The following is a 72,089-nucleotide window of genomic DNA, read 5'->3' as shown; positions in this document are numbered from 1 at the left end:
CATATTGCACTTTACCATATTAGCTTATCTTTCTCCTATATAAATGAGTCTTGTATTCACTCATATTCATTCATTGAATATACATAATTATATTTTCTCTCTCTCTCTCTCTCTCTCTGTCTCTCTCTCTCTCTCTCTCTCTCTCTCTCTCAGTTTCTCTCTATTCTCATAACATGGTGTCAGAGCCTAGGGTTTCCTTATAGCCTCCTCTTCTTCATTACGTTGTTTTTGTCTCTCTGATAGACTGATTCATTTTCACGTTGGTTTTTGCATATTTAGTCCTTCTTTCTTTCAACGATTGGACTATACTAGACTTTGGGTGTGTTTGGTTTGTGTTTTGAGATAAATTTTCAAAAAATATTTTGGAGAGAGAGTTTAGAATTTTTTTTGGTTTGTTTGGTTATATATTTTGAAAATAGTTTTGAAGTTTGGGAGTTTGGGATGATTTAATATTTTGTTGTAGTTGAGTAGATGCGTGTGACAGAAAAAGTGATTGAGAATGAGAGAAGAGAAAGAAAAAGTGATTGATTGATGAATAGGAGAGAGAAAGTGATTTTGAAAAAAAATTCAAAAAATTTGAACCAAACAAAATTTTGAAAATTTTTCTCAAAAATTGTATCTTGTGATACAAACTTCAAGACAAATCCAACGCCACCAGAATCATCTTCATTGGAGCTCACACGCGCCACCACATGCCGTCCAAAGTTTGGCCACGCGCTGTGCCACTGCCAAACGCACCCTACGCGCCTCTTGTTCCCTCTTACGTCAGCAGTTGACGTAAGTCCTTAGTCGCCTTGTGCTATCTTGCACCGTGTCCTCCTTTGCTATCGTGAACCGCATGTTTCTGACGTCATCGTTGACGTTAACCTTGGTCTCTAATGTATTGCACCTCTTGCCTGCTATATTGGGTGGCGCGCTCCTCTACTAATTTGCACCACGTACTATCCCCTATTGGCATTGTTTCTTACTTCGGCTATTTTTTTTTTATCTATTTTCAACCCTATTTTAATTGTTTTGGCCCGTTTCCCGATTGTTTTTGACCTTCCGGATTCATTGGTCCACTCAGTTTTACCCAGTTCTACTCCCACACCACCAGACCTTTTTTGTGAGTCATATTTTGCTCACTCCATGGATCATTCAAACAACTCTTTTCAGTATAGTGGTTCTTCTAAACCACCTAAGACTCATAATTAGTATCACTCTTCGGCTTACTTTGCCTTAACTGCTACTCATCACTAACCACATACTCAATATTCTCCAGGTCGCTCTTCTGCACATTCACTAACTTACACTTTTCATGATATTGAAGCCATTGTAAAAAAGGTTCTTTCTACTTCTACCTCTACATTTACTTCTGGTACACCATACGGCTCTCCTAGTCACTCCAAGTACCTTTTCTTGGTATTTTGATTTAGCTTATTACAATCATATGACCTCTGACCCTACACTTTTTTCTTTCATTACAGCTTCTTCTAATTTACCAGTTATTCACACTACTGTTGGCTCTCAAATGTATGCTAGTTATATAGGTCATATCTTCACTTCTAATATCTCTCAGTCTCACACTTATCTGATCCCTAACCTTATACTTAATCTTATTTCTATTGGTCAATTATGTGATCTTGGCCTCACTGTTTTATTTTCTCTAACTAGTTGTGTTGTGCAGGATCCGAAGATAGGATGGACTCTTGGAATAGGTCGTAGATATGGTCGTCTGTACGAGCTCATACATCTGTGCATTTCATCATCCAGTACTTCTCTTATGTGGATTGATGCTCTTGCTACTACTAGTTCCGCTCTTGTTTTATGGCATTCTAGATTAGGTCATGTGTCTTTTGGTCATTTACGATCTCTAGTTTCAAGTGGTCAATAATGTCTTGTTCCAAATGATAAAGTAGACTGTTTATCTTGTCAACTTTCCAAACAACTTGCTTTACCATTTCATACTAATACCTCTATGTCTCATGTACCTTTTGATCTCATATACTCTGATGTTTGGAGATCTTTACCTAATACCACTATGGGGGAATCTAAATACTTTATCATATTTGTCGATGATTTCACTCGTTTTGTTTGGTTATTTTTTATGAAATCTCGTTCTAACTTACACCAAATATACTATGATTTTTCACAAATGGTCAAAACTCAATTTTCTTCCACTATCAAAATTTTTTGTGCTGCTAATGCCCAAAAATATAAAGAAACTCATTTTTTTAAGATTTCTTCATCAAAATGGTACATTTTCTCACTATTCTTGTCTTGGTACCTCCCAACAAAATGGTCGTGCTGATCGTAAACATCGCCATATTTTAGACACTAACTGTGCTCTTTTAATATCTTCTTCTTGTCCTGAACGTTTTTTAGGAGAAGCTGCTCTCACAATCGTTTATACTATCAACCGTGTCCCTTCCCTTACTATCAACAATCAAACCCTATATGAGCATCTGTATAGCACACCTCTTGCCTATACTGGTCTTTGTGTATTTGGATATACTTGTTTTGTTCTTCTTCAACCTCATGAGCGTACCAAATTAAAACATCGCGTTCGTTTGTATTGTTTCTTGGGATATAGGATTGAACATAAAGGTTATCATTGTTGGGATCCTCTTTCTCATTGTCTCTGTGTCTCTCGTCTTGTGGTATTTTGGGAACACAAAATGTTCTCTTCTCTATCTAAGTTGCATTTATTCACTCCTCCTACTACACCATTCTTTATAGATCCTTCTCTTTTGTTTGATGAGCTTGATACAGACCCTACTTTCAACATGATGACTCCGACCCATCCTGAGGATTCTGCTTTGACTTCTGGTCCTGCTGCTCCACTCCCTGATCTTGAACCTGCTCCTGCTCTTGCTCCTGCTCCTGCTCCACCTCCACCTCCACCTCCACCTCCACCTCCACCTCCTGTTTTCATTCTCTCTCATAGTGAGTCTCCTGCATCCCTTGATTCTACTCCATCATCTTCTATACCAGAGGTACCTCTTCATCATTCTACTCAGGTAACACAACTTTCTGTACTTCTTTGTGATTTCATTGTTAATTTTACTATTTTTTCTTTTCATAAACCTACTTCCTATTAAGAGGCTTGCTCTAACCCTCTTTGGCAGCAAGCTATGGCTGATAAACTGTAGGCTTTTGATAAAACTCATACTTGGGATGTAGTTGACATTCCACCTAGAAAGAGTGTTATTAGTTGCAAATGGTTTATAAGATCAAAACTCATTCTAATGGTTCCATTGAGTGTTACAAAACTAGACTTGTTACCCAGCAGTTTACTCAAGAATATGGGATTGATTATGAGGAAACATTTGTCGTCGTTGCGCGTCTTACTTCAGTTCGCAGCCTCCTTGCCATTCCTACTGTTCATCATTGGAGTCTTTGTCAGATGGATGTCAAGAACGCTTTTCTCAATGGTGATCTCACTGAGGAATTTTATATGCAACCTCCTCCTGGTTTCTCAGTTCGTCTATCAAAGTTTCCAAACTTTGTCGTGTTTTGTATGGTTTGAAACAAGCTCCTCATCTTTGGTTTGCCAAGTTTAGTTCTACCATTCGTGACTTTGGCTTCTCTTTCAGTACCCATGATTCTGCTTTGTTTATACATAAGATAGAGCGTGGTATTATTATTCTTTTTTCCCTATGTGGATGATATAATCATCACTAGGGATGACACAATGGGTATCTCTAGTCTCAAACAGTTCCTTAGTTGCCAGTTTGAGATGAAAGATTTGGGTCTACTTAGCTACTTTCCTCGGTTTGGAAATTTCTTAAGATCTTTCTGGTTACTTTCTCACCCAAGCCAAGTATACATTTGATCTCTTAGCTCTTGTTGGTCTTACTGATTGCAAGACTGCACCTATCCCGGTTGATCCTCAGACTCATCTCACACCTCTTGATGGTCACTTATTATTTGATATTACTTTATATCGTCAGCTAGTTGGCAGTCTTGTTTATCTCACGGTTATTCATCTAGACATTGTCTATGTTATTCACATTGTCAGTCAGTTCATAGCTATTTTTCGCTCTCTATACTATGATGCTTTGGTTTGCATTTTGCACTACCCCAAAGGCGCACTATGGGGGTGTTTGGGAAGAAACTTTTTTAGCGTTTTTGGCTAAAATAACACTAAAAGACAAAATAGGCTAAAATAGTCAATAAGACAAAATGTCACATCAAACTCATAATCAATTCACTTTTTTTCTCACAAACATCACATCTAACTAAAAAACAATCCAATAATCTTCTCAAACAAAAAAAATTTAGCCTACTAAAATAGTCAAAAACTAAAATAGCCTACTAAAATAGCAACTTCCCAAACACCCAATATGTTTCATGGTCTTCACTACTTAGCACACTATTCTCTACAGCTACACGCATTTTCTAATGCAGATTGGGCAGGAAATCCCACTGATTTCCATTCTACTATAGGGTTCTGCTTCTTCTTGGGTGACTCTCTCATTGCCTGGCATAACAAAAAGCAAACTTTTATTGCTCGTTCTAGTACTGAGGCTGAGTATCTTGTGTGGCGTCGTTAGCTTCTTTCTGATATGAAAGTTTCTCATCCTACTGCCACTAACCTCTATTGTGACATTCAGAGTGCTATTTAGATTGTACATAATGATGTCTTTCATGATCGCATCAAGCATATTGAGATTGGTTGTGACTTCATACGGCAACATGTTACTAGTGGCACTGTTCGTCTTATCTTTATTACCTCTATTGATCAAACGGCCGACATCTTCACCAAGGCTCATTCTCTAGGACATTTTTCTGACTTACTTTCCAAGCTCAAGTTGATATCTGCATTACCACCTTGAGCTTGAGGGGGGGTGTTAGTTGTATATATCTATATTACCATATTGTGCATTATCATATTATGCTATTACCATATTGCACATTACTATATTAGCTTATCTTTCTTTTATATAAAGGAGTCTTGCATTCACTTATATTCATTCATTGAAATATACAGAGTTATATTCCCCCTCTCTCTCTCTCTATTCTTATAACACTCTTAATCCTTAATCCATTTCGGTTTACATTAATTGCTATGCATTTAACACATATTAAGACCATCCTTTATGGCTTCACGTTTACGGATTAAAATAGAGCATTAGTAAAATTTAATATAATCTTTATGAAAAAAGTTGAATAAAATCTAACAATGTAACCTATAATAACTTGCTGAAAGAAATAAACAAATTAACCAAATTATAAAAGATGAACCCCATTTCAAAAGCATAAAGCAATTAATTGCCAAAGAAACATACCTTTTGGCAACTGGCTGAACCCCATTTTAGTCATTTATTTTTACCATGACTCATTTATGTGCTCCATGAAATATTCAAAAACTATATCACTTTAACATAGGGGTGAGCAGCGGATATACCGATCCGCCAAAACCGACCGAACCGAACCGATCCGCCGCATTTTGGACGGATGCGTGATGACGAGCGGACGGTTGCGGATTGATTTTCTCCAATCCACCAATTTGGTGGACGGATGGCGGATTTGAGATTTTGTGGCCGCAACCGAACTGCCAAACCGCCAAATCGTGAGCACCCCTAGTAATTTATAAAACTTTGTATTTTCAATTTGTTTAAATATTATGTTTATGTTTTCAATTGAAAAAGAGTTTAAATATTCTGTTGAAAAAAAGTTTTCAACTTGAATATATTTTTTGAATTGAGAAAAATAAACGTATTATTCATCTATATTTTTTAGTTTTTAAATCTAACTCTAAAAATAATAAATAGAAAATATGATATGCTGGTTGGTTTTTGTTTTCAAAAACATATGTAGACACTGCTCTGTTCATGATTTTGGTGGTTTGAATTGTTATTATATTTTAAGAATCACAGATTATAATACTTTATGTAGATGAATCATGCTGTGATTGTAATATGTGGATGAGGCATGCAGTGATCGTGATATTCTAAAGTTTTAAACTTTCTTTCTTTGAATAAGGCATACAGTGATTGTAATACTTTTTTAAGTCATTGATTGTAATACTTTTTTTTTTTTTTTTTTGAGGAAGTGCACAAGTTGAATTATGTTAAAAATTTATAAAATTTTAAACCGCCAAACCGATTCGCATCCATCCGCCAAGCCGCCAATCCGCTCAATCTACATCCGTCGGATTGGCGGACGGATGCGGATTGATTTTCTTCAATCCGCCAATCTGGCGGACGGATGGCGGATTGAAGGTTCCGTGGCCGCAACCGACCCGCGCCCACCCCTAAGTTTAACATGGAAAATCTAACTACTGTAGTAAACACTATACAGTTAAAAAAAATAATTATATACACAAACTCACCTGGAGTGCCTCGACAAGATAATTGAGCTGCTTTATGCGACGTGCAATGCTTGAAACTCTCACATCCAAAAGAACAGAATTTGAAATTGAAGATATAAGAAAAACCTCTATTTTCTTCCATTTCTATTCTTCCATCTCCATAGGAACCTTTCTTTCATCCTCATTTTCTCTTATATAACTACAATTATTCAAATAAAATAAGATTTAGAAATACAGGGAAAATGTTCTTGCACAAAGCATAAATGAACGACATGAATTATTTATAAGTGTCATCTACCTCTCCTGTACAATTACAAATTGAACCAAGTTACATTTCAAGATGAAAGCAACATTATCAAGTTCATTCGCAATAAAAGTATACAAGGTCAATATTCTCAAAATCAATCTTTGTACCACCTAGATTAGCAATTGAGACTAGAACCTTAACACAACAAGAATTTAGTACAAAGGGAAAATATATACAGAAAATTACCCTACAGTTTCACAGTAGTTATAAAATTATTTTTATATACATATACAAAGAAAATAGCTTGAAAATTGCTCTAGTTCTGGCTATTTATATTCCAAATCGACAAACTAAAGTACTCACGAATTTATAATTTGTTGCAAACTCAAAAACCAAAATACAATTAATTTATAAAGAGAAAACAAAGACTCCTTTAATTTTATAATTTTGACTCCAAAAATAAAGACAAAAACTAGACCGTAAAGAGTGATTGATGTCTTTTTTAACATACCTCAAAAAAGATTGACTTCAATTCCATATTTAATCAATTGCTAATGGATATGCAAACAAGAAAAACATGAAGAAACCATTAGGGTCCGTTTGGATTGATATCGATTTCAAATCAAGGAATTTGAGGTTCAATGAATAGAAAAACAATGAAAGAAGAGAAGTTGAAGCAAAAGGTATATATTTTAGTAGGAACAACTTGCACTGTTTTGTTCAATGCAATTAACAAAACAAGCACCGCTGAAAGCTCTTAAGTACTCAGAGCAAATGATGCAATACCAGAAATCTAATCGCCTGTCTTATGTGCTTGAGTTCATCCCAAGCTGAACCTGCATACTGAAAATTTTCGGCTCTGTTTGTTTGTATTTTCAAATTAACTTTCAACACGTGAACTCCCGCTTCACGTTTGGATAGGACATTCAAAATACAATTCCGCGTGTTAATTCAAATTACAGTTTGAAAACCCGTTTGGTAGCTTATACTTCAGTTCTCCACTTTTAACGTTTCTGCCTTCTTTCTCTTTTGATCTGAAAAGCTTCCATGTCCTCCTCCATCGTCTCTGAAAATTTCACGTGAACCTCATCTTTCTTTCTCTTTTGATCTGAAAAGCTTTCTTTCTCTTTTGATCTGAAAAGCTTCCATGTCTTTCTCCATCGTCTCTGAAAATTTAACGCGAACCTCATATTTCTTCTCTGTATCACGTGAACCTCATATTTCTTCTCTGAAGAGCTTCCACTGAGTGGAAATTGGTGTGAGATGGGATGACCGCCCGGTTGACCGCCCGGTTATCTCGGTCCAACTTCCTGGTGTTCGACTATCTGAAGCTACTCTAAAGGTTCAGAAGGTTCATGTTGTTTTTTATTTTTATTTTTTACTTTTTATTTCTTATCTATTATTTTTTTATAATATTAATAATTTTTTAATAATATTACATCCGTATACTGAACAAATACTGAACAATCTGTTACGACTTTATTACTAAATTAATAACGTGTAATAAATGAGAAAAAAAATTTATAATGTTTTGTAAGGTTTACGCTATGATTTCTATTTTAAAATATTAAACTTAGTGTATTTATATTAATTTTTATTCATATGTATTCTCAAAAGTTGTTGGCTTTAACAAAATTTTAGAAAAAAATAAAAAACGTATAGTAGAAGATGTTTGTACAGGCGTAAAAAATGAATTGATAGAAAATTTAATTGACACAAAATAATTGACATAGATTTATTTTAAAATGAAAAAAAAAAATTGAAAAAAAAATTATTCAAAAAAAATTACTGAAAAAAAATTAATTGAAAAAAAAATCAATTTTTAATTTCGGTATTTTAAAAATAGTTTGGTTATTACTGTTGATAAAAAAAATGGATATCGATATATGAGTTGTGTGTTTGATTATAAATTATTGATTGAATTAAGTTTTGAAAACTATTTCCAAAATACATCACCAAACAAATTTTCTTATTTCACATGTCACATCAAACTTTCAAAACTTAATTCAAAATACATCTTCAAAACATATTTCAACACTCTATTTAAAAATCATAACCAAACAAATTTTCTACACTCAAATCATAATTCCACAACACACAAACTCAAAATATAACTCATACTCTCAAATCACATTTACAAAACTCTACCAAACGCTACCTTCATTTTTCTCTAGTAGGGAAAAATATATGAAGAACATAATTCTCTGACAAAGAATCAAAACATGATTGCCTTATTAGTTGCCTTATATCACTAATGTTCTAGTTCAGTCAATCCTACCGTGACATATTCACCGTTACTAAATGAGCAGCATTCTCTTCTTAATAGAAGGTTGTAACCACCAGGAATAAACAAAAATAATAACTTTATTCTACAAATTGGGTCTCATAAGTATACAAAGTACATTGAATGCTTATAGACTCCGCACCTGTTGAATAATTGTACATTGATAAATGAAAATATTTGTCTAAACACTTTGTGAACTAAAAAAAGGGTACCTGAAAATATATTTTATGCAGAAAGTATCTCAAGTTAAATCACATTTCAAGAAAATAATAGAATAAAGTTAAAAAAAAAAAAAAAAAAAAAACCATACAACTAAACATACTGAGAATTTTATCTAAATATGTTGTAACAGTATTATGCCAGTAATTGGTAAAGTCCACTTAAAACTTGATTATTATCTTTGGTAAAGTCCACTAGATAGTTGGAATAGTTGAAGTAAATCATTCTAGTGAAAAATCCCAAAATTGTGTTAGAATATTTATATATAGAAAAAATGAAGGAAAAAAAAAAACTCTATAAAAAATATTTGCAATTGAGCATGTGAAGGGTTTTATTTATATTGAAACTCAAAAGACAAGTTTCAGTTGAACTTTTTAACAAACAGGTTGTGTGCACAAAAATAATAATAAGAAAATAAAAAATAAAAGAAACTTTTCACATACAATACACACAGTTTATTATCAACATATAACATATATAGAAAATAGAAGTCTTGTGGTGATTCGAAAAAACAAAATTCCATAAACCATAATAAAATTTACATAAGAAAGCAAAACAATAGAGACAAATAAAAATATTTAATCACAATGAAGTAGATAAGAAATAGTCTAACACTGCATCTCAATTAGTCATTGTATCAACTATTAAAATTGAAAGAAGAAACATGCATAAATTGTTATCCTTATTCTTCAATCTTAGAATAAATTTCATAATTATCTATCTGGAAAAACTACAAATTGAAAAAAAAATTTGCACAAAAGGGACTTACAATATAGTATAAAATTGGGTATTTGAGGGTTGATTTACAGTATTAGGCTTTTGAAATTGTGTAAGATTGAGAGAAAGAGATTGAGAGTGAGAGACAGATTATTTGTGTGAGAGAAAGAGAGAGAGAGAGATAGAGATTGTAAGATATCTAATGGGGTTTCAACTTTGCGTAAGGATCCTCTGGAGTAAATCCCTGTAGTGATCTCCTAAAGTGTTTAATCCAACGACTGAAAATAAAACTCACCAAAACGACGTCGTTTTGGTGAGTAGTTTGAAAAAATATATATATATTCAGTCAGTTCAAAACATTGAAGGTTCCTGCAAATGCAAATATGAAGCATTAGAGAGAGAGAGAGAGAGAAGGGCTGAGAGTTTCCCACCCCTGACGCGCCACTGTCGCCACTGCCGCTGCCACGCCACTGGGTCACCATACTCGAACAGATTGAAGGAAAAAACCATAGGTTCGTTCATCCTCCAAACTTCAAATATTAGGGCTTTGGTTCCAAAAATTAGGGAAAAAATCAAAAAATATGTTCTTAGGATTTTGATTTGGGACTTTTTACATGATTTATTTCAAATCTATGTTTAGAGGAGCCGAACTGTAGATGATTGGAATCATCAAAGAAATTTATAAATATATATATATATATATGTATGTGTGTGTAACTAGTTATTTGTATTTAGGTATATAAGATAGTGATGGAGAGAGAGATGGTGTTGAAATCAAGTTTTTTGTGGTTGATCATAGTGGTTCATCCTCTGAGCTTCATTTGTGCAAATATGGAAAGTGTGCAGAAGTTTACACTTTTAAAAAAAAAAAAAAATTATGTATGCAAATGGTAATCTTGATTATCTTGTTTGCAAAAAATGGGCATTTTCAGTTTGGAACACAGAGGAATGTAAGAGAATGCTATATGCAATTAAGTTTGTTTTCTTTGGCATTGATTAATGTCTATTGTTGAACTATTAGAAAATGGTAAATTCAATGATTTTGTGGTTGTTGATCTTTGTTTAGTGCAATAGATTCTTGAATGTTGAATGACAAATGCTAAATATTTTTGCACCCTTTTGTATTACCCCCTTATATTAATATTCAAACATTATTCCTTGTTTAGAAATAATTTTTAAGGAAATCAAATTATGTACCTGTGATATTAAACAGTTAAAATAAAAGAAGTGGTGATTGCAGTGCCCTTCTTCAATTTATATATCTGTACCTATAGAAACTCTTTATTATACAATTTAATTTATGTTCTTAGTTTGGGTCCAATATGCACGAATGAGGCCTTGAAATAGAATACATCATACAATTAATAGCATAATAGAAGAAATGAGATCCTATTGAAAAATGTAGATTGATTGGATTACCATTTAAAGAAGAGATTTCACAAAAGCTAAAACAGCCTCTGCAACAAAACAGAAACAAATGGACTGAAATGAAAAAATAAGAGGGGAAAAATGAGAGAAAAAATATAATGTGTTGGAATTGTTACACCTAATTTCTAGGAAATATTGAGGTAACTTTCTCGTACATTATGAGTTAGTTTTTTAAAGAAAATGAAGTATAAGATTTGGGATACCAAATGTAGAAATTGGTGTTTCATTGTTGTTTTTTTGTTGTTCCATTGTTCTTGTCTAGATATTAACAATGGTGAAGAAGGCTAATTTGATCTCACCTTTATAATATGTTGTTATTTCAGGTTAAAAAATGTCAACATCAAATACATCTATGAGTGACACTAGTGAAATTCAGTTTAGAAATCGAAAATGTCGTTGCAGGGTAATAGCAGCATTCAGGATTTCAGAGTTAAAGGAAAATCCAAGGATGGTATACTTTGCTTGCCCTTTCAACAACACCAATGGATGCGGCTTCTTTGAATAGTGGATGCCTTTACAAAAACAGCGTGAATGGTTGAAGATGGTAAGGGAGGAAAGTGACGAAAATTGTAATATCAAGCCTTTAGTCAACGAACTAATTGTATCCAATGATGAGAGAGATTAGACAACTTCGGGAAAAGTTCCACTACGCCATTGTAATAGTATTAATAGGATTTGGACTTCTTCTTTTCTTGTTTAAATATTAAGTGTAAATTAAGTTTGGATTCGGACTTCTTTTGTCAACTAAATATTAAGTGTAAAATTGTGGACTTGAAATGCACAATGTGGTAATGTTGGTTGTGTAATGTTGTTGTAATGTTAAGTGTAATGTTGATTGTTGTAATGTTGTTGTAATGTTGACTTGAAGTATAAGATTGTGTAATGTTGATTGTGTAAATATTAAGTGTAATATTGATTGTGGACTAAATATTAAGTATTAATGTTGATTGTTGTAATGTTGATTGAAATGCACATGTCATGCCTTTGCTTTGTTTGTCAACAGGTCATGCCTTTGCTTTGTTTGTCAACAAAGAATGGTTGCTTTGTTTGCCAATCAGCACCATTTGAGCAACATTTCAGAGCAACATGTCAACAAAATTTCCAGCAACATTTGAACCAAAATTTCATGAAATTTTTTTTGCAAAATTCCAGCAACATTCAGCAACATTATTAGCATTATTTCAGCAACATTTCAAGCAAAGTTTCAGCAACATTTTAACAAAAATTTCATCAAATTTTCAACAACATTTTGTCAAATTTTCTGCATTATTTCAGCAACATTTCAAGCAAAGTTTCAGCAAATTTTGAGCAACAGTTTTAGCAACATTTGAACAAAAATTTCAACAAAAATTGAGCAACATTTCATCAAATTTTCAACAACATTTCATCAATTGTTCAGCAACATTTCAAGCAAAGTTTCAGCAAATTTTGAGCAACAATTTCAACAGCATTTGAACAAAAAATTCAGAAAAATTTCAACAACATTTCATGAAAGGTTTTCAATATTACATATCCAACAAAAAAAATCAACGCTAAGATATTGACGTGTGATCCACATGCCGATGCCCACGGCCACGGCCACGACCACGACCATATAGTACCTAAAAAAAAGAAAAATAATATTACATCAAAGTAACCATAAAATAAAATGGAACTTTAAATGAATGAATGACAAAATAAAAGAGGAAAGGTGAAAAATAAATTACTTCATTACATGCAGGACTATTTGAGGCTTGCGAGTCATAACCGCTTGCATCGTTAAGCAATGCTTGATAGGTTTCATGGACAGAATACATCGATGGAATTGAAAAAGGCATATTGTGACGAAGAAAACTTGGCTGTAACAATAACAAACACATATCAATTTAAAATGATAATAGTCATCTACAAATAGATTATAAAACTTCTTATTAAACTAACTTACATCATAGGTAGGATACATAAATTGAGACGAAGAAGCTCTAACTTGAGGAACACTCGGCGAGAATGGAGGAAGTTGAGGAGCACTTGAAATAAAGGAGCCGACTGAGGAATACTCGGCGAAAACAAGGGAGGTGGTTTAGGAGCACTTGCCGAAAATAAGGGAGGAGTTTGAGGAGTAACAGACATGGAAGTTTGAGAAGCATTATGTGAACTTGTTTTATTTTTCTTTGCCAACGCAAGCTCCAAACCACATTTTGTCCGCCTTCGTCCCTTGCTAGTGCACTCTCTTCTCTTGAGTCCTTTTGCTTGAACTATATTTTTATCTGCTACACCATCCACTTCAAAGCTTTCGGGCCATGTGTCGAGGGGGCTTTCTTGTTGAATAGTATTTGAACAAGGCATATTGAATTTTACGCTTAACATGGTTTCAATGTTTGCAATTAATTCATCCGCTTTCTCTACCGTCAAATTATATGTTTCCTTACTTTCAGAAGCTCTACACGCTACTGTTCTAAATATTGCCATTAATGATCTATAGCATGAAGTTTGATGCAATCTTACATCAACCTTAATATCATGCCCACACCTACCTTTCACATTTTTAGCTCTTGCTTTTTTAGTCCATCTCTTCAGAATATATTGTGAAGGAATCTCTTTGAATTTGAGGGTGTCTCTAAGGATCTTCAAACAATGACTACACAAAATGCCCTTCATTTCAAACTTCCTACAATTGCAAGTGACTGAACCATCACACTCCAGCCTCACCTTTATACCATCACTATCAAGAACCGTATAAACGGTACTCTCATCATCATTTTCAGTTTCTTCAATGTTTACTTCAAGGGACTTGACATACTCATCCTGAAATTCTTCATAAATTTTATTTATGTAAACATCTGCAGCTTACATTTTGCATAAACATGGATAAAACACTCTTCATCCCCTTATCCTTCACTGCCTTATCCTTGAAGATAGAATTTGCATGCCTTAATGCATTTTGCATCAAATGCCAAGTGCAAAGGCGGTGGGTTGTGTTAGGTATGACAATAGGTATGGCCTTAGCCATTGTAGCATCCTGATCCGGAAAAATTGTTTTTGGAGCCTTACTTGACATTGCCACTAAGAATCTTCTAAAAAGCCATCTAAAAGAATCGGTAGTCTCATCATACATCAAAACTGCACCAAATATTACAGTTTCCCTATGATGGTTAAATCCAACAAAAGACGTAAATGGTCTATGTGCACTATTTAACTTGTAAGTAGTGTCGAAAGTCACAACATCACCAAATTGCCCATAATCCATGATCATCTGAGCATTAGCCCAAAATATGTTTGTAATCTGTTCCTCGTTATCTAATTGGACCAAGTAAAAAAAAGATGGATTCTCCAATGATTTGTCATGAAAATATTGCAAAATGCTACCTGCCTCCCCATATGCTAAACTGTTTTGCCTTTTTGTTCTCAAATAATTTTTTTGGTCAAGTTTTGTGAACCCAAGCGACTCCCTTCTACCAACTTCATTACCCATGAGCTCAAATGCAGCATCAAGACGGATTCTAAATTTTTTGGCTAAATCTATTTCGGTTGCCTGTGATGCAGATATCTTCCTTTGGGATGGTAACATATGCGTACATTCTGCTGGTACAAAGATATGATTATGTTGTTCAACAAAATCCCTAACAAAAAATTTCTGAATATTCCTATCCCACTTAATGACAAGTCGGGCTTGACAACCAGTCTTCACTTCTTGCCTAGGATTTTTTGTTAATGGATCTCTCTTGTTGACAACTCGAAATCCCTCCTTATTACAAACAAATTGCCTTGAAGTGATTTGCCCCTCTTTGCTCTTGTTTACATAGCCCCTTCTAATACTAAAGCCCAATCTTCCTCCATAAGCATTATAGAAATCATATACTTTTTGTTCTGTATCAAATGTCATGCGAACTCTAGGCTTCCAATCACAATCACCCTCGTCATTCTCAACATTGTTAGGTTCCATATCAATGTGCCAAGTCATTTAAAAAATAAATAAATGCTCAATATTAGCATAAAAACTGTAAATTATGTTTGCAAAATAATACAAACTGAATAAGATAATCAAGGAATAACAGAAATTAGATAATCAAGGAAAACAAAAAAAATAGAAATTAACAAGAACCAAATGCCAACTGCAATTATAAAACAAGAACCAAATGCCAAGTGCAATGATAAAAAAAAATCTGTTCTAAACATATGTAATAATAAAAAAATAAGATAATCAAGGCATGGCATGCTAAGTGCAATAATAAAAAAACCTATTCTAAACATATGTAATAATAAAAAAATAAGATAATCAAGGCATGCTAAGTGCAATAATAAAAAAACCTGTTCTAAACATATGTAGACTGAAATTTTGAAAACCTGTTCTAAACATATGTTGACTGAAATTTTGAACTTAACTACTTAATAGACCCATACAAAAAAAAAAAAGGATTATTTTTCATTTCATCCAAGAAACACCTAAACTATTTATAAATCTATATAATATATATATACACTCACAATGAATACCTGTTCTAAACAAAAAAACCTATTCAGAACTTGTGTAATAATCAAATTCTTCATGTACATAGCACAGGTTGTTCTAAACCTATTTTAAACATATGTTGATTGAAATTTTGAATTTAACTACTTAATAGACCCATAAAAAAAAAAAGATTATTTTTCATTTCATCTAGGAAATCCCTAAACTATCTATAAATCTATATAATATATATATAATCACAATGAATACCTGTTCTAAATAATCAAATTCTCCAGGGATTGTTCTAAATCTATATATATATATATATATATATCTAAACTACTGTATATATATATATTGTATAATGTATTCTGCATGTAATAATCAAATTCTCACTGTATAATGTATATATATATAAAATATAATCACAGGGATTGAATGTTCTAAATACCTATATTTTCTTCAATCGGTTGGAGCAGGGGGTCGGCGGCGGCAGGACGGTGGTGACAGCGAGGGGACGGCCACGGCGAGGCGACGGGATGCAGGAAGTAGCGGCCTCTCTATCTCTTATTCGCTCTCTCGTTCTTTGTTTTCTTCTTCCCGCCGTCTGGCATAGTTGAGCCATATTGAGGGAATTTTGAACTGACTGGAATTTTTTTTTTTTTTTTCAAACTACTCACCAAAACGACGTCGTTTTGGTGAGTTTTATTTTCAGCCGTTGGATTAAATACTTTAGGAGATCATTGTAGGGATTCGCTCTAGAGGATTCTTACGCTTCAACTTTGGCAAAAGTAGTGGCCCCGGTGGTGGAAGCACGGAGGCGAAGACGATGCTGGTGGCTCACTGGTGGTCACGGTGGCACAATGGCAACGGTGGAAAGTTGTGGGGTGGAAAAGAAACGGAGAGACTTTTTAAGGGCCAAAATGAAAAAAAATACTAAACTTATAGGAAAAACATAATTTATTTGATTGTCTTGAGATTCAAGAAAGGCTTTTTATTTATTTATTTATTTTTATTTTTGAGAAAAGAGTAAGAAGAGCCCAAAGCCGCATTGGAGTGGAAGAAACAAGAGAGGGACGAAGAAGAAGAAGAAGAAGAAGAAGAAGAAGAAGGAAGAATGAGCAGCATAGGAACAGGTTATGATCTCTCAGTCACCACTTTCTCTCCCGATGGCCGCGTTTTCCAGGTCGAATACGCTTCCAAAGCTGTCGACAACAGTGGGTCTGTTCTCTATCTTTCTCTTTCTTCACTGGTCTTATTAGGGCTTTTTTTTTTATATCTATATCTATATGGATTGTAATTTGTTGTTTGATTTTATTGGCAGGACTGTTGTTGGCATAAAATGCAAGGATGGGATTGTTATGGTAAAACCCTATCTCTTCCAAATGGTTGAATTGAATCTCTACATTCGTCATTTTAGGGCTTTTATACGTGTATATATGTGTATATGTAATTAAGCTGATATGCATTTTTATAGGGAGTGGAAAAGCTCATTGCATCAAAGATGATGCTACCCGGTTCCAATCGCAGAATCCACTCCGTTCATCGCCATTCCGGCATGGTATCTATTTTCTCCTTTCATTTTATTAGCACACATATATGCCTATATATAAATTTTAACTATGTTTTTGCCATTATGTATCCATTTCTTTACCTGGAATACCGAGAACATGGAAGGACAATTTGATTCTTTTTGGGCTTGGAGACGGGGTATTAAGGATTTCCATTTTTTTTTTCTTTCCATTTGGGCCACAAAATGATCAAGGTTGCCAGCTTAGTCATTTTGGTGTTTTGTATTCTTTCCCTACCACATGTACATTGACACAATTTACAAACCACACACAGAAACAAGGAAAAATTCAATGTAATGGTGGTACTAGGTCATTACAAACACATGTTATCGCCATCCAATAATAAATCACCTTGTGGCTATAGTGGACCGCACCATGGGGCCATCTTGGCCCCTCCAAGATTTTGAAAAGAAAGTCCATTTTTATATGTATGCAACACTGCAAAAATTATCGTATCTCATCCCATGTAACGGCCCCTCCAAATTAAATTTGGCATCTCCAAAAAATTTGGAACACCCAGAAACCCATATAGTTAGGGATGTGGCTTAGGTTGCGACTTTAACCCAACAACAACTGATTTGTAGAGATTATATTCATAGAATTCCTACCATCAATGATGATCTTACAAACTTTGTCCTTGCATTTCACAAATGTGTGCAAAATGTTGGCAACATCTTCGGATACCAGTTCTTATTTCATGAGCTGTGGTCGAAATAGGATGCAAACAACGAGGCATAATATGACTTTTACAAAGGCAACGGTGACATTAAATGGTGGAGACACTCTAATGGGAGTTAGGGCAAGAGGATTGCTTATCTTTGGTGCTAGTGATTATTTGTTTCTTAGGTACAACATTGAAATTTAAACTATGAGACATTGCATGCCATATATCTAATGAAGCCATAAAAGCCATGCTTGGTTAGAAGCCTTTCCTGCTGTAGTTTCATTGCCAAAAAAATAAGGGTTTATGCTGTTTTGTGCACTAGGCTCTAGCTATGGGATCATGTGACGTACATGAAAGAATATTTAGCTCTTGGCTCATGTGACGGTTATAAATTGGAACCAGAATGCAGATTGATTTACTAAGAGCTGAAGTAGATGCTGCTTATGGGGAAAAAAAAAAGAGTCATGTATTAGTGTTTTAAAAAGCGCACTTAAGCTCGAGGCGCAGAGAGGCTCATCCCTGTGCCTCAAACAGGTTGAGGCGAAGTGAGGAATGGAAGGCGCACGAAAGGCGGTAAGGCGAGGGCTTTATTCTAAGGGGCGAGGGCTTTATTCTAAGGTGCAAGGTGTGGGCTTTATGCGCCTCATGTATTTTTTTACTCCTACTGTTGATTAAGTGATTTTTCTGTGTGCACACCTACAGGGAATTAAAACCCTTCAATATAGAAGGCCAAACATGATTAGAAAGTGATTAAAAAAAAAAAAAACCTGGGTGGAGATCAATTAAAAAAATCTATCGACATTGCATGGAAAAGAGAAAGATTGACATTCACCTTCTTTAGGTTCTTCTCTTTCTTCTCCTTCCGTTGTGTTTTCCTTCTTCTTCGCTGGTCCTGGTTCTCTCTCTGCCTCCTTTTTTCTTTTTTCTTTTTCTGCTCCAGCCACTGTTCCTCCTTTCTTTCACTGGGTTGTCCTTCACTGGTACTGATTCTCTCTCTACCTCTTTTTTTCTTTCGTTCTTTCTTTTTATGTTTGTACATGCAAGAAAGGTGGTTTTTTATTAACCTTTTCTTCTTTTGTTGGATAATATATTTGTGGTTTTTAATTGAATATTATGTTTAAAGATTATTTGTCTATTTTAAAATGTTATGTTTATGTTGAAAACTTTGCCTATCCTAAAATATTGCTTATATTCTACAACTTGTGCCTTGCTTTGGTGAGGCACGCGCCTCACCTCGTGCTTAGGCTATAAGAGACCTTATTGCCTCGGTGCACCATTGAAGTTCTCAGTTTAAATGTCCCCCATTTATTTGACATGATATAACATCTGTTGATTGATTTTCACATTATTTTGCAAGAGTAGTTATTTACTATGTTTTCTGGTATTTATTTGTGCCTTGTGATGATTTACTTCATATATGAATTTGACAATATTAAACTCTCATCATAATTCTAAGCTCTCCTTTGCAATTTACCATTGATTACAGACAGTTGCTGGATTAGCAGCAGATGGGAGGCAAGTTGTTGCACGAGCAAAGTCTGAAGCAACAAATTATGAAAGGTTTATATTACGAATGATGTCAAGTCAAAAGAAAATATATAGACAATAGATATTTATTCTATATTTTGGTTTTCCTCTTAGGAATTAATGGATGAAATTTTTTAATAGTTCTTCCAATTCTGATATAAATTGTTACTTTTGTAATGAGATCTTACTATGCTTATTTCTAATAGGGAGTGGTAATGTAATGTAGGTATTTAACATACATATTACAACTAAACGACAAATAATTCTTGCTATATTTATATATAAAATACATTAACAATAGGCGCTCAAGCAATTGGCACTCCCAACCTTAAACTTTTCTATGTGCCTTGCTTCCACATCTAGTTATGCTTCCACTTAGTGTAACTAAGGTGGTGGGTGGGGTGAGGAGGGGAAGGGAGGGGGAACAGAGAGATGGTTGCAATGAGTATCAAGAGGTTTTAGAATAGATTTTTTTGTCTTTTGACCCATAGGGAAGATGAGGGCATTTGTCTTTTTATCCTTGGATATCAATGGCATTCATGTCTACACATAAAATAAGTGAAAAATAGGGAATGGAATGAAGTAATTTGGTGACTTAGCAAATATTCATTAGCCTCATTGAAGGTCAATTAACACAACATGAAATTTGAAATTCAAAAATGAACCACAAGGAGAAACCACATGGGAGGTCCTTGTAATTGTCACTAATCTCAGGGGAGGTTAGTGTAATTTACCCAAAAGAAAAGCTAATACCTATATGAATATCTCAAACATTTTGCATGAAAAGTGACTTTCAGACAACAGGACATTGGAGTGAACTGTATGGAAGGAACAACAAAAACAAATGGTGGAACATGACTAATAAAGTGATTCTGCCACTGCATTAGTTTGTACTTCATGTTCTTATATCATCCTCTCATTGTGCAATGAATATTACTTATTTGTGTATTGTATCTTTGGAAAATCAATGGTTTGGAATTTGGATGATACTTGATGTCACTTTCTACCTCCTATCATTTTGATGTATGTTGTCTTGCTAAGCTGTAATATCATGGTACTTGATTTTAATATTTTATGGTTTTTACCATTGCATGAAAACATTTCACTTCTAGAGCTATACAAAGTTTTTTAAACCTGGGGATTCTATTTTGGAAATTGCTTAATCCAGTCTTCCATTTCATATGGGTGTGCCCACAATTAGAAATTGAGGGTTGTGGATACAACCATATAAGTTGTAAACTCTGCTTCTGAACTTTTACCATAAAGCTTCTTAAGGACGGTCTTTGAATTCATCACAAATGATCATCATCATATAAATGATCTATAAGGTAATTCGTTGACTACATCTTCAAACTTTATATGTACCTTTTGGTTCCTTCCCCCCTGAATGACATTGACTTTTATGAACTTACTTTTCTATTAAAACAAACCTTCTTAAATGCTTACATACATATTGCAACTATATGGTAACCACTAGACTGGTAGGTGCCACACACATTGGACATAAATTCAAAGAATTAGTTTATCATAGAACGCACTTCTGCTAAGGTGGTTAATTTACTTATGATGGGTATTCTGGCCATTGGACATTTCCAGCTCTTTTTTGGAGTTTTGTGCACTTCAACATTTTTATTTTCTTTTCTTGGATTACTCAAATCAGGAATTCGGGGAAAGTTCTACCCCTTTTTCACTACACCTTTTTTTTTTTGCCTTGCCTAAGAATCGCTTTTCCTCTTTGAAAAAATATTTAGATTATATTACATCCATATCCCATGGTTAGCTTATTATGTTGTGTTTGTTTTGTCTTTCCCCACTATTCTGTGACTAGTTTTATTCTATTGAAGGGCTCTTTATGTATCCTTCTTTCTCTGGTGCTCTCTCAATGTAGATTTCCTTTTTTATTTATATTTAATAGGATTTTCAATTTCAAATATATAAAGTTGATATTAAATAAATATTCATATGATGAAATATCTTTCCGGAGTTAAATTTTTTTTTTCCCCACCTTCTGGTTAAACTTGGAGACATTTTTATATTGAGTCCATATCAAGATACCGTAAACTACAAATTGATAATAAATATATTTATTATCTTGTGTTTACATCTCACAGTCAATAAAGATTTTGTGATGATCTTGTTGTGCAGTACTTACGGCGAACCCATTCCTGTGAAGGAACTTGCTGAACGTGTTGCTAGTTATGTGCATCTATGCACACTTTATTGGTGGCTCAGGTGTTGGAAGCATTATCCTTAAACATTGTTTGTAGCATCTTTATGCCTTTTTTAGTCGCTCTGTTTTTTTTATTTTTTTGATAAAATAATGTTTGATGTGGTAGACCTTTTGGATGTGGAGTGATTCTTGGAGGTTATGACAGAGATGGGCCACAGTTATACATGATTGAGCCTTCTGGGATTTCATATGTAAGTTAATTTTTGTCAGTGTCATTCTTTCATGTTGTCTTTCCATATGTCTTCTAATTTTGCATAATAGCAACCCTTGTTCTTGACAAGTTGTGACTGTTATAAATTTGTGATCATTAAATAGACTTCATTTGTGATGATCCAATCTTTCCCCTCCCAAACACACATTTGTAACAGAGGTATTTTGGTGCTGCGATTGGGAAAGGAAAACAAGCTGCTAAAACGTAAGTCACTCACATCTTATTCCGTCTTGAGGAATCTTAGTTCCTCTCTAGTTGATCGAAATTTCATTTTGATGTGCATGGAGAATCTATCTAATTATATGACATAGTGCGAACCATATCTTCCACGGATCTTTTGGAAAATTATTTTACTTTTTGTAATAAGAAAATGGTAAAATTTATGTTATGGCTGTTGAATAGTGTGTTGTGTCAGGTCTTAAAACTATGTTCTTGTATATTTTGAGTTGTGTTTATGCTGTTTTGTTAAATGCAATATTTTATAAATAAATTAATATCTGCAATTAACATTTCATGCTCAGAGTACAATTTGACAATTTATCATCTTTTCATAAACATTGTTGTCAAAGTTGCGAATCAAATCGTGAATCGTTTTGCTAAAATAGTGAATCGTGAATCGTGAATCGTAAATCGTAATATTCATTTTATTTAATATAATATATAATTTTATATATCTGTATACATATAAAAATTCACTGTGTTGTAAATATCAATGTAACTAAATTTTATATTTATATATTTGCAAATAACATCATGTAATACACCATGTTTGGTTCTAGAAAATTGAGTTTTTTGTTTTCTGTATTTTTTTGTTTTTAGTGATTTTTTAAAATATTTTATGTAATTTTTTTTATTTTTTAGATACACCTAATTTAAATACGTTTAAAATGTATAATATTTGTGAGGAAAAAAAAACCTTAAAAAATTCACCAAATACGTAAATGCAAAAAAAAAAAAAAATGAAAATTCATATATTTTTGTATTTTGTTGTATTCAATGAAATTTTTAAAAGATTTTTGTACAAATTTTTGACTTTTTAAGTATATTAAGATTAATGAATCTAAAAATAAAAAATAAATTGATTGAATCTAAAAATTTTAAATTTTTTTTGATTAAACTATTTTAAAAAATGGGTAAATTACACTTTAACCCCCTGTGGTTTGCCCAAAAAACACGGAACCTCCCTGTAGTTTCATTTGTAACACTTAAACCCCTAAACTTAATACCAAATTGTAATTTTTGACAGATCTGTTTATATAACCAGAGCATGAGATTCACGAACATAAAAGTGTGAGCAACACTCTCTTCTGCCAAAAATGTTACATTCTTGGACCAAAATACCTTTTCTCTCTCCCTTCATTATATAAATATGCAACAAACACATTGAGGCCTCTGAAATTGCCCAGACTTCTTCCTTTCCGCACAGCAAAACCAACCTGAAATTCAACGCCACCATCCACCATCTATCTCATTCTCATTTTTCTTTCCTTATCACTCACTTCATCCAACAAACCAAGGCGATACCCACTGTGACACCATTCCCATTTGGCAACACTATAGCTAATATATATATATATATATATACATACACATCTTCAAAAGCAAATCTCCAAATAAATTTGTCAAATGGATCGGACCCAGTTAGAATTAAAGGAAATTATTTTTTTGAATTGTTCAACAAAAGTTGCAAATTATAATGCAAAGAATGGTTGGAACTTGAAATAGTTTTTACATCACAACTTCATATTTTTTTGGTCTAAGGTGTTGTATGTAGGTGGCTGCTTCAACTAGGACAGCCATGGCTTCTTCCATAAGAGGAAAAAAAAAAACCAGTGGTGAGTGCTAAAGAGAGGAGAGAAGAAGAAAAAGAGAAAGTGAAAAGGAATAGAAAGAAATAGTTCAAACTCACTTTCTCTTCTCCTTATATTTCTTATCACCACCATTTCTCTCTCTAAAAAATATCCAAACCCAATTTTTTCCTTATAATTCAAATTAGTAACAAACCCAACCCATGGAGTCAAACAATTAATAGATGTAACGTTTAGATTTTTGAAATTGCATCGATGGGATTCATGCCAACAAAACCCACTTTATCTTCTCCAAACCGCATGCACAAACAAACTTGAAAATATCAAATTTTCAGATTTAAACACACCACTTCAAGTCCTTATATCTCTTTCGTCGTAATTTCGTTTTGCCTCATTTTGAGTCGTTGGATTCACCTCACGGCCTAGTTTTCATATCACTCCTTACACGCCTCATTCCACTTCTTTTTGCATGCTTTCGGAGCTCTGAAAATTGACCAAAAATAACTTTTTTTTCTTCCCCTTTTTGACATTTCTTCGGCCCATCTTTCGAACACCATAATTTTCTTGATTCTTAACTGTTTTGCCCCGTTCTTTCACCAATCTCTTCACCTTGCTTTATACTTCATCCTATGCAACCTCGTTTTCTCACTTTTTGAAATGGGTTGTTTCGGCATGCCGAAATTTGTCCAAAAACCAACTTCACACATTCCAAAGAAATATCTCCAAATCTATTTCTTTCTTTATCATCATCCTCCCTCTTCTGCTCCTACGTTATCTATAGCACTCTGTGAATGGTGGTTCTTGGTTTTGACGGAGCTAGGCAATAGTGGTCATGACGGTCCAACGGTGACGACAGAGTTCACGGTGATGGTGGTCGTGGAGCTTGTTGGAAGTGTGATGAACCTTGGTTGTGAAAATAGGTGAAGGAGGTGGGTTTGGTGTTGAAAGGTGGTGGTGATATGGTGCTCATGGTGAGAGAGTAGATGGAGAGAGAGATACGAAATAATATGAATGAAATGATTGAGTAGAAAATATCTAAGGGCATTTATGACTTTTTATTACTTCTGTTACGTCCATCCAAAATTACAATTTGGTATTAAGTTTAGGGGTTTAAGTGTTACAAATGAAACTACAGGGAGGTTCTGTGTTTTTTGGACAAACCACGGGCGGTTAAAATGTAATTTACCCTTAAAAAATTTATTAAAAATATAAAAATACTAACTGAAAACTCAAAAAATTATTTTTGAAAACTGGAAACCAAACAGGGTAATATAACTAAATTTTATATATGTATATATACATATAACGTCATGTATATGACTATAACTAATTGATCTCTTCTATATATCTTGCTAGTTTAGTGAAAACGACGTTGTTTCATGCATTATGTAAGCAAAAACAAAAATAGAATTAAATAGCTATGAATTGTAACGAATTGTAGTGAATCGCAAATTGAATTGCATGATTCACTTAATTTCCGATTCAACAGGACAATTCGAGTTGTTTTTGTTGAAAATCGTAGAATCGAATCGTGAATCATATGATTCTAAAAAAGAACTCTTATCTTTCCATTTTAAAAAAGGAACATGTAGGTTTATAATGCACAATTATATGTATGTGTGTGTTCACATGTATCCATACGCAATGTTGTTGAATCATGATACGTATCGTGTATCATTATATAACTTTTGTATATAATATCGTATTGTATTGTATCGTATCGTGTATCGTAAAATACATTAACATATATAAATATAGATAAAAAAATAAGTATTTTCATATAATATATAAGTATATTGCAAAAAATAAACTACTAAATCATATAACTAATGACCAAATTGGTGAATTCAATCAAATTAGATTCATGATAGTAATTTAATTTCTTGTCGCAAAAGGAGTATGACAGTCATTTTTTCTTACGAGTTTATTTAAATTTGGGTCCTTTGTATGAGATTTTTTTGATAATATAGTTCATGAAATGATTGTTCAATGAGTATTAGTTATATGGTGATTGATAGTTAAAAAAAAAAGAAAAGCTTATGGGGTCAAAGGCGAAGAAGAACGTAAAAATTAATTAATCGTGCAATACGGGTTGAATTGCGATACGATACAAAATCGTACAATACGGAAACATATCTTACGACTCAAGTCACCAATGATACGAGTTGGCAATACGTATTTTTTTCCATACGATATGATACGTATCGTGGACAATAGATCAATGTCATGCCAGAGACTTTTTTGTGGTTGTATTTATTGCATGTTTCCTCATGCTAACATGTTCATGCCATATTGCCTTCGATTATATTGCACAGAGAAATTGAAAAGTTGAAGCTTTCTGAAATGACTTGCCGCGAAGGGGTTATTGAAATAGCCAAGATGTGAGTGATTTCTTTTATTTCCCTGAAGACAATTTCTTCTATCAGAAGTTCTAAATGCTGCATTCAATGCTTTACTATTATTATTTTTTCCATTTAATTGGTTTTTAGTACACTTTTTATATGCTTGATCTTGTCTTTCTAAAGTTGCTTGTTTCTGCATTCTACATTTTACAAGGAGCATTAGTGTGTCGGTGTTTTCTTCTATGTGAAATGCCCTTTGCAACCATCTGGCTCATGAATCACATTGCAGTATCATGCAGTTTCTACGCAATATGTATTTTGTGCCAGTTGGCCACTGAATTTGCATATTTAACCCAATACTAAAGTAATTGGTATTGGTATCGGAAGGTCCCACATAATAAAATATATATATTGTCGATGGGATAATATTATCCGTCAAGTCAATCCACAATGCTATGATTCCCATCCGTCATTAAGATTTGTAATATACATATACATATAGTATTCTAACAAAGTGCCCTATTTCCATCTACTGATAGTAGGATTATGATCTTGCTATAGTGTATACATTGTGTAATTTGCTTTCCAATTGAATTTTGGAATTATAAGATAGTAACAGTCCTATTTTCCAGATGGGAATTTACGAACCATAATAAAAACGGGAGAAAATATCAAGTCAGTCTTACTTTTCCTATAAAATTTCAATTGAGTCTAATTAAGACTATATTGGAAGGACTGATTCATGTTAATAGACTCGATAGAAATTTCTTGAAAAAAGGACTCATTGCGGATTTTTCTTAAAAACTACGTAGAGAGAGAGAGAGAGAGAGAGAGAGAGAGCTAATTAGCCAACACAAGACATTGACCTTTTCATTTACATATGTAACATGATTTATTGTAATAGCATAACTTTGTGCATTTTCTTCAGATATAAAATTAAGTCAGTTACAACCAAACAAGGTTTTGTTTAAGTGGGAACAACATTTTGATCATCAAAAATGCTAGAGATCTCAAGAGTTTTACCAAATGTCTCATATGGGTGTGGGACTCACAAAATTTGGTAAAACTTTTGGGGTTTCTAGCGTTACTCTTTGATTATTCCCTTATAACTTCTTATACAGAGACTAATATGCCTGCATAATTCTTCAGTTTTATAATGAAGTTATATATTCTCATTCTTATTCTGCAGTATTTATAAGGTGCATGACGAGGCTAAGGATAAGGCCTTTGAATTAGAAATGAGCTGGGTCTGTGAAGAGTCAAAGCGCCAACATGAAAAGGTAATCTTCCACCCTATCTTTACTATGTAGATAAGCTCCATATCACATCTCATAGAGCTTGTCTTTCAAGCTAGGCCGACATCTTCATATATTTGGATACTTGAAAAGAAATGAGAAAACAGACTGAAATGTATGGGCTACTACAATTCATCTCTTCAAATTGCAATTGGTTCTGAGAGTATATAAAACGTTTTGAGTTATTTGGAGCCCTTAATGTGACGCAATGCTTCTAGTTCATGATCGGTCAATTTTGACCAATGGGACACGGAAACTTGTAAATAACACCAGACAATGTACAAAAGACCCAAGTTTTTTTTCCCTTTTCTTACCTAGTGTCATCATTTGGGAGATTGGCATTTGGGTCGGATTCAAAGCATCTTTTTGACGAGTAGAAATTTATTCCAGGAAAATAGGATTCCCTTTCTTGTATCAGTGGACAAAAAGGCAATCCTGTGAGGTGCTTCATAGTTGCATATGTTTTGATTACTTGTACAATTGAATAGCTGTTGTGACTTCATTTTCAGGTACCAGAAGAGCTTTTAGAGGAAGCCAAGGCTGCAGGCAAGACGGCATTGGAGGAAATGGATGCTGATTGATGAAGCATTTTTCCTAGTTTGTGTGTTTTTTAGTGGCTTATCGTTGTTATAATTGTCTCATAGATTCTCCCAAACTCGAATAGTTGCCAATTGGTTTGCGTGCCATTCTTCATTTTTCTAGTAATAGTTTTCTCCTTTTAATTTTTGTTGTTTTGTTTCCTCTGTAAGCCATATCTTGGCTGTATGGTCATATGCAGGCTCCTAAAACAGAATACCAATGTATTCATCGACTTTGATGCCTTATACAGACTCTTAAATACTTCTTTTGCTCTCTCTCTCTCTCTCTCTCTCTCTCTCTCTCTCTGTGTTTTTGTTTCTTCTCAAAATCCTGGGATCCCTTCGCACATTGTAATCCCTTTTTTCCTGGGGGTTGAAATCAATGACAGTGCTTGGACCCCACTTTGCTGAGCTACTTCAAGTTTGTGACCCAGAACAGGGTAGGACTTTTTTGTCTTTTTTCAAGTACAATCATTTAGGGTAAATTACACTGACCTCCCTTCAGGTTCAAAAAAAAAAAAAAAAAAAAAAACCTGATACAGATCCCAGGGGGGTGACCCCCACCACCCCCACATACACGTGGGGGTCACAGAGAGGAAGGGAATATATATATATATATATATATATTTTGGACCAATCTGCATACACGTGGGGATAGGACTTTTTTGTGACCCAGAACAGGGTAGGATTTTTTTGTCTTTTTTCAAGTACAATCATTTAGGGTAAATTACACATTCCTTCAAGTTCAAAAAAAAAAAAAAACTGATACAGACCCCAGTGGGGGTGACCCCCACCACCTCCACATACACGTGGGGGTCACAGAGGAAGGGAAAATATATATATACAAAAATGTTTGAGACCTCCTTTCTCTCCCATTGGTCAGTTTTTCTTTTCTATTTTTTTCTTTTTTTTCTCCTCCAATCACCACTCGCCACATGTGTGTGGGGGTGGTGATTGGAGGGGGTCTCTATCAATGCTCATATATATATATATGAATAAAGATTGGGACTCCCTTTCCCCTCACCCCTTTTGACCCACTTTCTTTTTTGATTGGTCATTTTTTCTTTTTCTTTTTCTTTTTTTTTTTCTCCTCCAATCACCACCCGCCACGTGTGTGTGGAGGTGGTGGGGGTTGAAGTTTGAGAGAGTCTAAATCACTGATATATATATATATATATATATTTTGGACCAATCAGCATTCACTGGGGGTAGTGGGGGTCACTCTCTAAAAAAAATACAAGACGCCTTACAGTGTTCACATACTTGTCTTGTGCCACCTCAAGGAAGCCTGATATAATTATGTCATACTTGGAGAGCTTATTATAGTTTTTGAATGTCATACTTGTAGAGCTTATTATAGTTTTTCTAAACTTCAAAGGAATATAGTGTAATTTACCCATTTATATATGTAGCCTGTTCCTAAGAGTGGGAAAGGAGAGCAGATATGTGGTAATTGCAAGGGGTAACAACTTGTAAACATATAAGTTAAACAGAATCACTACGAGTGCTGCTCGTATCTGGCCTGCGGATGATAACCGCTGGCCTAGAAGCCCATTAGAACACGGGAGCATTGAAATCTTTGGTCAAAACACTATGGTATGAACTATCTAAACATAAGGCATGCCTTTTATTATTATTAGTTTTTTGGATAATGCCTTTTGATGTTTTTGGTACAATAGAGGAACTTCAACAGTTTTCAGACTCAACCGGTGAGAACCTCAATTACCCCGAATCCGAATGAGGTAGATGTTCACATGGGATAAATAAATATGTATGTATAGAATTTGAAATTGTGAGGACAATGCTAGCAAATGGTTCATGCTTCAAAACAATGGTTGATTTCTCCATGAGAGAGAAAATCATGAAAAAATAATTTAAAAAAAAGCTACATGTTTATTGGTGTAACTAAGTCATACCCATTCAATATCTGGTTACAATATCCCCTCCCCAGATAAATGGAGAAATCAAAAACAAATATAAAGTTAAAAAAAAAAAAAAACTCCAAAAATTAAAATCAGAAGAAGAGTGTTGTGAGAAATGCAATTGCTAAGCCAACAAGGATGGATAGCTGAGAAGCTGCAATGCTTGATGAAGCTGCATTGCCACTGTTTCCAGATGCTGCAGGGCTCGGCGTCATAGCTCCTGTAATTTTGTTAGGGGCATAAGGTTGGAATGACAGGAAAGAAAAAAAAATAAATAAAATAACAATAAAATAAAACCAATGTAGTGAAAAAAGCAAGGAAAGTAAAACACACACACATACACAAAACAAAAATGAAAGGAAAATAATAGCAAAGAAGAAGAAAAAAAAAGAACAAGACAAAACAGCTTATGATGTGCTGGATATGATTGGAATTGTCTACATGTTTCGGGATCGCTATGACATTTTATAGGTGATCTACACATAAGGGCTTACAAGGTTAATAACTTGAATCATTAGTGTGAGACTTGTGACAGAATGAGCCCAACTAGACAGAATCGGGCCTCTCTCTGAGCGAGAAGCCAATTTCATTAAGTTATGGGCACACTTTACTACTTCATAGAATGAAGTTGTTTTTTGAAAAAATGGTGAGAGAAAGATGGAAGGTTTGGTTGACGAATTACCAGGCGCTTCACTTGACATAGGACCAGGCACAGGATATCCAACAGCTGCAAAAATATAGCGCAGAAATTTTTTTTAGTAACAATAACTTTAAAAGCATCCACAACTTCAATCATTTCGAGTTGGGCTTCTCTTTCAATTTTACGAAGAATTCATCTAATAATTCTACACACATCCAACGATCAAGATTTGACCAGATGAAGTAACCCCTTCTGTTTTCAATCTAACCCACCAACTGCAAACTCAGCGTCATGGACGTTGCAATGTCCTGCAGCCTGAAATCTTCGCATTTACGAGTTCATAGTTGGAGAAGAGTTTAGGTGGTTGATGAAGAACGAGAACATTTTCCATTGGAGATGAGCAGAGCAATTGGATAGGCCATGATCAGAAGACTTGTCCACTCTCTAGGACATATAGGCAAGATGAAATCATGAATTTCACCATACTACATTTCAATTTGGGGTTTGCAAACTGTAACATTGTTGATGGGTTTTTGCTTGTTTAGACATACATACAAGTATATAAACAGTGAAAGTTGAGGACGAAGTCAGATTTTATTGTTATTTTTGAGTTTTGAATCATTTACTACGTATGGTTGGTTCTTCAAGATTTGAGTAATATTAGAGTGGTAAAAAATGATGGGTTTGTAATCAGACTCAAGATTTTTCTGGTGGCAGAAGTTTTATAACGATAATATATTGTAGGCGGGTGCCAATGGCAAAATTGTGGGTTTGATTGGTTAAGTTAGGTTCAAAAAAAGGGTTGGTTGATTAGTAAAATCTCGATTATAAGATGTATTAGTAACCATGTTGTGCATTTTTAGATAGGATTGAAAAATCTCCAATTTTATTAGGATTGGAAGAGAGTCGGACTCATCATTTAGATGTTATATGATGAATTTTTAACTCTAATCTCTCATAAATTGGGTTAAATTTGTGTAAGAGGTAGCATTAGGAATAAGGGTAATGTTAGGGATACCAAATTTTCTACCAAACAAATGACCAAATGTCTCACATGGGTGTGGGGTCCGCAAAAATTTGGTCATTTGCGGACCCCACACCCATGTGAGACATTTGGTCATTTGTTTGGTAGAAAATTTGGGACCTCTAGCATTTTCCTTCAACAAAACCCAAAATTTCAAAATGAAATCCAAAGTTTGGATTTTAGGTACAATTCATCACAATTTAATATTTGCAAATAGAATAAGGGAGGAATTACAGGCATGGTAGTCAGAAAAAATATTTATAAAAAAGTAATAAATATTAATAATTAAAATTATAAACTATCATCAATATGTAATATTTGTTCAAAATACCTCCTGAATGATAATTTCCCCTAGAATCAACTATTAATAATTATTAATTGATTATTACACAAAAGTGTTTTTGGGACATTATTTAGTAGAAAAATATTTGGTAATTCGAATTTGTGTAGTCCGAATGTCTCCAAACGACATTGTTTTGGGGGATAAAACGATGCCGTTTTAAGACATTCAAGCTATTCGGACTATGAAAATTCAGACTATCGTTATATTTAGTATTAGAATTAGAGTGAAAATTATCTTAAAAGTAGATAATAAAAAGTATTCTTCTATCTTTTTCTCGTGGCCAAGACACTTGTCAATAATATTTTTAAAATTTTATTATTATATAATACATTGATAATATAGAATTTTTCATCTAAGAAAAATATTATACTCCCTTACCCGTCACGTGTAGGCCTCACATCCCATGAATGCTTGTTCGGATGTGTAAATAGGTTTATTATTATATTTTCTCAAAAAAATAAAAGGCAATATTTTAATGGTTTAGTGAGAAAATTATAAAACAATTTTAAAATATTATCTGATATTATTTATGTAGTGTTTTTGATAAATGAAAATTTTCAATTTACACTAAGATAAGTCATCATTTCACTTAATTATAATTTTGTTACTAGATTCAAACTCTTAGTATTTTCTTATAATTTTTTCTAATCAATTAAAAATATTATTTGTATTAACAAAAATGAAAAATGAAAAATGATAATATATAAATCTATTTTTTATAATTACTTTGTAAACACAGTAATGTAAAAGAAATTATTAGAGTAATTAATTTAAAAAAAAAATATGATAGAGAGTCATATGATTAAATTTAAAAAATGAGTCTAAATAAACCTTGCTTGTTTCCACTTTTCAAAAAAATACTTTTCAAAAAATTCTACTTTATTATTTTCAGTTTTTTTTTTTGTTTTTATTGAATTTTTTTTAATATTTTAAGTAATTTTTTTACTTTTTAGACACACCTAACATAAATACACCTAAAAAGTAAAAAAAATCTTTTAAAAATTCACTAAATACCAAAAATATAAAAAAATACAAGAATTCAATACATTTTTTTTTTTATATTTTTATGTATTTATTAATTTTTTAAAATATTTTTTCACAAATTTTTACTTTTTAGATACATCTGAGTAAGGTGCATCTAAAAAAGTAAAAAAAATATTTAAAATTTTAAAAATATTCACTAAAAATAAAAAAATACGAAAATAAAAAAATCAATTTACAAAAAATTTAATCCAGAAAACTCAAACTAAATACAGGTCAACAAAAATACAAAAAAAATACACCAAAAACTTGAAGGAAAGGAGGGAAAAAGGAGAGGGGATGGAGAAAGAGAAGAGAAGAGAAGAGAGAACCTGCACAGGTGCTAATAGGAGGAGTCTGAACAGCACAAACAGTAGGAAGATTGAGAGCCTTGTTGAGCTCTATCTGTATCCCTATAGTTGCACTTGTGTTTCCCAGCAGTTGACACAGACATATTGGATTGCTTTCCACCAGCCCCGCCAGCTCCGGACAACACGCCTTGTCAGGCTTCGTCAAATTGCTTCCAGCCTGCACATACGTTAAGCAATCCGACATGTTCGCCAGGCTCGTCATGCAATCCATTGCCCCCCCTGGCCCCGGAGCCCCCGCTCCCGGGGCCCCCGAGGCCGGCTCTGGTGCGGCCGCGGGTGCCTGTGCTGCCACCATTGCCAGTAAGAAGGCGGCGGTGGCGGCAATTATGGTTGTTTTGGCAATGGTGGTGGTTGTCATGGTTTATGGTTTTGTGGGACAAATGTTTAGGAGGACAGTTGAGAGGGTATTTTTTTGGAAGGGATTTTTGTGAGAGAAGGAAAGAGTGGGGGTTGTATATAAGAGAGAAAGAGAGGGGACATGTAAGCCCTGACATCTCAATTAAGGAGGCTACACATTTAAAAAATTCATTTTAAACAAAATTTTTTAATTTCAGTTTAAAAAATTAATAGAGTTAATTCCAAACGAAGCGTGAGTGTGGATGGAGTGAGAAAGTGGAAAAGGAAAAGCGTTGTATTTTCGTAAAAATTTGACAGGATTATCTGTCTATTAAATGAAGGATACCTATTACCTAACTGTGTTTAATTTGGGGTTGGGGAGTGAGTAGTGAAGGGGTGATCTGCTGTTCTGGCTTTGCTTTCCTTTGCTCATTCCCAAACGCAACCGACCACATATTACTTCTCATTCACTACTTGCTAAGGGATGGCATCTGTCGGTTGCCCCGCTAAATTCAGCTCCATATTTGATATTTTTAAGATGATAATAACAAAAAGGAAAATGCCTTGTAACTCAAATTTTGTGGCTCAAAAGTGGTTCAAATGGCCAAAACAACGTCGTTTTGGCCATTTTTATGTTGTTCTGTACTCAAAACGACGTCGTTTTGGCCATTTGAGCCACTTTTGAGCCACAAAATTTGAATTACGTAGCATTGTCGTAACAAAAATTATTAATTTTTTTTTTAAGTACTAGAATTTTAATTAATTCATACCGTATTTTTATCTTTTAATAAATATTATTAGTTAGACATTTAGGTCTGATTTGACATGCACAAAAAATACAAAAAGTCAAAACATTATTAAAAAAGTAAAAAAATTATCACTATTCACCAAAAAAAAATATAAAAAAATCTTTTTACATAGGCCAAGTACAACCCATCTGATCAGTATTGAAGTGATGGTACACATGCCAAGTACACAGGCCAAGTCACGCGGGTGCACAAAAAAATTTGCATAGGATGGTGCTGTTTGGTTCGTGGAGACTCATCACGGATCCCGTTTTAATAATCTGAACCATTCAATGTGAGAAATCGTCGAGTACTATATGTTTGTAAAAAATCACGTTAATCGAATATAGATAACTATATGATCAAATCATTTTTATAAAAAAAAATTGGACAATGAAGAAATTAACGGTTGAAAAAAAACTAATCTGATCTGATAGCTATCGATAACCGATCAACATGATTTTTTACAGGCATATCATACTCAACGAGTTCTATACATTGAACGATTACGATTATCAAAATGGGACCCTTAGTGGGCCTCCACGGGACAAACAACACCATCCAATCTGATCTCGAACTGTAGGCAATCTGCTCCTATACTTGTTTTCTCCCACCATCTAACTTTCACTGTCTTACTTCCTGGACAATCCAAGCCAGTAGGCAATTCATTATAGTAGGAGTAAAATGATAATGTTACTATTTTATATAATATTTTAATACATATTTTTTTATAAAAAGTTAAAAAATTATTCTAAATAATCATTTTTTTCTCTCTATTTTTTAGTCAAAAAAGTCAAAAAATACACTTATTTAGGACATCCCAAACAACCCTTAGTCTATTAAGTTCTAATTTTTATATTTAAAATATTTTATAGATAGTTTTATCCTTATAAATATTTTTATAAACTCTTAGTAATTTGGTGATGTGAATATTCATATTTGACGATGTGAATGTTTACATCACGGATTATTATACTGTCAGTGTGAATATTAATACTATTGGCTTTTTGGCTTTCGAAGGCTATTATTATGATTGCGAGCGTGCCAGTAAGGATCAATTTAGTCCTTACAGAAATTTAATTGCCAACCAATTATCAGACGACTGTGTTTTAGTTCTCTCAGCCTCAATGAAGAAGACTTTTACTGGTGGCTTGATTTAGGAGAATTTAAACAGAATACCAATCAAATAAAGAAAATCTGAAACATTTCACTAGAATGAAAAACTTACAATGATTCGAAGCGACAATCTATTTGAAACTACTCCTATGAATGAAAATGCAGTGCAGAATTTGAAGTACTGGAATGTAAAGAACAGGGTATGTAAAAGTAAAGTAGAATAAGACTGGTTTTTTAGATCTGAGTTCGGGGAATTTTTCCAGGGCCTTTTCTGCTATTTATACTGCTCAAAGATGACAGTCGAACTGTATTTCCAACTGTCGAACTGCTCCCCCATGATCGCTGATTATGTAGCTTCAAGATTAGCTTCACTATGCCATCATTTGCAGTTAAGTTTCCTTCCTAAATTTGAATTTAAATAAGAATAACCACTGATGCCACATCACCTTGCATTTCTTTGTTGATCTACTGCTACTCAGTTCTCATAACAACCAATATCAACTGCCACGTGTACGATCAGGATTGAAGACTTGAATGGTCTCCCCATATTACCCTTACTTTGCCATGCGTCAAATTGTAACTGGCTTGTACAAAATATGCAGCCAACATTACCCCCCGCACTAATATACCCAAGACTTGGTGATATTAGTGGATCAGGGTCTTTTTCCCACGTCTTAGAACATGCATGGGTTTTGCATCTTCCCAGAAATGCAACTGTTACTCACTATCTGTATTAAACTCTCGTTTAATCCTTTGAACACTTCCACCGTCTTAGCATTCGAACAGACTGATACATTTCATGGTCGAATTAATTTTTTCCTCCAATGATCGAGCACACGAAGAGTCATATGTTGATATTGTTCCTCCTCGAAGAATGTCCATGCATTTATTAGCCACCTTTACCCACCTTTCTATATTCAGGTCATGGATGCCTTTACAAATTATCAACCCTTGGACTTCGAACATATTGCCCTTAATCCTTTGATTCAGAAACTCACAAATATGGACATGGGAGGTTCTTCTTCTGTTTTACCCTTGGACTACGAACAAATTGCTCTCAATCCTTTAATTCAGAAAGTTGCAAATATGGACATGGGAAATTCTTCTTCACAATCCTCCGTATGGGACAAGGCTACGACTTCTTCCTCTTCTAGTGTTTCTGACTGGACAAGTTGGTCAAAACCTGAGTCTTGTGATTTGAGGGAACGAATTAACCATCACTTTGTCGAATTTACTGGCCCTTTGGAGTTCCTTTCTTATGCACGAAGCTCGATGGTCTATCCTAACGTGCCCATTGATCATTGACGCAGTTTGGAGGAGAATCTGCTTGTGGCATGGTATACATCCTCCATGCCTACAAAGCTAGTGCACGCCACCCGACGCCTAGAAGAGGCACAGGGGTACAATCCATCATTCTTAGCCCAAAAGGCGAAGAATTGTTCTTCTGACTGGCCTGATTATATTAATGCCCTTGTTCCTTCTACCCTTGTTCCACCTCTTGAAATAGAAGCATCCACACCTTCTCCCCTGCCCAATCTTTGTTAGATAGAGAGATTAAGACTTGCCCTCTCTGTAGATAAGATCTTTCCACCTTACAAGCCTCCACCTTCCCCCACTCCTGCTGAACGGAAACAAGCTCTACTCTTGCTCGCGGCTTTCTCTCATTTGCCCTTCAATGTTCTTGAGGACGAAGTTCCTCTCAAGAACCTTCGATGGGCTTGTGATATTCTGACTTGGGGTCATGTTCTCAATCCCCTTGCCCAAGCAGAACTTTACATGTTTTTGGACCAGCTTCCGTTGCTTCTCCACTGGCATCGGACCTCTATGGCTACTATACGATCTTTAGACCAACTTTCGTCCCTTCGAATTCATGCCCAGTACGAAGCAGAAAACTTCATTGAAGAATTCGATGATTTTAGGAACAAAGATTCTGCGTACTGGGATGACTTAGAGATGGACGAATTGAAACAAAGATTGAGAGAAACAGCTTTCGAAATAAAGGCTAAAGAACTCTTTTACGAAGTGAGAGCTCATTAACTCATGCAGCCAATGTTAGAAGACACAGAGGACAGAATAAAGAAAGAACATAAATTCATTGATTATAGCTGGACTAAATTTCATGATCTTGTTATTGATTCCATTCCTTATTTTTATGAGCTTGAGTTTGTACCCAAATAGGGTCATTCGATGTAACTGCTTTTGCTTTAATACAAGACTTCTCTTTGTTTGATATGGTTTGATCGTGTCTCTATTTGTCTTTAAAAGCAATTTCAGAGCTTCGAATTGAACAATCTTTTCCTTCAAACCTAGATTCGATCGTTTAAAATGAATACTAACAACACAACCATGAACTTTTCCAATTTAGGGAATGCAGATTAATCAGTTCTAAATTGATCTTTTCGTTTTGAACAACAGTCCATATTTTCAAAAATACGGGAGCTCCTTTTGAGGGCTGCACTGTTTTAGTTCAAAAAGTCAACTTTTTTGAATATATATAAACCAACTATGGGTTTCGATGTTTCGAATGCCAATTTTCGTTTCCAAGGAATTTCTAATTTTACTTCGAAGAACATCACTGTCATTGAGAAACCTGAAACAGGTCTTTAGTCCTTTTGAAGTAAACGAATACTTGAGCATTCTTGTATCCATTGAGTACGGAATGCGCTTCGAAGTCGATTCTTAGTTTCGAAGCCATTGTTATTGGACTTTTGGCGCCAAAATCTAGTGTGTTATGTTTTGAACACCAATTTCCATCCTCACGGGGTCTCAAGTTTCACTTCGAAGGTCATTGTTTTCATTAAGAAGCCCAAAAACAGGTCTCTAATCCCCTTCTAAGTAAATGAATATTTGAGTACTCTTACATTCTTAAGCATGGAATGTGTGTCGAAGCTGGCTTCTTAGTTTCGAAGCCGTTGTTATTTGACTTTTGGTGCCAAAATCTGGCTTCGAAGCCAAACATTCTACTTCGAAGCTGGTATCAACATCTGGGATATGTTTTTTCCCTCCAAGAGTATCAATATTGAAGGAAATTCTTCGTATTCGTACTTTTAGTACTTAACGAATTTACGCGATATATCTTTCAGATATAAAGACTTTTGAAATCCTTTTATTCCACATTCTGAAATCACTTGCTCACTCAACATACAAAACCCTTCATCTCTATTCGTCTCCCACTTCTTTTTACTCCCTTTTCCAACTTCATCCTTTGAGAAAACGTTTTATCAATGGCTTCCTCCTCATTGAAAGTGCCAGTTGTAGAGCGTGCGAGCCCATTTGTAGCCCTGAAAAGGCTCATTGATGCAGAATGTGAAAAGTACAAAGCTGGGGAGAAAAGTGCCATCGACGGACGCATCTTCATTCCTCGTCGTCATGTGCAACAAGACTATGTGCTTGGTCCCATATTCAAGGAGATTCCTATTGAGCTTCCAGCTCTATACCCTCGTTTGGAAGACCATTGTCTTCTTTACGAAGGTGGCCTTGACTAGAGGAACTGGAAGATGAATCGCCCCCACCGATGCTGGCCCACGGTGAGATCGGAGTGGCAAGAATGTTATGATCGAGTTGTCCCTAGTAGGACCTTGGACCTTCAAGAACTCTGCCTCCTCGACGCCCTTTGATTATCCAGGTTAACCATTTCAGAGGACCCCTTTTTAGTTCCTGCTGCTCTGTGCTTTTGGAATTCTGTTTTTAATTTCTTCCAATTCAGATGTGGGATGATGACCCCTACTGTTCTTGACATTTGCCATCTTTTAGGATTATCTCCCATTGGAACTCTCATTGGACCAGATTATCCTGACCTAGCAGTCCCTTTTTCCCTACCCTCTCTTAATTCATCCTATAGTGACTTTGTCAAGGCTAAGAATAGAAGGGAGGGTCTTGTGACCGATAGGGAATTCTTTTTTTTCTTATTATATTGGCTTTGCAAGTTCCTTTTCTGCACTTCTTCTCAAAGAATTATGCCTGAATTTGTCTCTCTTGCCAAAGCCCTTGTTTTACAGAAGAGAGTGGCTTTAGCCCCATACGTTCTAGGTCACGTATACAGAGCCTGCTCTCTTTTTTGTGAAAAACCCTTAGATGTCAATCAAGGGGGACCGATTTGGATTCTTCAGCTTTGGCTTTTTGCTTATTTCCCCGAGTTACAATCCAAATGCATTAAATTTTTTGAACCAGATCCTCCTACTCATGGCATGAGGCTAGCCAATGCTTCTCTTTATCCTTATACTTTTGCTTTTTACTTCTCTTTCTTCCACCAACTTTCAGCTTCTCGTCTTTCCTACTGTTTTTGTCCCTTCGAACCCACTACTATCGGCCCACTTTGGTTGAAGAATTTCCTAAGTGATAGGCTCTTTGCTTCACCTATTCACAAGGATATATGGGACTCCATTTTAATTCCCAGATTCATTGGGACCATGAACCCCAGAGTTTACAAATGCATTGTTGAGCCCTATTGTCCTGCACAATTTGCTAGACAATTTGGCTTCACTCAAGGGGTCCTAATACCTCTCTGTAGTAACACCAATCTAAGTCTTACCACAAGGGATGCGAAAGTTCGAAGGTCCAGACTGGAAGAGGCAACTTCCAAATTTATACAGGACTTGATCGATTTTGAGTATATCCCTTTCCTTTCCCAAGGTAACATTTTGAAGAGATACCAAAATTGGTAGGTGACCAATATAGAAGTGCACTTGGCCATTCCCCCTCAAGACCTACTGACGGTGTTAGATGTACCCAAGCCCAAAGGAGCTGGAGCTGCTACTTCTTCCACTGTTCTGACCACTCTAGTTCCTGTGCCTGCCTCCACTCCTAGAGTTACTCGGGCCACCTCGAAGAAATGTATATACTCTCATCTCTTCTCTTTTACCTTATTTATAATGCTTTTAGTCTTATCTTTAGTTTTTCCTTTTGTGAAAGTGGTGTAGGTACCTCACAGGGAGACTCTCCTCAGAAGATTCAAGCTCTAAATCTCCTCAAAAGCAAACAGCAGCAAAAGAAAATGAGACTTTTACTTGAGCCTAAGAAGGAAGTCTTTGAGGTGCAAGCAAAAGAAAAAGAAAAAACAGAAGAAGAGTTAACCCAAGAGCAAGAGTCTCCCCTCAAAAGAAGAAAAAGAGTGGATGTCCCTTCTTCTGGCTTGGTTCAAGACCCCATGCATGAGACAATGGTTAGAGTGGAGGAACTCACTTCTGAAGAATCTAAATCCCAAACTGGAGAGAAAGAAGTTGAGGAAGAACATTCAATGCCTGCACAAAGAAAAAAGAGAAGGAAGATGACTGTCTCTCCTTCTGATTTTGTTGAAGACCCTATACATGAGGCAGCTGCTAAGGCAGTGGAACGAGAGCATTCCAAGGCCATAATTGTCTTTGAGAGAGCTGAGAAGAGACGGCAGTAGCAATTCTTAAGAGATGAAGCTGCTGCTGCTGATGCACTTCAAAGGGATGCTGCAAGAAGACAACACGTTGCTGATCACTACTCTCTTGGAAGCTCTCCTACTGCTACTGTCACTTCTGAAACAAGTAACTTCTTTAAAGCCTCTACTGTTTTTCCTTGTTAATCTTGTGGGTATTGAGCTTTGACATCACTTTGTCCTTCTCTTCTTTTGCAGCAACAAATCCTGAGCTTACTCTTTTAATGAGAACTCTCTCAGTTTCAATTGAGGCTGATCAAATGCAAAATGTGAAGACCATTCAGATAATACTCCCACTTCCTAGGCCTACATTCAATGTATCCTCCTTGAGGCCAAGCATTCCTACATCTCTTTCTTTTGGATTGAATCCATATCTCCCTTTCTTATCTTTGGATCTACCTTTATTCGATTCTTTTCCAAGCCTTGCTCTTTCCCTCCCCCCTAAGGAAATTCCAACTACTACTCTATCTCAGATGATAGCTGATTCCTCAAAAGAGGGTGCTGGTGGCTCTCCAACCCATGGTTTATTACCTTTATCTACTTCCAGCCCTTCTTCCCTTGACATATTGGTGGCTAGGACCATAGAGACTGCTGAAAATGTTCCATCCATTTCTCCTATCCCTATGCAATCCTCTTTGTCTTCTATCACTACTCTTGCTGTACCCCTCATGCTCATGGACGAAGTAGATGTCTTCGAAGCAAGACTAGCTAGTCTCTTCGACATAGCCTCTACCTCTCCAATAACTAATGATGAGGCTGAGCCGTTGGTACTAGTTGACTCCCTGTTAGAAATTCTTGAGGGCTCCTCTTCCTCCAGTAGGAAGCCTTCTGCACCTCTGATGGATTTAGACAGCTGTCTGGAATTACTGATATCTTTTTCAAGGATTCCTTTCGAGGCTTTACAAAGGCCTATAATAAGAAATGGCTTCCTACAGTGCTGCAAAGCTGTTGAGCAATCCAGCATGACTGTCTTAAGTCATCTATCTCAGGCAGCAGCTACTATTGACTTTTATATCAACATTTGTCATACTGCCAAGGTTGCAGAGGAGAGATTAGCGAGAGATCAGAGCTTTGTTTCCGCAGTACATTATGAAGTCTCAGTGTTAAAGGAACAACATTCCTCTGTCTCCCATTTTCGAACTCAACTACTGGAAAAGAAAGCTTAACTTGAGGAGGAGCTGTCTGTAGTGAATCAAGCCTTAATTCGAACTGACACAAAACTGCAGGTCACCAACCAAGGATTGGCCGATCGAAAGCAAGAAATGACCACGGCCATTCAGTTGGCTCCCTCATTTAAGAATAGGAAGTCTGTTGTAAAAGAACAATTAAGGCATTGTAATGATTTTTGAGCCAATTTATGGTAGAATGTATTTAACTCTTTATGAAGAAAAACAAATTCTGATTTATCATTTGAGTACTCTTGTGTTCTTTTGCTTGACATTCATTCTACTCCTTGTGTTTTCCAGATAGTTAGAAAACAAGGATTCAAATATCTGCCATTGATCTTTTTAGGATGTACGTATCCATTCAAATTTCTCAAATGGTATGCCTTAAAAGGCAGGACTCTATGAATTTGATATGGTCCTTCCCAGTTAGGTGACCATTTACCAAACTTATGGCTTTTAATACCTATTGAAAGTATAGTTTTCCACACCAAATCACCTTCATCAAAGCCAATGTGCTTGACTTTCTTATTGTAAATTTTGGCTGCTTTCTTCTTTTGAAAGAGAATGCTATTTAATGCCAGAATTCTGGCCTCATCTATTCCTTCTAATTCCAAGCACATACTCTGATGGTATTGCTCAGAATCTAGCTGGTCTTGGCATCTTATCCTCAAAGACTTAACATTAATTTTCACAGGCAATACAGTATCATGCCCATACACCAAGGCATAAGGAGTAACTCATGTGCTTGACCTTGGAGAAATTCTATAAGCCCACAATACATCCAACAACAAGTTATGCCAATCCCTAGGATTGTCTTCCACAACCTTTTGTATTCCTTTCTTCAAGGACTTATTGGATGATTCAGCCTGGCCGTTAGCTTGTGCATAATAGGGGATGGAATTAATAAGGCTAATTCCAAACTCAGCCATAAAAGACCTTACCATTTTTCCATCAAACACAATCCCATTATCAACAGAACGGGATGCCAAACCTATGGATCAAATCCCTGATGAACCCAATGACCTCAGTCTGGTCTACAGCCTTGTATGGCTTAGCTTCGACCCATTTGGTGAAATAATCAGTAGCCACCAAAATGAAACAATGATGCTTCGAAGAGGGTGGATGTATTTTCCCCATTATATCCATGGCCCATCCTCTGAATGGCCAAGGCTTTACTACTGCATGAAGGTCAGTTATGGGCACATGCCTTATTGTACCATGCTTTTGACATGTCTGGAAACCTTTTGTATATTCTACGCAGTCTTTAAGGATAGTTGGCCAATAATAGGAATGTCTTCGAAGCATCCATCTCATTTTTACACCAGGCTGATGTGCACCGCAGATGCCTTCATGAACCTCAGTCATAGCTGTTAATGCTTCTTTTGGCCCTAAACATTCCAACAATAGACCATCTCCCCCCCTTTTGTAGAGATCATTGTTATATATGATGTATTGCATAGATTGGAATTTGATTCTCCTGCTGGCCTTTGAGGATGGGCCAGTCAAGTACTGTATTATTGGATGCCTCCAATCTTGTTCTTGTAAATCATTATGATTGACTTTTAGGACCACATTCCTTTTATTTAAGGGTGGTATAGATTTCTGGTTTGTTGTTTGGCTTATGTCCCGTTGGGTATCATCCTTCCTTTTGAAATTCGAGGCTTTCTGAGCCACATCATTAGCTCTATTATTCAAGAATCTTGAAACATGAGTTACATTTGCTATTTGAAATTGAGAGAGCAAATGTAATGCGACAACATAATATGGCAGCATGCTTATACTTTGACATTTAAAAATCCCTTTCACTTGGTTAACCACCAATTGAGAATCTCCAAATATGTCAACTGCATGTACTTGTAATCTAATAAGAATTTCCAATCCCACTATCAAGGCCTCATATTCAGCTTGATTATTAGAACAAGTAGTTTCATCCACTCTGAAACCGTGTGCGGTTTCTATTCCTTGTGGTGACTTAATCACTATACCAATTCCAGTTAGGCCATTGACTTTCGATCTATCGAATCACATTTGCCATGGCTTGACACTAGCCATACCAAGTTCTATTATCTCTTGACTCTCTGTTTGAGATGGATGGTCTGCCAAAAAATTGGCTAAAACTTGTCCTTTCACTGCCTTTTGGGGAACATATTCTAAGTGAAATTCTGACAAGGCTAATACCCATTTGCCAATTCTTCCCCTCAACATAGGTCTAGATAACATATATTTAACCAAATCTGTAGTTGCAATTACCAAGACAGTTGTAGGCAAAAGGTAATATCTTAATTTTATTGCAGCAAAATAAAGTGCAAGGCAAAGCTTTTCTACAGCTGAATATTTACATTCACAAGAATTTAAAATCCTACTAAGGTAATAAACAGCTTGCTTCTTGCCTTCTTCATTGTCTTGGGCTAAGAAAGCTCCTAATGAATCTTCTGCTGCAGCTATATACAACTTCAAAGGCTTAACGTTATTTGGTGGCATCAGTATTGGAGGGTTGGCCAAGTAGGCTTTGATTCTTTCGAAAGCAATTTGATGCTCTGCAGTCCACACAAATTCTTCTTCATCTTTCAGCCTTAATAAGGAAGAAAATAGTTTAGTTTTCCCTGCAGTGTTAGAAATGAATCTTTGAAGAAAATTAACCTGCCCAAGGAACTTTTGTAATTCTTTCTTACTTGATGGAGGTCTGGCTTCAATGATGGCTTTGGCTTTATTCTGGTCGATCTGTATTCCTTTCTTGTGTACTACATAGCCCAAGAAGTTTCCAAATGATACGCCAAAAGCACACTTAAGAGGATTAAGCTTCAATTTGAACTTTTTCATTCTTTCAAAGGTTGCTTCTAGGTGAAACAGGTGTTCCTCCATGGATTGGGATTTAACTACAATGTCATCAATATAACACTCTAAATACCCTCCAATAAGGTCATGAAAGATAGTGTTCATAGCCCTCTGATATGTGGCCCCAATATTTTTTAGGCCAAATGGTATTTTAACCCATTCGAAGGTCCCAATATTCCCAGGACATTTGAATGCTGTCTTGTGAACATCCTCCTCCGCAATGCAGATTTGGTTGTAACTAGAGTGCCCATCCATCATTGATAAAATTTGATGCCCTGCTGAACTGTCCACCAGCAAATCTACTATAGGCATAGGATATTCATCTTTTGGAGTTGCTAGATTTAGGTTTCTAAAATTGATGCATACCCTCATTTTGCCATTCTTCTTAACTACAGGCACAATATTAGATAGCCATTCAACATACCTGGCTGTCCTGATAAAACCTGCCTTGAGTAGTCTAAGAATTTCTTCCTTAACTTTCTGGATCACTTCTGGACCCATTCTTCTTGGTTTTTGTTTGTATGGCTTGAAGTTAGGCTTCATAGGAAGCCTATGTTCTACTAATGACCTATCCAATCCTGGTAGCTCATTATAAGACCATGCGAAACAATCTTTATATCTCCTCAGTATAACCAACAACTGGTTCCTGTCAAGAGTATTCAACCGAGCACTTATATAAATGGGTTATTGTACAGAACCTTCCCTTAAATTTATTTCTTCTAAGGGGTCTTGTATCTGAGTACTTACTGAAACTCCTTCTTTGATTCCTTCTGACTTCGAAGCAATCTCTTTGCTGCGTTCTGTTCCCAGGTTCTTTGATTCAACCTCTTTACCCTCCTCCTCATAGACGAAGTCTGTCCACAAGGCTTCTTCTTCCTGTATTTCTTAGACTTTTGTCTCTATGTCCAATGCACAGTATTTATCAAGGGTCAAAACTCTGGCTTGTTGCTGCTACTGTTTGTAGCCAATTATCATGACTTCTTTCTTTTGCTCCCGCACTTTCTGGACTATTGACTTTACATCCAATATTGAAAACTTAATTAAAGCCAAAGACTTGGCTTCTGGTGCTTCATCTTGCTGCCTATAACCAGGCATCATTGTCATCTTTAACGACCATCTCTTCATCAGCACTCTCCTGGACTAAGTGCTTCAGGTGTGTCACTTCCTCATCAGCCGTTACTTCGGCTGAGCCATCAGATTTTATCAGTATACTGAGCGGTGTCACTCCCTCAATATACAACTTGGCTTCTGCGAAGTCTGCACAGGCTACGAAAGGTTGATGATCTGCATCAATTTCCTCCGTCTCCCCATTGCTTAGAGCCATTATCATTTTTTGATGCAAAGAGGAAGGCACACATTTGTTAGTGCGGACCCAATCTCTACCAAGTAAAGCATTGTACTTCGTATTGCTGTTGATGACAAAAAACGCCGTCATGCAGTCCCTGATTCCCACACTCAAGTTGATGGGTAGAATTTCCTGGGCCATCTGTTTGTCCCCAGTAAAACCAACAATGGTTGTACTGGTTGGGATTAACTTGGGATTCTTTTTCCCTAATTTCTTTAAGGAAGATTTTGGTAGTAAGTTCACCGCTGCCCTATTATCCACTAAGACTCGGTTCAACTGTATCCCATCGAAGAAGGCCTTAATATACAAAGGCTTAACATGCTATGTCATAGAATTCGAGGGATATTCAAAAGGATACGAGAGTTTAATACTTACCACTTCTTCACTCTCATACTCAGTTTCCATTGGGGTAATCATTCCGGAATTATCTTGTACCATACTCACTTGTGAGTCTTCACTAGAGATTAGAATTGGGTCAATTTCTTGCCCCTCTTGATTCTCATCTCTAGCTTGGAATTCATGCGGTAGTATGTGTACCATGTTCACTGACACCGAGCCAAATTGGATGGCTGGCTGTGTCTGCTTCTCCTTTTGGTCACCTTGTTCAGTCACTCCAGAAGCATCCTCCATGCCGCTTTCTAGTACTTTATCCATTGAATGGTCTGTTACGGCTGGTTTTTCAACCAGGAATGTTTATTCAGCCATGAAGGCTTCGAACATTTCTTCCCCAACCATTTCTTTCTTTTGGCTTAAACCAACTTCCGTCTCTGGTTCGCTGTCACTTTCCATTAGTGCCTTCTCTAATCCCGCTAAACTGGACTTCTCCCTAGCTCTAAGTTCAAAATGAACTTTCGCCAATTGTTTTCTGTTGTAACCCATTTTGCCTTGTAGAGTTGGTTTTGGAGTAGGGTCTGACTTTCGATTCTTCTTTCCTTCTGTCTGTGCCAATAAAGAATTTTCTTCATTTTCTTTTAGGTCTTGTTGGTACTGAGTGTATCTACGCTGAATTTTTCTCCTTTGTGATCTAGAAATCACGGGGACCATATCTGGTTCCTTTGTTTTTGGGTGCTTAAGCAAGACCCAATTGTTCGGAGCTACCAAAGGAGGTTTGACCATCCTACCTTGGTTTCCAGCAACCTCTCTCTGGGTAGACACTTCCCTAGGTTTGTTCTGCATTACAAACCAGTCTGGGACCCCAGGTACCCACGAACTTACTGACCCTGCCGTGGAACTACTTCCTTCTTCCTTCGAAGCTTTCCTCGAAGCTAGCCGCGAAGACCACTGCTTGGTCCTGACTTCATGCTTTGGGCCTAACTCCGGCCTTCGATGAAGGTGTCCACTTTCTGTCTTACGTGAGGCTAGTTTAGGGGACTGTAGACACCCAATTTTTGACCGACCTTAAGACTCAGACGTCACCAATTGAGTGCTTGGTGATGTTGCATATCGCGCTCGTTCAGAAGTCTCAGAGTCGCGGCCGTGAGCCCTGCCTCCTGACTCCCGAACCTTCTTTTGTACCTTGCCTCGGTTCATGAACCAGACTCGGTTTTCTCTGTTTCTTTTCCTGAGGGGAGGGAGAGGTCCCGTAGACCATCTCTCAGCGGCCGTGGGCTACATTTCGTGGTCGTAGGCCATTTTGCCCGTTTCGGAGCCCGGTTCCCGGTTTTCGGAGCCGTCAGGCCGTGTGCCTCGGTTCGGGACCGCCTAACCACTTCCATTTGCTCCGGTTTTTGGCATGCATCTTATTTACTCCCTTTCGAGGGACACTGTGGTCTGAGAGACCAACTTCGTGGTTGAGCACCACTCCCGGTGCCTAACAGCCCACTTTCGGGGCCCCGAACTGCGTGTTTCGGCTCCCGAACCTTCATTCTGCATTTTTGGGCTTTGACCCGAACTTGAGATAGTCATATTTTGAGCTCCTTTTCATGTTTGATTAAGGACCTCTTGATGTTTGACATCTCCATCTATCACTTGCTTCTTTACCCCTCCATTTTTCCCTTTTCTTGCACGATAGTTTAGGCCTACGTGTATTTATTTTCATGGCTTGATGTAAACTACAAAGTTCCTTGTTTTGAACCCCTTTTCAACTTTGTTGAAGGGCTCTTGGCTATTTGAGACGCGCAGCTACCACTTTCCTCTTTGTCTCACCCTTTTGGCCTTTTTGGGGGGAATTTTGAATCCGAATTTCCCCCCCTTTTTTCCCCCTCTTTTTCCACCCCTTTTGCCTATATATACAGCACCCCAGGTCTGTATTAAGGGTTAGAAATTTTTGTTTAGGGCTCCTACATTATATATCTCTCTCTCTCTATATTCCAACCATCAAAACTCCAAGTTCCCTACACCATTTCTTCACCATTCCTTCACCACCACCTAGCACCACCACCACCACTCCATACCAGAAGTTTGGAGGTCATTTCCAGAGGCAAGGAGCATCTTTTTCTCAAGCCAAGAGGTTGCTAAAGACTAGTCTTCAAGGGTGAGTCTCGTTTTTCCCTTTTTTGCTCTTTTCTTGGTCTATATCTTAGCCCTTCTTGCTTATACATTTGAGCTCCGACCAAAACTGAAAGTGGCCATATTTTGAGCTTATTTTCATCTTTCATTAAGGGTCTTACCCTATTTGGGACCTCCTTGTTGCACTTGCTTCATTACCCTCTTGTATGCCATCTTTCTTGCATGATATTTTTGGCTTGTGTGTGATCTGTTTTGAGGCATGTTATAAACTGTAAGTATACTTATTTTGAGCCCTTCTTCAACATTGTTGAAGGGCTCATCACCATTTGATATTTCCATATGCCACTTGCCATTGTAGCCCTCTTCCCCCCTTTTTTTTGCATGATTTATTAGCCTATGGTGTTTTTGTTTTTGGACCTTGATTCGAACTGAAAGTGGTATTATTTTGACCCCCTTGTCATGTTTCATTAAGAATATTTTTCTGTTTGGGGCATATTTTGTGTACTTAGTGTTGTAACCTCTTTTGGGCCTTATCTTGCATAGCATTTTGAGCATACTTGTGTCTGTTTTTGGGGTTTTTACAGTTCTTTAAAACATCCTATTTTTGGCCCCTCTTCAATATTGTAGAAGGCCCCTAACCTGTTTGGGGTCAGCAGCTGTGAGTTGCTTCTTTGTCTCATATTTAGGGCCATTTTTACATGCTAATTTTGCCCTATTTATGTTTGCTGTTTGGCCATGCTTTGAACTATAAAAATGCTTATTTTGGGACTGCCTTGTTTCTGTCTTCACACTTCACGTTCATACAATGCATGTTTGGCATAGCTATAGGCCATTTCGGGTGCCAAATTTCATGTTTCGGGACTATTCCGTGCATCGGGTGTTGTTTTACCACATTTCGGGGCTGTTTTGCATCATTTATCGCCTCTGAAATTTGCATGCTTGTATGCCATACTTCATGTCTCATTAGAGTGCCATTTTGTGCCTTAGGGTCGATCCTCGGTTTGCGTGCACGTGTGCGCACATTTCGAGGCATCTCATTTTCATCTGACGGCCTCTTATGTGAGTGTGGCTGAGGCTCTCTCATGTTAGTATAAGTCCATGTTGCATTCTATATGCCATTTTAGCCATATTGCATTGCGTATGCCATTGCCTCGGTTTGCGTGCCCGTGTGCACGCATTTCGAGGCACTTCATTTTCATCCATCGGCCTCTTATGTGAGTGTGGCTGAGGCTCTCTCATGTTAGTATAAGTCCATGTTGCATTCTATATGCCATTTTAGCCATATTTCATTGCGTATGCCATTGCCTCAGTTTGCGTGCCCGTGTGTACGCATTTTGAGGCACTTCATTTTCATCCATCGGCCTCTTATGTGAGTGTGGCTGAGGCTCTCTCATGTTAGTATAAGTCCATGTTGCATTCTATATGCCATTTTAGCCATATTGCATTGCATATGCCATTGCCTCGGTTTGCGTGCCCGTGTGCACGCATTTCGAGGCACTTCATTTTCATCCATCGGCCTCTTATGTGAGTGTGGCTGAGGCTCTCTCATGTTAGTGTAAGCCCATATCATATTTTCATGTCATTTGCATTGCATATGTCATTTTCTCGGTTTGCGTGCCCGTGTGCACGCATTTCGAGGCATCTCATTTTCACAACATAGTGCATACTAGGTTGTATCTTAGATCGCATTCATGCATTTCCTCGGTTTGCGTGCCCGTGTGCACGCATTTCGAGACATCTCATTTTCATAGCATTGAGCATGCTAGGCTGTATCTTAGTTGCATTCATGCATGTCATGCATATTGCATCGTGTTCGGAATAGGAGTTAGCCCGGGCGCGGGAAACGAGGTGCGTTTCGTACTCCGAGTGACGGAACGCGTCTCAATTTCCCAGTCACCGACACTCCGGATCATCCATGATGGAGTTAGGTTTTGTTGTGTTTTCATGTACATTCATTCTACATTGAATTGTGCAATTCGGCTCCTCGGCCATCATGCATCGATATGCGTGATTGGTGGCACGAGGATCGAGGCATGCATATATTTGTGAAATACATTGCTATGCCCCTTTCCTGCTCTCTGTTGCAGCAAAAATCAAGAATCAGCGACTTTCCAGAGTTTGGCGCGCATTTCAAGAAAAAGTGCAAACAGAGGCTAATCGGGGCATCGCCATGGATTTCCGCGCAAAGGCAACCCGCACATGCATCATTCATCACCCGGAGAAGAGTCAAGGCAGTTCCTGGCTTGCATGCCAGTTTATTTATTTTTTTAGTTAATTCGTTAATTAATTAGGAATTTGTACATTATTTGGACTGTAATATTTATTTGGACTGTACTATTCTTTCATTCGGGATTGTATATTTATTCGAACCCTCTGTGCGAGGGCAAAACTGTAATAAGTGTGCGTGTGTGTGTTGTATGTCTTCCAACCCCACGTCTTTCTCCCTTTTATTTATCCGCTTTTGATGGTTAGATTAAGGCATATTTCAATTAGCATACAGTATGATAGCATGTTTGCATTCATTCATTTGTTTTGCATGCACCGGGCTCGGCGCATCATACTAACTGCATTGTACTTTCAATTCCAAATTGAATACATGTTAGCTGTTGCATCTCATATGCCATGTTTAGAATAGCCGAGCCTGCTATAGTTGCATTTTGCATGTGTTGCATTAGGCATTTCTGTATACTTAGGATTTATGCATAGATTTCTAATGAATGTCTGTTTTGGCTTGGAGTACTCGGTAAGTTTTATGCTTCAGCATCCTTGCATGTGTGTGAGTGAATGCCATGAATAGCATGCTTACCATGAGGCTAATTGCTTATGTGATATAACTGCCTGAATGCCTGTGGGTGAAGGTTGGGTTATTTGGATTGGAACAAATCATCAAATGTTTGTTTTAAGCCCACTAGATAGTGGCAAAACCATCTTTTCCTAAGCCCACCTGCGGGTGGCAAAATCTGCATTTTAAGCCTACTTGCGAGTAGCAAACCATCTTTCAAATAAATGAACATGAAATGTTTTGTTCCAATTCAGGCGATCCAATCTATACTTGTATGCTGTGCGCATCACATAGTAACCTAGGCTAATAACCGGAATAAGAACACACAAAGTTTTCAAAAATAGATATCATAATTAGTAGAGGCCGATCTTTGATCGGGCGAGCGGGGGTGCTCACGAAGTGACCTTCCCCAATCATACCCAAGTTCCCGAGCTGAGGCAACTTTGGTGATGACGGACACGTGGCCTTAGGCAACGAGTCAGGGTTTCCTAAATTTCCCAAAAATAAAATATTTAGGTGGCGACTCTGTATCTGGCAAAGCAGTCTATGTTTGGCACTTCTTTCAAAAATCTATTTTCTCAAAACGATTTGCCGGATTTGGACTCTTTGGTTCAGACTTAGAACCGTGACAAATTTGAGAGTCCTGAGCTGTAGTGACCCCAAATGAACGGAACGGGAGCTCGTTCCTCCCGGGGCGTTCGGGGACGTCTACAGTTTCTGGCGACTCTGCTGGGGATTTAGAGAATTTGACTCGAACTCATGATATCTATTTTTGACTACACTTGTGTGTTTCTTTGCATTACATTTGCATTGGTGCGCCTAGAACACCGTGTTTGCCATCTGCTATTCCTGAACGGTTTGCCGGAGGCTTGTCTTGTCAAGGCATGACCATAAGGCTGACCGGTTGTGGGCTCTGCCAGTATGGGAACACAAACCCCGGTTTTACCGGGGCACCCTTTTTGACCATTCGACCTAGTGCATATTCGGATCCATAGTGACCATTCCAAACTAGGACAGGTTGTTTACCCGTTTATAAGTTGTTTGAAACCACTGTGTGCGTAGTGAAACCCTAGCTCCTGACAAAATAGGACAGGGAAACCCTACCCCAACATAGGGGTGTTTTGGCTCTCACTTACTTGTTATGTGCTTTTGGGGTGCGTCTCTATACGAATGCATGTATCAGTCTACAAAGTTTGGGCATCAGGCCTGCGGGCACCAGTTCAGTATTTGGGAGTCAGCTTTACCTGTGGGTATCAGACTCAGATTTTGAGGCCGAATTTTGGGCAGAATTCAGTAGAAGGCACACTCATTCAACTATGCTCGTATCTGTTCAGGTGAAATCAGGCTGAGATGCTGTCTGTTTTCTCTTTTGCTAGGCAGGTCTTGAAACCATAGCTTCAGAAGGCCTCAATATTCCCCGGGTACACCAAACTTGTGTTGATAGACTTTGTCAGGTCAGAGATTCAGTTCAAGGGCAATCAGTGTTCCTTTGCCAGAGGCAGGGTAAAAGGGCTAGTCGGGCACAAATCACCAGTTCAGCAGTTACCAGATCAGTGGCCCTTATCCACCCCACCAGTGAACAGTCAGGCTGAGGTCTCAGTTTCTACTGCAGGGATAAATACCAATCAGTCAGATGGATCAGCAGAGCACGTCAGGGATGGAGGCAATGATGCGCCAGATGCAAGAAAGTATGAAACTCATGCAGCAGGATGCTGCTCGTCAGGATGAATTTGCCAAACAGCAGGCTGCGATCATGGCTCAGCAGGCCGAGCTCATCACCAAGCTACAACAGCAAAGCGGCGCGTCCGCTTCACAACAAGTTCCTCCCTCAGCAGGAGCTCCAGCGCCTGGGGAGACGCCAAACGTCCAGGATGATACGGACATTCCAGGCGGGCCGGCTCCCCCCCCAATTTTACCTCAACTATCCAAAACACCTACCAATCTACCAGACTCTCCCTTCAAGTTCGAGGTTGACCCCACAGCGTTGAAGTTGAGCAAGCTTGAAAAGTTGTTCAAGAAATCCCAAGGGGTAAAGTCCATCCCGGGCATTGAGGACGGGTACACCGACGTAGCTGTAACTCTGCCGGACAGGTTCAAGATGCCTCACATCGACCGTTTTGATGGGTCAGGAGATCCCATGGTCCACTTCAGCTTGTTTTCAGATGTTTTGCGCCCGATGGGCTTGACAAGATTACAGAAGCTCTCCCTTTTTGGCAGGACCCTGTCGGGTATTGCAGTCACCTGGTATGCCAAATTGGAGGATTCAGTGAAACAAAGCTGGAAGGAAATGGCCGAGGCCTTCGTCGCACAATATTCATACAATACCCAAATCGAGATTACGACCCGTGATCTTGAGACAATGAGGTAGGAGCCGAAGGAGAGCTTCTCAAAATTCGTAGCCCGCTGGAGGGCCAAGGCTTCAATGATGACCCTTAGGCCCACTGACAAAGATCAAATTCGAATGATTGTGCGCAATCTCCAGCCCAAGCTAATGCAGAAAATGATCGTGATCCCCTTCCCTACCTTTCCAGACCTGCATGAGATGGGAGTGCAGATCGAGGATGCTATGAAGTAGGGCCTCTTTGACCAGGAGAAGGAGCAGCCCAGGAGGGCGTTTTCCCGCAGTTCGAATGCGACCACCAGTGGTGATGCAGCTACAAGATCTTCTGATGTGGGCATGGTGGCTACCACCGTATCAAAAACAGCTACCCCATTCACCGGTGCATCCGGAAGTAGCTTGCAAGCAGCCAAATATCCACCCCAAGCCAAGAAGGTTTTCACCCCACTTTATATGCCTTTGTCAAAGGCTCTAGGGGCTTTGATCAAGAAAGGGCATCTGAAGCCCCTGGAGCCGCAGCCATTACCAAAGAACCTCCCTCTCTCGCACAATCCAGCCGACTACTGTGCCTTCCATCAGCGAGCTGGCCATGACACTGACATGTGCTTTCGTCTCCGCCACGAAATACAAGATCTGATCGACAACGGGGTCATCCCCGCACCAGGTCCTGCGAAGTCTATCGGCACTTGATCGGTGAACTTAGGGGATAATGTGATGTGATTGGGGGGATGAACCACCTGCGGGCAGCGCTCAGTTTACTCCAGATATGGTGGATGGCATGCACTGTTTTGAGCATTTGCAAATGCTAGCTTTTGTGCTTTCTGACTTGGGTATTGGATCAGTCTTGTTGTTTTGTTTTGAGTCAGTCTCTTTTTGTTTTGGGTCTATCTTGTTGTGTTGAGTCAGTCCTGTTGTATAGGAGTCGGGTGATTCCGGGGTTGTTACCTCGGGCATCACCATTTTGTTTCGTGTCTGTCTTTTCGTTTTGTTTTGAGTTTGTTTCTGCCAGGGAGCCAGTTGTGCCGACAAATTTGAATGAAACAGCAGTGGTTTTTCACGCTCTCGTGTTTGCCTCGGCCATGTGCCAATTATGCCAGAAAGTTTGATTGAAACGGCAGTACTTTTCGCCTACTCTTCTGCACCCCGAAATCATTGTATTGACCTAAGTTTTTCAAAACTTTTTGAACACCGCGGTGAAAACAAAGAGGAAGGAATTCCTCGGGTTTTGCAAAACTTTGATCATTGGAGAGAAAGAGAGGCGTGCTAAGCCCTTAATGAATGAAATCATGCTTATTAGCGTGAGTACTGAGAAGGACCCTGGCTTGATCCAGACTGGTTTCACACTACCTTCAGTGCGAGCGATTTGTCGCTTTCTTAAAAATTTTCAAAAGCAAAATATTTTGCGCAGTCCTGCGAAGACCTGTGTGGAATCGCTCTTGAGATTGTGCAGCCTAGGATCGCTCTCGGCCTCGAGACTCAACCCCTTTGCTTCCAAACCTTGAACTTGAATTCAGAAGGTTCAACGGTCAACCGCCATGTAAGGCCTGTGTGGCCAGATTTGAAGCAGCCCTCGAACAAGAGGCCAGGAAAGTTAGGTAAAAAAAAAATCAGATCTCATCAGAAGAAGCTTACGAAGCTAAAACAGGAGCCATTCTCCTGGATTCAGATAATTTCAGGATCTCAAAACCATTTGGCATGGACTCGTTACACTTTTACCCTTTGAGAGGCTCGCTGGGCCGAAAACCCGGAAGGGCGACCCAGGCAAAAGTTAGAGCAAGAGAAAAATACAAAAAAAAAGAAGCAAAAAATGCAAAAGAAAAAAAAGAAAACAAAAAAGGAGAAATGAAGAAAAATGCAAAGAAAAGAACAAAAAAAATCAAAAAAAGAAATGAAATGAAAAGAATTGAAAAGAAAAGAAAAATAAAGCTCGCAAGGTCGAAAACCCACAACGGGCGCCTTGGCAAAAGTTAGAGCCTAAAAAGGAGAGGTTAATACCCGAGTGTACCTTAACCCCGAACTACGTGAGGCTTGATTCCCATCTTCGGGATACGTAGGCAACTTCATTTTGAAGTCCAGCCGTAAAACAATTCGATTGTGTCCATGCGATGGTTCTGGTCATCTTTGTCTTCTCTGTATCCGAGGATTTGGGTTGTGTTCGTCGCTCTGAGGACTGCCTACAATGCGCCGCGGTGCCATCCAAACAAGGGGCAACTTTCCGTTGCCATTCAATGTGCCGCGGTGCCGTTCAAACAAGGGGTAACTTTCCGTTGCCATTCAATGCGCCGCGGTGCCGTTCAAACAAGGGGCAACTTTCCGTTGCCATGCAGTTCCCCTCAAGCAAGGGGCAATCTTCCTTCGAATCCAAAGTTGTGCATCTCAAGAGTAGGTTCCGTGCTCGTTGAGCAGTGGTCGTTTGCAAAAATAGTTTTTGAGAATTTTTACTGAGGTTGACTAATCTTCTCGAAAAGTACACCATTTTTCAAAACTGGACCATTTCTCGGACCCAAAAAAAGGAAAACTCTCAGTGCTCATAGCCCAACTTGCATGATTTTAAATCAGAAAATCGAACAAGCGCGTTAATCTAACTCTCATGTTGGTCAAAATTGTTTTAGTAGAAAGCAAAAACAAAAAATGGTCAAAATGATGAACTAGGGGCACAGTTGAGTCAGGTGTTCTGTCTTTTCCCCTTTGTCAAAATACTTGCCGGAAAGGGCACTCTACTTGTCGGAAAGGGCACCGTATTCACCAGAAAAGGGCACAACAAAGGGCAGAAAGCTCTCACATCCTCCAAGCAACGAGGTATCAAGCAAAGTGCGAAGCACAAACCGGAGTGGATCAAGATATTCCACTCCATCATCTGGACAGATCTTATCACGTCCAAACTCCCCAACAAAGCATCATCGACCGATGTTAGCTGCAGATTTGCTACACACCCAGTTGTAGCGCAACCTTTCCGTGGGAAGAATTCACTAACTGTGAGCAAAAGAAAGAGAATCTAGCAGAATGCTAGGGGCACGAGCCCACAGTTTGCTGTTTATCCATCAACCACCCAGGGGAGGGATGAAAAATGAGAGATTGAAGAATAGAGAGATGTGCGATGAGAGGAAAAGTGAGAAGAGGGCTTTTTCAGAAAAACAGAGCTTGAGGGCCGAGTGATGTGAGAACCACAAATGAGAAAGGGTGGGAAACACTATCCGATGAAACAGGCTCCCTGTGCACGTCTGAGTGTCGTGTCTTTTTGTTTTATCTCGATTCTTGTTTTGAGTCGTTTCGAGTGTTACTCGGTGTGTCTAGGTTGTGTGCCTTTTATTTCCGTGTTGAGTTGTTTTGCTGTGTTCAGTCGTAGGCTCGATACCCGGTCAAGAGCTCATTTATCAATTCCAAAATAAAATCGTTTTGCGCTCCGAGTGCCGTGCCGTTCTCCACATCTGTGCAAAACAAGATTCGTTCTTTCATAAAACCGCAGGGTTCAACCCAGGTCACGTCAGAACAGTAGAACCAGGACCTATTTGAAGCTATATATGGTTCCGGACTACAAAGCAAAAGCAAAAGAGGAAAATGTCGGGTATCTGAGTTTGTTTCAACTTCAGTAAGTTCCGAGACTACATTCTGTGTGTACCTCTTCAAGTCTTGCCAAAGCTTCGAAGTATGAGTGTGCCTCTACCTCAAGCTCAAGATCAAGTCTGCTTTAAGCCAAAATGGCAATCGAAGTGCTCCCTCATAAAACCAGCCCCTGCCAGATGCATCTTGGCTGTGTTTGCAATGAGTTCCTAGGAGACCAACTGCGACGGTGGAAACTAGAGTTCGGACGGCTATTGCCTAGAACGCAAAGGTTCGGAATTTTCGAGACTAAAGTCTGGTTTAAATACCCAGGGGTCTATCCTCGGCTTGAAATCTGTATGACAGCCCCATAGATTGAGATAGCATGTGAATGCGCCTCGATTCTGGATACTGAATCAACCTAGTCTGTCACCCCGTTGGAGAATAGGGAAAGTTGTGAACATGACCAGGAAGGAAAGGTAGTAACCACGGTTTAGGAGTACAGTCAAGAAAGTGCAAGAAGAACCCACTCTTTTCAGCTCAAAAGGTTTCTGCGGAATTTTCAACTCATAACTTCGATGTGTAGCTCATCGTCGGTTGGTATGCACGAGGTGTATCCTTTTTGGAATGCATCATGACCCCTCCGAGAGGTAAATCGGAGGTTGCGTTTGGAAATTGGTCTACTTAAGGCTTGTATTCCCTTGTTCGGCATTTTGTTTCAAATATGCGTTGTCACGAACACTCCACTTGCATTGTTACGCATCATTCGTTGCATTGTTATGCACATCTATCTAGCATTGTCATGCTCATTCGTTGCATTGTTATGCACATCTATCAGCATTGTTATGCTCATTCGTTGCATTGTTATGCACATTTATCTAGCATTGTTATGCTCATTCGTTGCATTGTTATGCACATTTATCTAGCATTGTTATGCTCATTGCTTGCATTGTTATGCACATCTATCTAGCATTGTTATGCTCATTCGTTGCATCGTTATGCACATCTATCTAGCATTGTTATGCTCATTCGTTGCATTGTTATGCACATCTATCTAGCATTGTTATGCTCATTCGTTGCATTGTTATGCATATTTATCTAGCATTGTTATGCTCATTGCTTGCATTGTTATGCACATCTATCTAGCATTATTATGCTCATTCGTTGCATTGTTATGCACATCTATCTAGCATTGTTATGCTCATTCGTTGCATTGTTATGCACATTTATCTAGCATTGTTATGCTCATTCGTTGCATTGTTATGCACATTTATCTAGCATTGTTATGCTCATTGCTTGCATTGTTATGCACATCTATCTAGCATTGTTATGCTCATTACTTGCATTGTTATGTACACTTCACCTGCATCGTTATGCACCTTTTCACTTGCAATTGTCGTCTTTTCTCCTCTCGCATGCGGCGCATTAGGACATCTTCAGTTTCGAACATTCGGACGAGTTCCGGTGTTCATTCTTACCTTTTCTCTCTTGCATGTGATATGCTGAGAGGTTTTCTCTTGCGTGTGATACGCTGAGAAATTTATCTTTCCTCTCTTGCATGTGATATGCTGAGAGGTTTTCTCTTGCGTGTGATACGCTGAGAAATTTATCTTTCCTCTCTTGCATGTGATATGCTGAGAGGTTTTCTCTTGCGTGTGATACGCTGAGAAATTTATCTTTCCTTGCTTGCATGTGATATGCTGAGAGGTTTTCTCTTGCGTGTGATACGCTGAAAAATTTATCTTTCCTCCCTTGCATGTGATATGCTGAGAGGTTTTCTCTTGCGTGTGATACGCTGAGAAATTTGTCTTTCCTCCCTTGCATGTGATATGCTCAGAGGTTTTCTCTTGCGTGTGATACGCTGAGAAATTTATCTTTCCTCCCTTGCATGTGATATGCTGAGAGGTTTTCTCTTGCGTGTGATACGCTGAGAAATTTATCTTTCCTCGCTTGCATGTGATATGCTGAGAGGTTCTCTCTTGCGTGTGATACGCTGAGAAATTTATCTTTCCTCCCTTGCATGTGATATGCTGAGAGGTTTTCTCTTGCGTGTGATACGCTGAGAAATTTATCTTTCCTCTCTTGCATGTGATATGCTGAGAGGTTTTCTCTTGCGTGTGATACGCTGAGAAATTTATCTTTCCTCCCTTGCATGTGATATGCTGAGAGGTTTTCTCTTGCGTATGATACGCTGAGAAATTTCCCTTTTCTCTCTTGCATGTGATATGCTGAGAGGTTTTCTCTTGCGCGTGATACGCCGAGAAGTTTCTCTTTCCTCCCTTGCATGTGATATGTTGAGAGGTTTTCTCTTGCGTGTGATACGCTGAGAAATTTCCCTTTTCTCTCTTGCATGTGGTATGCTGAGAGGTTTCCTCTTGCGCGTGATACGCTGAGAAGTTTCTCTTTCCTCCCTTGCATGTGATATGCTGAGAGGTTTTCTCTTGCGTGTGATACGCTGAGGAATTTGCCTTTCTTCTTTTGCGTGTGATACGCTGAGAAGTTTACCTTTCCTCTTTTGCGTGTGATACGCTGAGAGGTTTACCTTCTTCCTCTCCTATGTGTGATACGCAGAGAGATGTTGTGTGTAAGGCTTCGGGTAGTCTCAGTAGTCGCTTTTAGCCTTCTCCACGTGAGACGCAGGGAGAATTGCATAATTTTCTTACATCCTTTTCTGCGTGAAATGTAGTTAGATTTGTATTCACTTGCTTAAAACTGTTGCATGGTATGCTTCATTACAGCTTTCTTTACATGATCATAAGTTATGTTCAGCTTCTTGCGTTGGCTTTGCATTTTGCCCCCTCGCCTGCGGGCTCGCCTGCGGGCACATCTCTGTTTATCTTATTTGATTGTCTAAGTCTTCGGCCTTGTCAAAAACGAGTCGTCTCTGGGCTTTGACACTCACTCCCGTCATTATTATGACTTCCGAGTTCTGTCAAAGAGGGGCAACTGTAGACACCCCATTTTTGACCGACCTTAAGACTCAGACGTCACCAATTGAGTGCTTGGTGATGTTGCATATCGCGCTCGTTCAGAAGTCTCAGAGTCGCGGCCGTGAGCCCTGCCTCCTGACTCCCGAACCTTCTTTTGTACCTTGCCTCGGTTCGCGAACCAGACTCGGTTTTCTCTGTTTCTTTTCCTGAGGGGAGGGGGAGGTCCCGTAGACCATCTCTCAGTGGCCGTGGGCTACATTTCGTGGTCGTAGGCCATTTTGCCCGTTTCGGAGCCCGGTTCCCGGTTTTCGGAGCCGTCAGGCCGTGTGCCTCGGTTCGGGACCGCCTAACCACTTCCATTTGCTCCGGTTTTTGGCATGCATCTTATTTACTCCCTTTCGAGGGACACTGTGGTCTGAGAGACCAACTTCGTGGTTGAGCACCACTCCCGGTGCCTAACAGCCCACTTTCGGGGCCCCGAACTGCGTGTTTCGGCTCCCGAACCTTCATTCTGCATTTTTGGGCTTTGACCCAAACTTGAGATAGTCATATTTTGAGCTCCTTTTCATGTTTGATTAAGGACCTCTTGATGTTTGACATCTCCATCTATCACTTGCTTCTTTACCCCTCCATTTTTCCCTTTTCTTGCACGATAGTTTAGGCCTACGTGTATTTATTTTCGTGACTTGATGTAAACTACAAAGTTCCTTGTTTTGAACCCCTTTTCAACTTTGTTGAAGGGCTCTTGGCCATTTGAGACCCGAAGCTACCACTTTCCTCTTTGTCTCACCCTTTTGGCCTTTTTGGGGGGAATTTTGAATCCGAATTTCCCCCCCTTTTTTCCCCCTCTTTTTCCACCCCTTTTACCTATATATACAGCACCCCAGGTCTGTATTAAGGGTTAGAAATTTTTGTTTAGGGCTCCTACATTATATATCTCTCTCTCTATATTCCAACCATCAAAACTCCAAGTTCCCTACACCATTTCTTCACCATTCCTTCACCACCACCTAGCACCACCACCACCACTCCATACCAGAAGTTTGGAGGTCATTTCCAGAGGTAAGGAGCATCTTTTTCTCAAGCCAAGAGGTTGCTAAAGACTAGTCTTCAAGGGTGAGTCTCGTTTTTCCCTTTTTTGCTCTTTTCTTGGTCTATATCTTAGCCCTTCTTGCTTATACATTTGAGCTCCGACCAAAACTGAAAGTGGCCATATTTTGAGCTTATTTTCATCTTTCATTAAGAGTCTTACCCTATTTGGGACCTCCTTGTTGCACTTGCTTCATTACCCTCTTGTATGCCATCTTTCTTGCATGATATTTTTGGCTTGTGTGTGATCTGTTTTGAGGCATGTTATAAACTGTAAGTATACTTATTTTGAGCCCTTCTTCAACATTGTTGAAGGGCTCATCACCATTTGATATTTCCATATGCCACTTGCCATTGTAGCCCTCTTCCCCCCTTTTTTTTGCATGATTTATTAGCCTATGGTGTTTTTGTTTTTGGACCTTGATTCGAACTGAAAGTGGTATTATTTTGACCCCCTTGTCATGTTTCATTAAGAATATTTTTCTGTTTGGGGCATATTTTGTGTACTTAGTGTTGTAACCTCTTTTGGGCCTTATCTTGCATAGCATTTTGAGCATACTTGTGTCTGTTTTTGGGGTTTTTACAGTTCTGTAAAACATCCTATTTTTGGCCCCTCTTCAATATTGTAGAAGGCCCCTAACCTGTTTGGGGTCAGCAGCTGTGAGTTGCTTCTTTGTCTCATATTTAGGGCCATTTTTACATGCTAATTTTGCCCTATTTATGTTTGCTGTTTGGCCATGCTTTGAACTATAAAAATGCTTATTTTGGGACTGCCTTGTTTCTGTCTTCACACTTCACGTTCATAAAATGCATGTTTGGCATAGCTATAGGCCATTTCGGGTGCCAAATTTCATGTTTCGGGACTATTCCGTGCATCGGGTGTTGTTTTACCACATTTCGGGGCTGTTTTGCATCATTTATCGCCTCTGAAATTTGCATGCTTGTATGCCATACTTCATGTCTCATTAGAGTGCCATTTTGTGCCTTAGGGTCGATCCTCGGTTTGCGTGCACGTGTGCGCACATTTCGAGGCATCTCATTTTCATCTGACGGCCTCTTATGTGAGTGTGGCTGAGGCTCTCTCATGTTAGTATAAGTCCATGTTGCATTCTATATGCCATTTTAGCCATATTGCATTGCGTATGCCATTGCCTCGGTTTGCGTGCCCGTGTGCACGCATTTCGAGGCACTTCATTTTCATCCATCGGCCTCTTATGTGAGTGTGGCTGAGGCTCTCTCATGTTAGTATAAGTCCATGTTGCATTCTATATGCCATTTTAGCCATATTGCATTGCGTATGCCATTGCCTCAGTTTGCGTGCCCGTGTGCACGCATTTTGAGGCACTTCATTTTCATCCATCGGCCTCTTATGTGAGTGTGGCTGAGGCTCTCTCATGTTAGTATAAGTCCATGTTGCATTCTATATGCCATTTTAGCCATATTACATTGCATATGCCATTGCCTCGGTTTGCGTGCCCGTGTGCACGCATTTCGAGGCACTTCATTTTCATCCATCGGCCTCTTATGTGAGTGTGGCTGAGGCTCTCTCATGTTAGTGTAAGCCCATATCATATTTCCATGTCATTTGCATTGCATATGTCATTTTCGCGGTTTGCGTGCCCGTGTGCACGCATTTCGAGGTATCTCATTTTCACAACATAGTGCATACTAGGTTGTATCTTAGATCGCATTCATGTATTTTCTCGGTTTGCGTGCCCGTGTGCACGCATTTTGAGACATCTCATTTTCATAGCATTGAGCATGCTAGGCTGTATCTTAGTTACATTCATGCATGTCATGCATATTGCATCGTGTTCGGAATAGGAGTTAGCCCGGGCGCGGGAAACGAGGTGCGTTTCGTACTCCGAGTGACGGAACGCGTCTCAATTCCCCAGTCACCGACACTCCGGATCATCCATGATGGAGTTAGGTTTTGTTGTGTTTTCATGTACATTCATTCTACATTGAATTGTGCAATTCGGCTCCTCGGCCATCATGCATCGATATGCGTGATTGGTGGCACGAGGATCGAGGCATGCATATATTTGTGAAATACATTGCTATGCCCCTTTCCTGCTCTCTGTTGCAGCAAAAATCAAGAATCAGCAACTTTCCGGAGTTTGGCGCGCATTTCAAGAAAAAGTGCAAACAGAGGCTAATCGGGGCATCGCCATGGATTTCCGCGCAAAGGCAACCCGCACATGCATCATTCATCACCCGAAGAAGAGTCAAGGCAGTTCCTGGCTTGCATGCCAGTTTATTTATTTTTTTAGTTAATTCGTTAATTAATTAGGAATTTGTACATTATTTGGACTGTAATATTTATTTGGACTGTACTATTCTTTCATTCGGGATTGTATATTTATTCGGACCCTCTGTGCGAGGGCAAAACTGTAATAAGTGTGCGTGTGTGTGTTGTATGTCTTCCAACCTCACGTCTTTCTCCCTTTTATTTATCCGCTTTTGATGGTTAGATTAAGGCATATTTCAATTAGCATACAGTATGATAGCATGTTTGCATTCATTCATTTGTTTTGCATGCACCGGGCTCGGCGCATCATACTAACTGCATTGTACTTTCAATTCCAAATTGAATACATATTAGCTGTTGCATCTCATATGCCATGTTTAGAATAGCCGAGCCTGCTATAGTTGCATTTTGCATGTGTTGCATTAGGCATTTCTGTATACTTAGGATTCATGCATAGATTTCTAATGAATGTCTGTTTTGGCTTGGAGTACTCGGTAAGTTTTATGCTTCAGCATCCTTGCATGTGTGTGAGTGAATGCCATGAATAGCATGCTTACCATGAGGCTAATTGCTTATGTGATATAACTGCCTGAATGCCTGTGGGTGAAGGTTGGGTTATTTGGATTGGAACAAATCATCAAATGTTTGTTTTAAGCCCACTAGATAGTGGCAAAACCATCTTTTCCTAAGCCCACCTGCGGGTGGCAAAATCTGCATTTTAAGCCTACTTGCGAGTAGCAAACCATCTTTCAAATAAACGAACATGAAATGTTTTGTTGTAATTCAGGCGATCCAATCTATACTTGTATGCTGTGCGCATCACATAGTAACCTAGGCTAATAACCGGAATAAGAACACACAAAGTTTTCAAAAATAGATATCATAATTAGTAGAGGCCGATCTTTGATCGGGCGAGCGGGGGTGCTCACGAAGTGACCTTCCCCAATCGTACCCAAGTTCCCGAGCCGAGGCAACTTTGGTGATGACGGACACGTGGCCTTAGGCAACGAGTCAGGGTTTCCTAAATTTCCCAAAAATAAAATATTTAGGTGGCGACTCTGTATCTGGCAAAGCAGTCCATGTTTGGCACTTTTTTCAAAAATCTGTTTTCTCAAAACGATTTGCCGGATTTGGACTCTTTGGTTCAGACTTAGAACCGTGACAAATTTGAGAGTCCTGAGCTGTAGTGACCCCAAATGAACGGAACGGGAGCTCGTTCCTCCCGGGGCGTTCGGGGACGTCTACAGGGACCAATCTCTGGTTTTAATCCCATAAACTGGACTTCTCTCCAATCTCCTCCCAGAATGGCTGCTCTCCGTTTTGTAATAATTAGTTGGCCTGGATTCATGTAAGGGCTTCTTGCCTTTGAAATGCATCCTATCAACTGTTGGTTCAACCCTCAAGGGCTGCTGCCTGACGCTAGATGGATTGGCCTTTTATTGTAAGCATTGGTTGGTTTAGGACGTCTCTGCACATCCTTGTAGTACTGCTTCCCATCAGTCGGGAGTCCTTTCAGCCATTTGTAGCTTGGTCTGCTCCTAAGACACATCCTTTGCATTACAGCTGCTTCTAAGGAATCGTCATCCAATGCTTCCTCCTCAGAGTCTTCCCTCTGGTGTGAGAAACCTTGTCCAATAGCTGGTAGATCTCTAGTGTCTTTCTTGATTGCTATTTGGTTGGCCACATGCATCTGTGCATTGACTTCTTTCAATTCTTTCAAAGACAGGTTCTGAAAATCTGGTATAATGACATTGGCTACCACCTCTCCAATTTCTGGAAATGGATTACTGTCGATCCCCATGGCCTTTTCAGCTTTGGCTGGAAATTTCAAACTCCCTTTTCGAATTTGTTCTTGGATCCTGTCTCAAAAAACAACACAGTTTTTAGTCGAGTGAGACCAAGAATTATGCTATTTACAATATACTTTTCCTTTAAGTTCATCAAGAGATGGAATTTTAACCCCTTTTGGTAACTTAACGAAGTTTGTCGTAAGTAAATGATCAAAAATGTCATCTGCCTTAGTTAAATCGAAAGAATATTTTCTGTGGAGATCTTTCTTTTTAAATTGCTGGTCAATTGTCGTATCCTTATGAATTAATGCTTCACAGATCATAGGCTCTTTCCCCACAATCTCTGTTGTATCAATCTCATAGTTAGGATCTTTGTAGTATGTCTTATATGATGCATTATTTCGATCTTGCTCCTCTTCTAGTAATGCTTCATATCTAGATACTTTGTAAGTCAGTTCCACTAAGTCCTTAAACTCTGTTGAGTCAAACTTCTTTCGAAGCCTAAATTCTAAGCCATTTTGAGCCAAGCTTACGAATTCTAGCTCTGGCAAAATGACTCCACATTTATTTCGAGCCCTTTTAAATCTGACAATAAACTGAGTAGCCTTTTTTTCAGGCCTTTGACTCAACCTTGCCAAGTCTGTCATGGAAACTTCTGGCTCCGATTGGAAAAATTGGGCATGAAATGCCTCTTCCATTTGTTGCCAAGTTTGGATTGAGCCAGGTGTAAGGTTAATGTACCATACAAATGCTCCCCTAGTTAGAGAATTTGGGAACAGCCTCAGCTTCATAAAATCATTATTAGTGAATTCACCGCATTGAGCAGCGAACCTAGCGATATGCTCTACTGTTGACTGGTTTCCATTCCCATAAAAAATGGCGAAATCTGGTATCCTAAAACCTCTTGGGTATTCATGTACCATATCTATCCATTCTGGGTAGGGTTTTCTGTATACAGGAGTTTGGACCCCCCGAGCCATTGGTCCACATATCTCCCTAACGATGTCAGCAATTTGGTCCCTAGGGACCATATTTTGTGCCTGTTGAATCACCGCCGGAGGAACAAACACAGGATTTGGTGGACAAACTTGTGCTTGTGGTCCTCTTGGTCCATAAGGTGGTATATTTGGGACTGGTTGTTCCTGTGGTGCAGGTTGTTGTTGGGGGTGAATTTGTTCTATGAAAGGACCTGCGAAAGGTGCTGGAACTGGTGTTGTGTCTCTTCCATTTGTAGGAAAACCCTCTAACCTCCCGGGTATAAATTCGAATAAGGGATTAGTGAACCCCCTTGTGCCAGGTATGGCTTCGAACATGCGATTTGGAACCATTCTTATGCCATTTCCTTATACTGGGCCAGTTCCACCAAATTGCATGGCTTCACTGTTAAGTACTGAGACATTTTGACCTACAACGGGCCTTGGAACAGGTTCGTACCAAGACTGAAGTGATGGTCTTTCATGGTTCTGATTACTAGTTTGTCCATTAGAATGTCCATTAACTTGCATAGGCTGTTTATCTCTAGCCAATCTTTGCTGAGAGACATTCGAAATTTCCCCCATGTGTCTTGCGTTTGTTAGTTGGTGGTTATTCATTCGATCCAAAAAGGATGTTGCCCACTTTTCCATTGTGTTCATTAATTGTTGTCCCATTGCATCTATTAAGCCACCCCATGGATTCACTGGCTGAGTAGAAGGGACAGTGGATGGTCCAATTCCTTGGTCTCGTCCAATATTACGAACAAATGGTATTTGTTCTGAAGTACTGGTCTGTTCGACCATAGGTTCCGATAAAATAGGAGTTTCCACAGGATGTGTTATCACATTATCCTCTGGATTAGGTATCTCTACTTCTCCTTCCACGCCTTCTTCCAAGCGTTTATTTTCTCATTGTCTCCTACGTCTAGCCATTTTAAATGTAGTCCCACTGGGCGTGCCAAAAATATATGTTGGCTTTTTGGCTTTCGAAGGTTATTATTGTGATTGCGAGCATGCCAACAAGGATCAATTTAGTTCTTATAGAAATTTAATTGCCAACCAATTATCAGACGACTGTGTTTTAGTTCTCTTAGCCTCAATGAAAAGAACTTTTACTGGTGGCTTGATTTAGGAGAATTTAATCAGAATACCAATCAAATAAAGAAAATCTGAAACATTTCACTAGAATGAAAAACTTACAATAATTTGAAGCGACAATCTATTTGAAACTACTCCTATGAATGAAAATGCAGTGCAGAATTTGAAGTACTAGAATGTAAAGAACAAGGTATGTAAAAGTAAAGTAGAATAAGACTGATTTTTTAGATCTGAGTTTGGGGGATTTTTTCAGGGCCTTCTCTGCTATTTATACTGCTCAAAGATGGCAGTCGAACTGTATTTCCAACCATTGAACTGTTCCCCCATGATCGCTGATTATGTAGCCTCAAGATTAGCTCCACTATGCCATCATTTGCAGTTAAGCTTCCCTCCTAAATTTGAATTTAAATAAGAATAACCACTGATGCCACATCACCTTGCATTTCTTTATTAATCCACTGCTACTTAGATCTCATAACAACCAATATCAACTGCCACGTATACGATCAGGATTGAAGACTTGGTCAATATTGAGAAATGGGGTAGAAAACCCTAATTGGTTGTATAAATTAATTGGTATGATTAATGTGGGGAAATTGTGGTTATATGGAATTGAGTTGAAAATAATGAAATTGGCTCATTATATGGTTGAATAGTGGAGTTAGATTTATTAATCGCTCACTTTTGAAAACATTGATATTTTATCTATTGGAGCTTTTATTATCTGTTTAGAAATAATTGCTTGGGCTACCGGTGGTGGGTAGTCTTGATTATTGTAGACAATGCATGATGATTAGGCAAACTAAAACTAATCAATTGGATATGTCATAGAGTATGACGGTTGATAGAATACATTAACGTTATGTATTGATTGATTGTGTATATGACCTTTGTGTATATACGTTGTGTGTGTGGGAGGAGATAGGGGATATACTCCACGGTTTAGGGGAAGATAGGGGATGGACCTCTAAACCGGATGTTGTTTGGGAGGAGATAGGGGATGGACTCCACTGACACAGCTCATATGCTTGTCAGATAATGTGTTGATATAGCTCATATGCTTATCTTTGGAAGTGTTGATACAGCTCATATGCTTATCATTGGAAGTGTTGATATAGCTAATATGCATATCTGTTGAAATGTGGATACAACTTGTATGCTTATCTGTTGGGATGTTGATACAACTAGTATGTTTATCTATTGTAAAAATGGAAAATGTCTAATATGAGTCACTGTCTCATATAAGTGGTTGGCCAGGTTCTGAGCCGTTGATGTAAATTGTAAGATTGATAAGAAATGGAAATTGAAATGAAACATGAACATGGTGGTCATGAAATGGAAATGGGTTATGAATTGATTTATGGAAATTGAACATTTATCAATTGCTAATGTCTTAGTCATTGCTCATACTGTGTTTAGCATATCTCTACTGGGCGTTGGCTCACCCTTTATGGGACATTATTTTTAGGTACAGGTAGTATGCCACCTCCAAGGACATAGCTTGGATGATGATGAGAGTTGAAGACTCCTTTTGTTTATTTTGTCTGTATTACATGTATATCAAGCCAAGGGCTTATTTATATAGAGTTAGTACTCTTCTTTTGTGTAACCAAGTGTTGACTTGGAAAGCTGTAAGCCCATAAGGCATTTGCTTTTGTTGTTAACATGTAATACAGTGTAAGAATTACTCTGATGAATAGAAATGGTTGGTTTCTTTTATATCAATTCATATTTAAAGTGATGGGTTTTATGTATTATTTTGAGGGCGTTACATGAATGGTCTTCCCATATTACCCTTACTTTGCCACGCGTCAAATTGTAACGGGCTTGTACAAAATATGCAGCCAACAAATACGTACTTTACCTTATTATTATTAGAGATATTTTGGTAATTATGTCACTTATAGAATTTGTTGAAACATAAAAAAATAATTTGGATAAATTGAATATAAGTAGGTGAAAAGAGATTTATGAATAAATCTCCTTTAAAAAAATTGGTTTGTCCATAGAGTCTGAATGGATAGAGATTTTGTGTTCATTTAATATTCAGGCTGAATTTAAAATACAGAGCTCTAACTCAATCCAACCCAATCCGCTCATTTATAAAATATTAATTATAATTTTGTATTATTTTAGTTATAAAATAATGTAGAAAATATATATATATATATATATACATATATATATATATATATATAAGACAAGAAAAAATATATGTAGGTCTCGTTTGGGAATTTAATTATTTTAATTGATTTTTTGACTATTTATAAGATGAAAAAAAAAAAAAAGAAGCTATGCTTTAGATGATTTGTGAATTTTTTTTGTAATTGAATAGATAGTTGCTAGAAAAAAAAAAAGAGTAATTGATTGACTTATTTTGCAATTAAATTTTAGTCTTTTTTATTTTTTTATTGACCATTTTAGCCAAAATCCAAGTCCCCAAACACCCCCATACACCTCTTTATGGGATTTTAATTAAAACATTTGTTAAAAATCATATTTACTTCATCATTGAATTTTGTTAACGTTTTAAATTAAAATAACAAATAAGTAACCTAAACAATTTAATATATACTCAAGACAAAAATTAAAAAATTAATAACTCATATATATTGGATTAAATTGGCCAGTTTGAAATTTAAAACTTTTTAAAAATTAGAATTAAAATAAGTAGGTTAAGCCTAATATCAACGTATGCCAAATTTGAGATACAACAATGCTAGGTACCTCAAAATTTTGTCGCTCAAATCACTCAAAACGATGTCGTTTTGAGTGTAAATGAGTGTAAAATAACGTCGTTTTGACAGATTTAAGCCATTTAAATTATAAAATTTTGAGCTACCAAACATTTTTCTTTGAGATACTACCTATCATTTATATAGTGCAAGCTATGGCATTACCCCATTTGTTCCACAGAAAACATATCCACAAGCTCGTCATTCAATTCTTTTTTAAAAAAATAATTATTTTTAATGATCCTTTTAAAAAATTATATCAAAATTATATTTTTCTAAATCCTTTTGTGTAATAAATCTAAAAATTATAAGAAAAAAATTAAAAAATCCAAAAGAGAGTTCAATAAAAAAAAAAGTCCAAAAAATCAAACATTTTTAGTTTCTTATTTATTTTATTTAACAAAATTCATATTAGTTATTATACATACTATATAGAACTAGATCTTCTCCAGTCTGGACAGTCCACCCCAGTTCAATGTGGGTTCATTTGGGGTCCATCTTCACAATCAAATCATTTATCTTGTAGGATCAATCGAGTAGATTATTTAAATAAAAATTTAAATTGATCAAACATCAAAAGTTAGTTGATCAAAATATATTTATCTAAAAAATAATTAATGAACAACATAATTTTAAAAATAATCCATCTATTTCTTTTCAAGCAAATGAGATCTGATCAAGTGACTACCACTATCTAAAAATTGATTTTTGACATGTATACTTTTTTTATTTTTTTTATTTTTTATTTTATATTTTTTAAAAGGCCTAGAAATTAAATATTTTGAGTTATCAAGATAAGGCCCCATAAAACAAATTGGACCATCTAATTGCTTCTATCCAACCTAGCCCCCTTAAAACATATTTTCATAAAAGATATGTAACCAATACAAATTTAATGACAAATATTGTTAGACATGGACAAAAATCCTTTAATATTGTACAATACTCCCTCCGTCTTAAAATAATAGTTCTTTTAAGGAATTTAATTTTTTTTGATAGTATAATTATTATATTTTAAAAATATTAATTATCATGATTGTACTTTGTGTTGTTAATAAATTTAAAAAAAAAGAAAAATAAAAAATTTATATTATTTTAATTATTAATTTTTGAAAAAAAAATTAACATTTTAATAAAATAAAAAATTAATATTTTGAGACGAAGAGTATAGGATGAGAGTCACTTACCCCAAAAGAAAACATGATTAGAGTGGATGGGAGGAAACAGATTGATATGGTCATAGCACAACTTTGAATCAATAAACCATGTGAGAAGAGGGGCCCACTGGATTGTTGTCCAAAAGTTTTTGCATAAGAAGCGTTTGGTGTATGTTTTTTGAGAGAACTGGCAATGAATGGATGCCTTGTAGAAACCATAAAAGCATTTACTAATGCTTGATCAAACAAGCTAGCCTAACATGGTGGATGCATTAGTAATTAAAAATACATATATATGCTCACATTCTATGTATGTATCTGTTTTTATATATAAAATATTGATAGTAAATTATGTTGATCTCTCTTGAAACTTAAAGAAAATATTTTGACATAATTATATTAAGTTCTTTTGAGATTTTAATTCATATAACACTTAATTCTTTTTTCATCAATAATTTATTAGTTATATGGATAAAAAAATAATGTTTTCATAATGTATATTTTACGTTGTTTATTTTTGTATTTTAATTCGGTCCATTTAACCTATTAAAACGAAAGTTAGCGAAATTATGATGAAATCGTGACGTTTACTGTATTTTTTTTAAATCTCAAGAAAGATGGCATAATTCAGCCAATTATTTAACGTAAGTCTTGGTAACTTCAAAGAGCTAACCAACTTCGTTTTTTTAGGAAAAAAATTTAAGAAAAAAAAAACGAAAAACAAAACAATAAAAAACAAGAAGAGAGAAATAGAAGACGAAGAAGGAAAAAGGATTTCTAGTGAAAGAAAGAGAAAAGCCTAAACATA

The 72,089-nt window shown here is 37.4% G+C and overlaps 3 protein-coding genes across 4 annotated transcripts; 1 reads left to right on the top strand and 2 right to left on the bottom strand.

The window, feature by feature from the left end:
• Positions 1-12,722: 12,722 nt before the first annotated feature.
• Positions 12,723-15,112, bottom strand: LOC145814117 (protein FAR-RED IMPAIRED RESPONSE 1-like). The gene is made up of 4 exons (XM_082910646.1): positions 14,021-15,112; positions 13,264-13,974; positions 12,897-13,028; positions 12,723-12,791 (listed from the first exon to the last, which is right to left on the bottom strand). The coding sequence occupies exons 1-4, from the start codon at positions 15,110-15,112 to the stop codon at positions 12,723-12,725; spliced, it is 2,004 nt and encodes a 667-aa protein (XP_082766772.1).
• A 1,474-nt stretch (positions 15,113-16,586) lies between these two features.
• LOC114267201 (proteasome subunit alpha type-3) lies at positions 16,587-28,118 on the top strand. The gene is made up of 10 exons (XM_028208209.2): positions 16,587-16,837; positions 16,941-16,980; positions 17,094-17,177; positions 19,338-19,411; positions 21,524-21,610; positions 21,715-21,799; positions 21,977-22,023; positions 25,943-26,008; positions 27,159-27,249; positions 27,774-28,118. Exons 1-10 carry the CDS (start codon positions 16,734-16,736, stop codon positions 27,843-27,845), a joined length of 750 nt encoding a protein of 249 aa, XP_028064010.1. The 5' UTR covers positions 16,587-16,733; the 3' UTR covers positions 27,846-28,118.
• Positions 28,119-29,597: 1,479 nt separating this feature from the next.
• Positions 29,598-33,669, bottom strand: LOC114267204 (non-specific lipid transfer protein GPI-anchored 12). 2 transcript variants are annotated; one of them, XM_082910887.1, is made up of 3 exons: positions 33,124-33,659; positions 30,447-30,491; positions 29,598-29,984 (listed from the first exon to the last, which is right to left on the bottom strand). In XM_082910887.1, the coding sequence occupies exons 1-3, from the start codon at positions 33,518-33,520 to the stop codon at positions 29,857-29,859; spliced, it is 570 nt and encodes a 189-aa protein (XP_082767013.1). In that variant the 5' UTR covers positions 33,521-33,659; the 3' UTR covers positions 29,598-29,856. The 2 variants fall into 2 exon arrangements, with proteins under 2 accessions (XP_082767013.1, XP_082767014.1); XM_082910888.1 differs by lacking the exon at positions 30,447-30,491 and having other exon boundaries at positions 33,124-33,669.
• Positions 33,670-72,089: the final 38,420 nt, after the last annotated feature.

The sequence above is a fragment of the Camellia sinensis genome, unplaced genomic scaffold (genome assembly GCF_055761805.1).
Source record: "Camellia sinensis isolate YWXY unplaced genomic scaffold, ASM5576180v1 Unanchor1, whole genome shotgun sequence".
In the NCBI taxonomy this organism is placed as follows: Eukaryota; Viridiplantae; Streptophyta; class Magnoliopsida; order Ericales; family Theaceae; genus Camellia; species Camellia sinensis.
This window is presented reverse-complemented; position numbering and strand designations above follow the sequence as displayed.

Coding starts and splice junctions, on each gene's coding strand:
- LOC114267201 (XM_028208209.2), top strand. CDS start 16,734: ATGAGCAGCATAGGAACAGGTTATGATCTCTCAGTCACCACTTTCTCT. Junction 21,611..21,714: donor ACACTTTATTGGTGGCTCAG/GTGTTGGAAGCA, acceptor TTGATGTGGTAG/ACCTTTTGGATGTGGAGTGA. Junction 27,250..27,773: donor CAAAGCGCCAACATGAAAAG/GTAATCTTCCAC, acceptor CTTCATTTTCAG/GTACCAGAAGAGCTTTTAGA.
- LOC145814117 (XM_082910646.1), bottom strand. CDS start 15,112: ATGGAACCTAACAATGTTGAGAATGACGAGGGTGATTGTGATTGGAAG. Junction 13,029..13,263: donor AAACTCCTCCCTTATTTTCG/GCAAGTGCTCCT, acceptor TTATTGTTACAG/CCAAGTTTTCTTCGTCACAA. Junction 12,792..12,896: donor ATAGTCCTGCATGTAATGAA/GTAATTTATTTT, acceptor TCTTTTTTTTAG/GTACTATATGGTCGTGGTCG.
- LOC114267204 (XM_082910887.1), bottom strand. CDS start 33,520: ATGACAACCACCACCATTGCCAAAACAACCATAATTGCCGCCACCGCC. Junction 30,492..33,123: donor TCCTATTAGCACCTGTGCAG/GTTCTCTCTTCT, acceptor ATATTTTTGCAG/CTGTTGGATATCCTGTGCCT. Junction 29,985..30,446: donor TATGTCAAGTGAAGCGCCTG/GTAATTCGTCAA, acceptor ACAAAATTACAG/GAGCTATGACGCCGAGCCCT.